Source organism: Homarus americanus, unplaced genomic scaffold (assembly GCF_018991925.1).
Source record: "Homarus americanus isolate GMGI-L3 unplaced genomic scaffold, GMGI_Hamer_2.0 scaffold9741, whole genome shotgun sequence".
Taxonomy (NCBI): domain Eukaryota; kingdom Metazoa; phylum Arthropoda; class Malacostraca; order Decapoda; family Nephropidae; genus Homarus; species Homarus americanus.
This window is the reverse complement of record NW_024747359.1, coordinates 409-72,497: the sequence shown is the minus strand read 5'-3', so window position 1 is coordinate 72,497 and position 72,089 is coordinate 409. Positions and strand designations below refer to the sequence as shown.

At 34.8% G+C, this 72,089-nt stretch overlaps 3 protein-coding genes and 1 long non-coding RNA gene across 10 annotated transcripts; 2 read left to right on the top strand and 2 right to left on the bottom strand.

Moving 5' to 3' along the window:
• The first annotated feature begins 680 nt into the window (after nucleotides 1-680).
• Nucleotides 681-13,353, top strand: LOC121879578 (coiled-coil domain-containing protein 124-like). 4 transcript variants are annotated; one of them, XR_006091370.1, is made up of 6 exons: nucleotides 681-738; nucleotides 2,782-2,960; nucleotides 3,492-3,623; nucleotides 5,110-5,264; nucleotides 6,451-6,707; nucleotides 10,834-13,353. XR_006091370.1 is itself a non-coding variant. In XM_042386249.1 (5 exons), the coding sequence occupies exons 2-5, from the start codon at nucleotides 2,802-2,804 to the stop codon at nucleotides 6,644-6,646; spliced, it is 642 nt and encodes a 213-aa protein (XP_042242183.1). In that variant the 5' UTR covers nucleotides 681-738; nucleotides 2,782-2,801; the 3' UTR covers nucleotides 6,647-13,353. The 4 variants fall into 4 exon arrangements, 3 of the variants coding, with proteins under 3 accessions (XP_042242183.1, XP_042242184.1, XP_042242185.1); XM_042386249.1 differs by having other exon boundaries at nucleotides 6,451-13,353; XM_042386250.1 differs by having other exon boundaries at nucleotides 699-738; nucleotides 2,785-2,960; nucleotides 6,451-13,353.
• Nucleotides 13,354-14,859: 1,506 nt separating this feature from the next.
• LOC121879577 (ribosome biogenesis protein NOP53-like) lies at nucleotides 14,860-27,316 on the bottom strand. Its single transcript, XM_042386248.1, has 10 exons — nucleotides 27,137-27,316; nucleotides 24,682-24,773; nucleotides 23,944-24,112; nucleotides 22,435-22,619; nucleotides 22,157-22,321; nucleotides 20,505-20,731; nucleotides 19,124-19,275; nucleotides 18,278-18,397; nucleotides 17,845-17,988; nucleotides 14,860-15,998 (listed from the first exon to the last, which is right to left on the bottom strand). Exons 1-10 carry the CDS (start codon nucleotides 27,274-27,276, stop codon nucleotides 15,911-15,913), a joined length of 1,482 nt encoding a protein of 493 aa, XP_042242182.1. The 5' UTR covers nucleotides 27,277-27,316; the 3' UTR covers nucleotides 14,860-15,910.
• A 2,399-nt stretch (nucleotides 27,317-29,715) lies between these two features.
• LOC121879583 lies at nucleotides 29,716-51,449 on the top strand. The gene is made up of 10 exons (XM_042386254.1): nucleotides 29,716-29,867; nucleotides 34,591-35,120; nucleotides 36,117-36,244; nucleotides 37,599-37,739; nucleotides 38,642-38,858; nucleotides 40,363-40,514; nucleotides 42,854-42,946; nucleotides 44,468-44,654; nucleotides 47,587-47,670; nucleotides 49,551-51,449. The coding sequence occupies exons 1-10, from the start codon at nucleotides 29,806-29,808 to the stop codon at nucleotides 51,158-51,160; spliced, it is 3,204 nt and encodes a 1,067-aa protein (XP_042242188.1). The 5' UTR covers nucleotides 29,716-29,805; the 3' UTR covers nucleotides 51,161-51,449.
• An 8,884-nt stretch (nucleotides 51,450-60,333) lies between these two features.
• Nucleotides 60,334-66,869, bottom strand: LOC121879582. 4 transcript variants are annotated; one of them, XR_006091372.1, is made up of 13 exons: nucleotides 66,718-66,859; nucleotides 66,262-66,314; nucleotides 65,924-65,985; nucleotides 65,578-65,638; nucleotides 65,150-65,202; nucleotides 63,652-63,713; nucleotides 63,110-63,157; nucleotides 62,692-62,800; nucleotides 62,247-62,358; nucleotides 61,804-61,913; nucleotides 61,432-61,540; nucleotides 60,991-61,100; nucleotides 60,334-60,726 (listed from the first exon to the last, which is right to left on the bottom strand). It is a non-coding gene; the product is annotated as an uncharacterized LOC121879582 (long non-coding RNA). The 4 variants fall into 4 exon arrangements; XR_006091373.1 differs by having other exon boundaries at nucleotides 62,250-62,358; nucleotides 63,110-63,713; nucleotides 66,718-66,869; XR_006091371.1 differs by having other exon boundaries at nucleotides 63,110-63,713; nucleotides 66,718-66,860.
• Between the last annotated feature and the right edge of the window lie 5,220 nt (nucleotides 66,870-72,089).

Sequence of the window (72,089 nt, the reverse complement as noted above, 5' to 3'; positions counted from 1 at the left end):
TCTAGCTAGCAAGTAGCAACTCTAGCCTGTGTCTCTGCTCTAGCTCAGTGTGTCACAACTGTCGAGAATTGCGCCACTGGACGTCAGAATGTCATATTTATCTTTCAATCATCCCGTTATAATTTGGGGTATTGTTTTACTTTCACACAACCATGGATTCTAAGGAATTTCATCTTGGCAATCAACAGTTAGACAATTCTATGATACTCTTCTGCAATATTTATATATATATAATGTGTATTGGGGGTCCAAAGAGGTAAGGTTAGGTAAGTTAATTTTTAGGTAATTTGCGAGGGGAACGTCATAGAAGAAAAATTTCTTTTAATTGTCTAAACTATTGATTATAAAGATAAAATTCCTAATATTTCATGGTTGTATGAAGGTAAAATTTTACTTGATTTGGATATCATTTTATTTATATAACCATAACTGTATTCTAAGTCCAAAATCAAGTTATAATATTTGCGTTTTATTTATTAATTTTAGGGTATAGGGTTCGAGGGAGCAGAGAACACAAGGGAGTAAAAGTCACTTTTCTAAATAATCCGATAACAAATTTAGATATATTATAAAATAATTATACTTGCAAAATCTTAAAGTAATTCAGTATTAATTAATATATTTTAGTTTATTATTCATAGTTACTCTTTTATTATTGTCCTTATTTTCTATATTTCAAGAATTAAGTGAATGCGGTGTGTTAGAATGTCAACTCGCCTCGGCCGTACAGCTGTAAAGGTTTGTCATTCTGGCTTTTCAATCACTACTCCTCTCTTATAACAGTTTGTCCATGTATATTATATTGTTACCTGATTGTAATTGTGTGCATCTTTCTCTAATATGAAATAAGCAGTTAACCATTTCTCTGAAACTTCAAATGGAAGTAGGAACTAAAATCTTCATCTAGGTTTCTTCCTTGGTTTGTCCTCTGCTACAAGTTGAAGCATTTGCATCTGTTACCTCATTTGGGCACATGATTAAGAATTATTGTTGCACAGTCAAACAGTTGAATCAAGACCAACATGGGCCATGGCTAAATTGCACCACTTTACACTTACCCTCTTTCCCACTGATTGACTTGGACGGTCGGTCACATCTCTGTTACGTACTGTTGGCAAGTACTGGGCATTTACTACAAGCTCCAGGATGTATCTAACTGTGTCACTATTGGATAAGTCTGGTCTTGAATGAGCTCACAATCAGTGCCTTTCTTATGTGAAATTTCCATGATGTAAGGTAACACCACTACCACCAGAAGTTCTTTGATTTTGTACAATTTTTTCCACATATTCTTATCAGTATAGTAAGTATTTTAAACGTAGTCGATATTTTGCCGTGACCGGCAAGTTCCTAGTAATGCTTTATTACCGTGACTGTGCTCTGATTGGCTAAATACTTTCTGTTTAATATGACGGGGTCCTGCCTCCCTGCTAGGAATTTAGGTAAGGTTAGGTAGGTTTCTTAGGTTGTTTAGGTCAGGTTCTATTATGTTCTAGTAAACGTCGCCTCTTTTATAATGATTAAAACATCTGTGGAAAAGCTAACAAAATAGAACAACTCCTGGTTAGGTGTGTTTATAGCTACACAATGATCAACATGGCGAAATAATTGCCAAATGCCGCGAGAGTCATGGTCTCACATAGTTATCTTGTTGTTAGCTGGTAATGGACAATTATCCAATCAGAGCGCTCTCATGGTGAAATAGCGTTAGTAGGACCTTCGCCGGTCATTGCAAAATATCCACTGCCTATTTTAAAAGAGGCGACATTTACTAGAACATAATAGAACCTGACCTAACCAACCAAAGAAACCTACCCAACCTTACCTAACTTCCTAGCCAGGAGGCAGGACCCCTTCATATTAAACAGAAAGTACTGTACTTTGTTGAAGCGTCATGGTGTAATTTTACGTTTTTTGTGGACATGAGAGTACGCTCGGACCAAGCTGGTTGGTTTTAAACAAACACATGGTCTCGGCAGATTTTTCGGAGGAGTATTTACAGTAAATAATTTCTTCACATACAAAGCACGCAGAAACATCATTTTTGTGACATCCAATCAATTTTCACCTTGTTTTATCCCACAATTTCTCTCATCTTTCATGCCCTCCCCACTACAAGTGATTTATGATTGTAGATAAAGAAAATCTAAAAAAAGAAAATATTTATACAGAAATTAAAATAAACATTTGTTGCCTCTTTTAGAATACTTATTATAATGATAAGAATATTTATGGACAAAATCAAACAACTTCTGGTGTTAGCTGAGTTCTCATAAATTACTGTACCAAAATTTCTACTCGGGTGAAAATCTACCCATTTTCCCAACAATATCAACAAAACGGAGGAATATGCAAGTGACAACTAGCAATATCCTTCTTATTTTAAGGTACAGTCGCATTCAAGATTCTTCGAACACTGCTGGAGATAGATGGCAACTCAAAGCTGTTTGTTTACTATAGTATATACATAGTATAATGTAATACGAAACAACAAAGTCCAACCATTAATTATGCAACAGGAAACTAAGTAAACAAACACCGATAACCTTTTACATTCATTCTTAATTTTCACTACGTACTATAGTAAACAAACAGGCTTGAGTTGCCAGCTGTCTCCAGCAGTGTTCGAAGAATCCTGAACGAGACTGTACATTTACTTATAATCAACCAACAATAAAAAAAAAAATCAGTAATTTCTGAGAACAGCACTATTACTACAGGGAGTTACCTCTGTATATAGAGGGTGTTTTCCTATTTGATCTTCACTTTAATCAATTTCAGAAGGATTCATTAACAAGAAAATGCCCAAAAAATTTCAAGGAGAGAACAGCAAAGCAGCTATTGCAAGGGCTCGAAAAGCAGATATTGCAATACAGGAAAAACAGAAGAAAGATCAGATTCAAGAAGATGCACTTTGGGAAGATAATGACAAACATATCAAAAAGAAGACTGCAAGAAAGGTAAGACTACTATATTTATTACTGTACTACACCCTGGGGTCATGGGGGCTGTACATTGGATGCCCCCGCCTTAGAAGATGTCTGAGATGAAGTGTATGGTATTTGTGAGTCTGGTTTGTTATCAAGACAATCAAGGTACAGGTATGTAAGAAGCTGTGTAGCTCACAACTCATTAAACTGCCATTATGTTGGCTCCTTTTCTTCCTCTTTTGAGGGTAATATAGCTAGTGTAGGGTGAGTAGGTTAACCATGGTTGCCTCAATATGGTACTTTTTGGGGCAAACTCTCCTGGCTTTAGGAGCTTATTTTTCATTAGTCATTCATCATTGGGTTTGTTATAAATTGGGTTTCAATGATCACTCCTATCTTTTTCTCCCTTATAAACTGTTTCCCACAGTGGCACAGGGTGGCTGGAATCAAGAACAGCTTACTGTACACTCTTCTTTAATTCACTGTCATTTGTTTTCTCAAACTGATATGAAGATACCATTCGTACAGTATAGTAATCAATAAAATGTGTTGTATTCACAGGAGGACCGTGAAAAGAAGCGTCAAGCAGAACTAGAAAGGAAAGCACTAAATCGAGCTTTAGCAGAAATTGAAGAAGTTGAAGTTAATGTTCCTCAACCTACCCCACAAAAAGTGACACAGTTCCAGTTACAGGTAAGGTTAATAGTAATAATAATTAATGTGTAAGTAGTTAATTTGACCAAGGGTAGCTGACAAAGCCGTGAGATGTTTATAAAATATAAAGTTTTGTTACTGTGAAAATCTTCAAGGAATGAATAGGGATTGAGATCAATAGATATAGCCAACTTACAAGACAAGTGAGATGTGCAGCTGCTCCTATGGTTTGAAGTGTTTGTCCCTCTTTCTTCCTCTACTGTCTGTTGCAGATAGTCCTTTGCCTCTAAAAGCCCCCTTCTCTAAGACTATATTTGCAGTAGGTTAGATTTATTAGTCATCTAGATTAATCCTTGTTTCATATATCAAGGTTTTCTGAGTCCTTGCCTGATGGTTTGATGAGTGTTATTGGTCAAGCTGCCTAGTTCCAGGCTTAGTTGTACAATGGGATCTCAGGATCATTCCTCTACAGTATTTCTTCATTGATCCATGATGTGCATTAGGTTGAAGGGCAGTCAAGAGGGTTGAGCATTCATTTAATAATAATAATAAATAATAATAAACGGTTTATTAATAGAGTTGCAGCCGGTGGCTGAAAATATACAGACTTACATTTAATTTAGACATAATGATATAATATGCATTGAATACATTTACAGGGCTGTACAGTACATAAATCAGGAGTTGTTTATTATTTTAACAATAGATGGGATGGTGCTGTTCTTATATCTATCGGTGCGGGCTCTAATGGGCTGAATTTTGTTGTAGTGGCGGACTGCACGAGTTGGGTGGGGGGCTGCAGGTGGCAGGAGGTGGCGATGGCGAGGGTGGTGCAGTAGTCCACGGCCAAACCTTTCCAGTGCTTGGTGGTGGAGGTCACTGAGGGATGGCATTTCCAGGGTGGAGAGAGCGTTGGTGTAGCCGGAGTATTCTGTGCCGAGCCTGATTCTGCAGGCCCTTTTCTGTACCTTCTCTAGCTGACGTTGTTGGGTGGAGTTGAGAGGAGACGCCCAGGCTGGTGACGCATACGTTAGTTTGGGGAGAATAAAGGCGTTGTAGATGGTCCTCAGCTCTGGCGTGGGTGTCCCAAGTGACCTAAGTCTTCGTAGCATGTAGAGACGGTACGAGGCTGCCTTGACTGTGTTATTTACATGGGCCTTCCAGTCAAGTTTGTTGTCTATAGTTACACCCAGGAGTTTGGCAGACTGCACCAGCTGGAGAGGATGGGCACCCACTGTGACTGCTGGGGCTTGCACTGGAGTGGTGGCGGTATTGATGTGCATGACTACGGTTTTGGTGTGGTTGATGGTGACCTTGTTCTCCGTAGTCCATGCCTGTAGCCTGTCCAGGGTGCCTTGGAGCGATGAGTAGTCTGGTGCGGTGTTGTCCACTGAAACCCCCACAGTGCAGTCATCCACGTACTTCCTCTCCTGAATCTGCCATTACTGTAAGATTGAAAGAAAGAATTTTCAAATTTGTGACAGATTTGCAGTTTTTTTTAACTAGTATTATTGTTTATTTTCAGAAAATCAAAGAAAAACAAACGGAACAACAATCCCGAAAAGTTGCAACAGAAGATTCCCAAACACATTTGGATGTACCTCTTGTAGAGAACCTCAATAGAACAGATGATGAAATTGTGTCTGCAAGTGGTGTTGATGCTGCAATTGCTGCCTTGAGGTATGTAGTGAGACAGGGTTCATCAATTACATAGTGAAAGGGGTAGGGGAGATAGTCTACTAATCACTTGTGTATGGGCTTTCTTCTCTGCTGAATAAAATTGTCTGGCATTGGCCAAATAAATATTGTATTAAAAGTGGCATCCCCCATAGTAAAGGGGTTAAACCATATTGAGTGCACCTAACCTGAACAAGTGTAGAAAATGGTGATTGGGATAAAAATTTAAGGCAAATCACTGCTGTGTGCAGATAACATTGCTTTGTTGGGTTATTCAGAAGAAAAATTACAACTTTTAGTGAATAAGTTTAGAAGAGCATTTTTGTTGTAGAAAGTTAATAGTGAAAGTGAACATAAAGGAAATATTAGTTTGAATGACGGAGGTGAAATGTGTCTGGTGTGGGAAATGATGTATCAGTAAGTGGAATAATGAGTGAGAGTCAGTTGCAAAATATTGGAAAGAAATAAGGTAATAGGTGCATTGAAAATTGTATGGTGAGAGAACTGTCTGTATGGGGAATTGTTGAGCTGGCATTATTTTATGTTAGTGAAGCATGGACTTTAAATGTAAGAGAGAGAAACATATATTGAAGCTACAAAAATGACGTATACTGTATAGTAGTACAGTACTTAAGAATAATTTGGGGTAAATAAGAATGTGGAAACCAAAAGAAGTGTCAGAAGGGGAAGAGTTGGCCAGGGTCTTTTAAGGTGTATATGAACATTAAGAGAATAACAGGTGAAAATTTACTGTAAAACATGGTGTAAAATTCATAGGTGGATGTTAGTGGGGAAAAAAGGTGATGGAAAGATTAGGAGTAAAGGGAGTGACAATTCAGGAAGCTCTGGGGATTTATGAGTGATAGGAAAGCATAGTGTTGATTGGTGTATGAGTAAAAGGAAGTTACAGTAGAAACAATGAATGGTTGAAGGGAGAGTCTAGTTTGCTCATGGCTTTGGCCACCAGGTAGTGCACTATAGTGGGAAAGGGCCTGGGGAAAAAAATTTATTCGCTGTCTTTTTCATTCTCTGAACATTTATTTAGTGAAAGTTGATGATACTTTTAGTATTCTACCTCATTCAAGGGAGTGGAAATAATCAGATTACTGTATACATGTACTGCAATGAATACTGTATGGCAAAAAAAAAAGAACTTGGTTCACTTATGCTGCATTCTTTCTTATTTCAGTGTACAAGATGACTCTTCTGACCGTCATCCAGAAAAGAGAATGGTTGCTGCATTTAAGGCCTTTGAAGCAGTGAGACTTCCACAGATTAAGAAAGAGAATCCTAACTCTCGGTTGTCTCAGCAGAAACAACAGTTACGGAAGGAATGGCAGAAAAGTCCTGACAATCCTATTAATAAAAGACAACTCAATCAATAACTCAGTCAAATTAATGACGACATTACCTTGGGTTATAGATTGGTTGAAGATTACTTTTCAGGTGAGTGAAGTAAAGAATATGCAAACAAATACATTAGGTGAATAAAACACTTACCCAGCTCTCTTGATTACATGGATGGTATATGCTCAAAAAAAAGTCTTCCTTTACAAGACTTTTCCAAAATATTTTTGAAACTTTTATGTTCAAGACTGGATCCTTGTACTGTGCCTGCATTTTCTATTGCCCAAGACCTAGCAAAAGTTTACAAATCGATATAACTGTCACCTAATACTAAGACTAAAAAACATATTCCCAGTCGTGTTGAGTCCCAAGGCTTGAACAGTCTTCTTACAAAATGTGAATGCATTGTTGTATTTATTAGATGTTGTCATTCATGATGTTAGTCTGCCATACCACCCTATTTCTTTGGTTGGTCCATTTATGTATTTTTCGGTGGAATCTTGATGGTCCAACAATTTTTATTCTGAAATATAAAAAAATCAGCACATTTTCAAAATATTGACATAAGTTTTAGTATCCAGAAAAATCTGAAATTTTGAACACCTGGTAGTAGTTCCTGGTGTTGTCTGTCACTGAGGTTGCCTATGTACCCAGCCCACCAAACTCTTGTTTTCCAGTTGTTGGCTGTGTAGTGTTGTGTCGTGTCTAGCAATTACATTAATAAATTCATAATTTTTCCTTTTTCATAATGGTTTCTAATAAGAGACCAATGCCCAGTTATGGGTGAAATGATGAAGATACTGTTGTAAACTAGAATGTTCTGGTTTGTTGTGACAGTGATTATTATTTGTCCAAGGAGAAGATATGGGTGAAGGATATGCTTGCTGATCACTTTAATTGCTTTATCGAGCCAGAGAGCCTCATAACTCAACAGGTTGTTCTGAATGTCTACAGGATTCATGGGAAGCTGATAAAGGAGAGGCCCAAATGATATTGCAGGAATTGTTTTTATACCAATACAAAGGGACACAACTTTACCATCCCCCCCCCCCTCTTTTATTACTTTCCATCTTTTTCCACCTCTCTACCTCCATCCCTCGTTTTCCCCACACCAATGAGGAAGTGCAGTTATTATATTCTAATGATTTCGATCAGTTACAGCTACAAGCCTAACCATTATTGCTACATAATTTAATCCATCCACTTTCTTCATCATCAGTACTGTAACAGTACTTTATTTTTGGTGGGGGGGGGGGACTGTACATAAAACAATATTGATCAATTTAGGCTGCATTAGTCTTGGTTTCTGGACCCATATACACTTTTCTACTCTGAAAACTGGACAATTCTGAGATGTTACACCTGTTTGGCCCCAACCATGCCAGATTATTGAGGCTCCACTCTTTATGTATTTGTGTATTAACTTTTCTTTTTTAATTTGCTCAGTACAGTATTACTGTTTGCTTGATGATGCTTTTAGTGTCAAATTATTTGATTTATTGCCTTGATACTAGTATCCTTAGGAGAGTATTGTCTGCAGCTATTGTTTTTGTTGGATATTACTTAAGAGATGAAGATTATAGATTATGTTGCTTTTTGATTGTGGAGGAACATAAATGTACGCTCCAAAAAGTATCTTTACGATTTCGTGTGAGACAATATAACATAACAGACGAAGAATTTTGACAACTACCGAGACAACTGGAGTCTGGTGGTCATTTTGAAATTCATTGGACCCCTCCGTAAAGATACTTTTTGGAATGAGTGTACCTCAGCCATCAAACTTAACAGTTCAGGGACATTTACAAGATTAGAGGATTACAGGATTATAATCAAGTCATTGCAGACCTTTTTGTAAATCTGTAGAATCTTGATCATAGTACTATATTGTGTCTGTTCCTTTGAGGTTTCACCCAGGGATGATAGTTTTTTTTACACCTTTTACCATATCCATTCATTGGCAAAGTTGCTAATGATAATTGATGTGTTAGTGGTCATCCTGTCTACCTGGGAAGCATCTCAGAACATGGACATTTGCTTTCATATTCTGCAGTGTATCATCAGTAAGTCTTACCCCGACTATAGAGAATAAGTAGTGTTTTTGCTGAATTTTCACTCAGTTAACCTTTAAATGGCAGCCATCATCAGTAGTAGATAGCTGTAAGGATGGCAGTGATCATCAAGGGATGTTTCATGTTCCTTGCTTTCCATTTTTTTTTAATATTGGGTGTAGGAAGGAATCCTTAATCACCAGTCCATGGTTAAAAATGTAAGTTCTAGAGGGTGAGCTCAGTGATGATTATTGTTAGGATTCATTTTTAAAGGTGATCACTATTTAAATGTAAGCCACAATAATGTAATGATCAACATAAGACTCAGAAACTGGTGGAGAAGTGTCTGTCTCTTAGAGAATGCTGTATAAATACAGTGAACCCCTGCAGTTCTGCAGACTTAATTTTAATATGATACGTCCTTTTGACCAAAAACCACCTTTGTGACCCTTAACATGGCCCATAAAAACGTAAGGCCTAAATATGATGATGAATTTAGAAGAATATGCTGTATTATAACATAAACCACTGGCTTTATCACATACCGGTACAGCATTTTACTGTTTATATTTTAAAGTGGTGGTATATCAGTATCATGTACAGTAAACCCTCGAAGATCCGGACCTGGGAAATCCGGATTTTAGAAGATCCGGACAAAAAATTTGGGGGGGTCTGGGCTAAGAAGCCTCCTAGACGTTTACCTAAGAGCATTCCCAAACCAGAGCAAAGAACATTTTAGGCCCGTGGGCGCTGCTTGACCCGTCAGTTGCTTGGACACAAGTGCCCAAGGAGGTGGGAAACTTAAACAGAGTTGACAATTGTTGTTTGTGAGAATATTATTTCATTCACTCTAGAAATGATACAATGTTTCTTATTATGTTATCATAGGTAAATGCATGGTTTATATACAGTAATTGGTTTATCACTACATTAGTATACAGTACTGTATTTTTTGGTGTTTCTTATATAATTTATTATTCACTGGAAAATCCGGACAGGTGGTCCCGGCTTTTAATCCGGATCTTTGAGGGTTCACTGCACCTCAAAATAAATGTACTACCCCCCTGTACTAACATGGTACAATATTGAGACTTCCCATAACATTTATTACAAAAGGTTACCCCATCCTTGTAATACTATTCACATTAACTTCATACATCCCTAATTATAATATTGCTTATACAGTACTTGTACTTTTGCTTATCTCTCCAAAAAGAAAAGGGTGCAGTGTTCATTAACTCTCAAGATTCATCAATTACAAAATATTTTACTTTGAGACATTTCACTACAAACAAATTCTCCATGATCCCAATTTTCAACAAACAGTGAGGAAACTTGGGTTGCAGATAACACACACGCTATCTTTTATGGTGTTGAGTTTATCTAATACAGTACAGTACTGTAATGAATAATAATAAATTCCCTTACTACTCCACTGCTTCCCTCTGGTAACAATGAGCTGCATTTAATTGATTTTCTCTAATATTTGTTTTATGTATTTACTGTACTGTACTGAACTGTACTATGTTTTTTTAATGGAATTACAAGGATGAAATTGATTGCTTTGAAGTACAGTGCATTTCCTTTTTTCAATTAATCTGAGGATTTGAAGTTTTGCATGATAGATAGGAATAACCATGAGAAACTTACAGGGTTTACTGTTCATGCCCAGTCATTATTGTAGGAAGACACAGTAAAGGTGTCCTACTGTGTTTTCTTGTTAATGGCTACAAAGTAACACAAAGCAGATATAACAAATGTTCTAAGAATAGATTAATACATATACTTGATTATATTGTATTTGGATGAATATTGGTGAGTGTTTCAAATATATTGTTTTCCTCCTTTATCAATATGTTCATTTATTTGTTTTGTGAACTTATAATAAAGTTTAAAGGATTGATAAAGTTTTCATATTTTGCTAAATTAATTTCTCATGCTAGGTTGTGTTTGGGGTTTGATAAGAAAAATTTGTAACATGATTTTAAAGTACTGTATGTTCATGATCTCAGACTGTACTGCTGTGCAATAATTGTGACAGATATATGGCCTGAAGCCTCTAAACATATGACTTGATTAATACACACTAATCCTGGCAGGTTGTAGACTTGGGTAACATTTGATTAGATTTACTCAAGGAACACTCTAAATACTGTATTCTTCCTTTCTCACAGTCACAACCAACATCCTTAAAATGGGAGAACAAGAAGCAGAGGGAGGAGATTCCCAAGCCTTGAAATCACTAGCATTTGTGTACTTCCTTAGTTATGGGTCAGCCATCATGGATCTAGGATCAGTTCTTACCTCCTTGCCATTTCCATTCATGAGCAACATGTTCAGTGTTATATTGAAACGCACAGTTTTAGGTGTTGTAATGAAAGTTAAAATTGCAATTTACCCTTCCTTTTTTACACTATCTTGCAAGTGCTGTTCAGCAAAGTTGACATTTGAATGACGGGATCTGGAGAAGACCTTCATTCAAAAGTAGGGGATACTACGTAAGTGATATCCCTGTTAGCCGGAATAATTGGTGCAGAGATCTTCCAAGGATGAAAGCTTCTGGATGACGAGACGATTCTCTCAAACCTGGAAAACCCCACATCCCTGGAATTTCCTTTTTCTCAATGTACCACTTTGCCTGCAGGTTTGTGGGGGAAAATAATTTGTCAATGTCTGCAGTGTTGCAGAATTCTAGGACCCAATTTTTAAAGCATATTTGTACTGTAAAGTATAATACCAGTGGAACATGGTTTATGGTGGAAACCTTCAGAAATACACCAGTAGACAATATAAACACTGGGAAGCACTTCCAAGATCTGGATGGTGAATCCAGAATTAATTTTGTCTTTATTGGTAATGGATTTTTTGGCTGTAATGTATTTGGACTTTCCAAATACATGGTCTAACTGTTAATACTTTAGCCCATCTTATTAATGAGGCCTCTTCTGCTAATCTTTTCCACAGAGGTGTTCAGTAACTTGTTTTAGCTGTTTTTTCTTAAATGTCCCTCGTGTTAATTAGAGGTTTCTCGGTCCATTGAGCTGGTCTAGAATTCGAGAGAAACCTTTGTTTAGGAGTTATGAATATTCTTTTATAAAGGCAACTTTATGCTCTTAGGAGAGGTAACAAGTTTGTTTCTTTAGGTCTTTTACTTTCCTGGTCAATTTTTAGGCGCTGAATCTTTTTTGTTTTATAATAGGCTTGAAGAGTTTCATTTCCAGACATAGAAACTGGATGAGGGATCTCATCATTCCCTTTCCACAGTAATAGATACAAATAGAGTCGAGAAAAGTTTGACCAGTAATCCTTAATTCTTAACCATTGATCGAAATGTCCTTTGAGGGGTTGCCTCCAGTACTATATACTGTATTATAGTGAAATCATTGACCTCACTCAACCTCATGTGCATAACCCAAGGAAAAAAGTGACTTCTTTGGTCTTCCTTTGGAGTATAGCAATGAAATTCTTTCATCAAAGAGGAGCTTGGATATTGGTAAACCTGTTCATCTCCAGATACTGTACTAATGAGTAGATAAGACTACTGGGCTGCTGGACTGTGTTACTGTACCGGGGAGCCTGTAAGAATTTTCTTTTAACCTAGTTCACAGAATAACAGGTGAGAGTCATGCTAATATGTGGAACTTCATGCCTTTCTCTTCCCTTTGTATCAGTAGCTTGAAGTATATGAGTAGCCTTATCCAATGGATATTATAATTGAGGGATTGATCCTTAAATCCCATTTTACAGTGAAGGATGGATCAGACAACTCAGATCCCTCTCTCTTCCCTTCGGGTGTTGAGGTGAGCTGGAACTGAGGAGTGTTGGAACCATTACCCAGTTTTTAACCACAGTCATGGGGAAAATGTGTATTAGTGCTGTTGGTGAGGACTCTCGGGTCTTGACCTAACTGACAAGTGATTTATCCAGCTACAGTATCCCTTCATTAGGGGCATTGGTGAGTTAGTAGATTGACTATTCCAGGTACTGTATTTGGAATATATTGTAGTCCCAGTCATGCAAGTTAGGGATCCTAGGAACCTCAAGGTATCTTCTGCCTGAAGACTTGTTGATGCAGTACTTGAGTAATCTGATGCATGTTTAGGATCCATCCCTTATTTAACCAAGTAGAATAATGTTTTCCCTCCATGTTCATTTTTCCACTAAGTTTAATCAGTTTATTCCTGTGCCTTATATCCAGAAAAAATTATTTCAAATCCATGTCCTCAGTTTTACAAACTTTATTCTTAGGTAGCCTTTACGTAGCTTAGGATTTTTAGTTAGTTTCTTGGAGGTTTCTATTTGTTTTTGTATTATTAGAACATGTTCAGATTGAAATTTAGAGCTTCTCTGGTGTCCCTGTGTTTTCTTATAATTACTGCACAGTACTAGGCAAAGAACCGACATTAGTTTGACTAAAGTTCAAGGACTTACACTGTAAAGGTCACTTTAAAAGGCATTTCATAATTTTTATTGTAAGTGATGCCAAGTACGTATTGTTAGATTGTGTCTTCCAATCGTATTTAGCACAACTTAGTCAAAAACTAACCAGGCTTTGCGTGTTACTCGAGCCTCCTGACTGTAGGCTTATTTATATAATGGAATTCTAGGATCAATCTTCCATTTATGTAATGTGAATATACTTTTAATCCATATTCCATGTATAAGTTGTGAAATTAAATGATTTTTGTAAGCAATATTATAGTCTTAAACACTTTTAGTGAGTTATCCTAATAAAATGTTCTAAAATTTTTTAGATAATTACAGTAGAACACAATTTAAAAATTATTTTCTTCGTGGACTGCTTTTTACGTTTTGTAAAATAACCTTTACTATTTTTAAAATACAAATCAACAAATATTTCCAAGTTGTCAGGCATTCATACAGTAGTGGTCTGCAGCTCAAGTGCTTGCTGAAGATTTGACATGCTTCACTTTACCCTGAGTATGGCAACAAGCAAACATACTAAAAAAACATGATACTCAGTGTTTTAGGAAATTTTACCAACTTTCATTAGTGTTAATTGTTAAAGTGATTTAAAAATTTTAGGAACATTACACCCAGTCCTGTAAAGAATTTATTCAGGATCATTATGGCATGTATTCATGTATCGAAAAAAAATTAGAACAGACACTGTGAATAAAATTGTTGCCACTTTTTTGCTAGCTGTAAATTGTTCACTCATGCCTGCAGTCTAAATGTAATGGGAGTGTTTGTCGTTGTGAGGTGAGATGAGATGATATCACATACTTTAGAGTCGAGATGAAATGTGTAGATTAAACTCTCGGAAAAATTCCCCCAGCACCCAAAAACATTCCGTGGATGTGGGATAGTGTCTGTCCGTGCGAGGAGCATAATTTAGACCCGCTGAAATTTCCCCATTGCAGGTGAACCCAGATAACTGACATTCCATTGACTGTTGATTCGTATAACCAACAATTACATATACGGGAAATACCCTGCAAGTTTTGTTGATACCTCGGAGATATGACGATCAGCAGAGCTGGCGTGGTGGGAATTCTTGCCACCAGAGCTCTGTGCACTGCCTCAGACTCATTCCCACCATCTTTGCTTTTGTTTACACTTACTATGTGTCTCTGACAATGTGTTAATCATGCCTTAACACCCTAGTGATAGTTCCTCTTGTGCTGGGCAACTTGATGTGATAAGTCATAATAAGAGTGGTAGAGACTTGAACTTGCCACCCAAGACCGTCTCTACCATCCTCAACACAGGTAAATAAATCTCAATTTATGCTTTACATTGCTTTTCAAGGCTTATTGTGCCTGGTTTATTTTCTTGCTTGACAGTGTGCAGTACAGAGATATCAAGGGTAGATGGGAGATTTTGGAGGGTGGCTGGTCCCTAACCCCATGACTTTGATATGTTCTTATGGGATTAATTGCTTAAATAACTGTTCATTCACTAACCAATGACTTTTCCCAGTCCCTATATGCGTCGGTTATCGGGGTATGCCTGTACCCGGAAAAATTCTGGGGATGTGGGATTTTTCTGGGTGAGAGAATTCTCATTACAACTGGAAATTTCTCAAACCTGGAATACAAGTTCATCATACCTCTCCACCAAATATTCCGGCTAAGGGGAAGTTTACCGTTGTAATGCGTTGAAAAAAAAAAAGGTACCGTATTTGTCTACTTTATTTGGTATGATTCTTGTGCAGGGATATAAATAATACAGTAGTACAACTTTTTTTCTTCATATATTTCATATTTAGATATCTGGTTCCTTTAACCCCACAAAATTTATTACCTATTAGAATCTTAAATCAAACCCTTTTAACACTGAGCCATTGACTTTACATTTAAATTTACAATTACCAAAACTAGAACTAACACCTTTAGTTAAATTCTCATTTCATAATAGTCTTTCAGTTTTCTTTCCACAAATATAAATCCTTATATACATCTCAAATCACTTAATTTAAGAGAAACAAAGAAATATAATAACAAAATACACTAAATGAAAGTAAAAAATAAATCACCAGGTAAATAAAATACTGTAAATTTAAAGTTTAACTTTATGGGTCTATGTATGTAACCCAGGGACCTCCTGTATATGCATACTTAACCCAAAAAGTATCTTTACAATAGTGAGAGAACTTGACACAATCCTACCCAGACAAAGGGAGTCATGGTGTTCATTTTAAAATTCATCGGACCCCTCCTTGAAGATACTTTTTGGACCAAGTGCAATTTGTATTAGATAATTTGATACAATGAACAAAAGATTTTGACAACCCTAACAAGACAACAGGAGAAAGTGTTCATTTATTGAACCCACCAATGAAATACTTTTTGATTGTGTGTGCACTTACATTTTATGAAGTTAACTGCTTAAATTGTGCTCAGGCAAGGACTAGTATCTTTTCATTGGGGGTGTATTAAGATTGTGCTCAAATCCTTTTAATTCTTTTCTTGACACTCAGATTCACATTAAAAAATTCACTCTCTCATACTCTACATTAACATAAAAGCAGCAATATTTCTTTATCCTCTTTATCACCCCCCTTTTTTTATTTTTTCCTACTTTCCTTTTATATTCCCTCTTATGTATTTTTTACACTAACTGCAATGAAATGAAACACTTTATTTATATGATATCCAAACTTACTTACATAATTCTCCTTTTATGTTACAAGTGCAATTGCTGAATTTTCTCACAATGGGAGAAAATTTGCACTGTAACATCCTGCTTTAAAATTGGAGAAAGGCACACAACAGATGGCCAAAAATTTTAATCATACTCAATCTTCTCAATCTCCTCCAATGCCTTTTTGTAAGTGCCCTTCATGGTCTTCTTCAGCTTGTATTTCCTCACCATCCTGCAAAGATTGAAATTGGGAGATTATAAGGATTTTCTTTTCTAATGCATTCTTTCAAGACTTTTCCCTCTAAAATGTAAGGTGGCATGAATCTAGAGCAAACACAAACTTTTGTTTTCTTCACAAGCATTCATTCATTCACTGCTACAACAGATATGCTCTGCTATGATGTTCCCCTTCCACAAAATGGCCCAAAATGTTTATCCCTGGTAGTGTACTTCACACACTCCACTAGTCTACCACTTCATATACAGTAAATTTGGCTTCCACCTATTACAACAAAGGTTGGCCCATGGAAAATTCCAAGACACACATTCTGTTAACAATATAGCTACCTTTCAGACACACACGTCTACATTTTATCCCTCCACCTAAATGTGAACTTTACCTAAATTAGTTTTCATTAACATTACTAGAAGTCATTTGTCTGGTCTCCATTCCCTCAACATATACTACATACCACCTTTCTTCTTCATTTATTTTATCAACAGAATACTGTATGTCATATCCCCCTTGGAGTTTTTATTCTCACTTTATTCACTGGTGAACTTAATAACCAAAATAAATAAAACATATCTCAACCATTTACAATCTACAAGACAAATTAGAGTACTGTCATTTACAAATATGAACTGCAACACTCCTTCAATAAAACTTTACTATATCCTATGGCTCCCACATTTTTTATGCTTTCACTGCATGTGCATGGGAGGCATACTAATTTACATGAGTCCACATGCCTATCAATATTCTGAAGCATCCATACTTCAGTCACACCTTTGTCTGTTGGCAAGATAGTGCAAAACATACCAAGAACAGACCAACTCATTTTTACAGTATCCTTATATGCACCTAATATTACCTAATTAGACATTAAAGTCATTTAATTAATTTCTGCCTACATGGGGCATTTGTTTCAAAATTAGTGCTTAATTCTTTACTTAGTCATGTCAATAAAATTTAATTCAAAACCAACTTGCCACCAGCACAATCATCCCTCACATCATCATACCATTCAATACATGAAAATCCCACATTAGTTCCCCTATGAATGTTCCACTCATTGTATGCACTTCTATAGTAATGGTAAGTTTAATGGTTCTATCTTTTCCACATGAAAAAAAAAATGTACACATTACAGAGCATTACAAATGCCAGTTTTCATATTTTTTAAAAAAATCTTGAGGGTATAATTTCCCATCTACTCACAACTTAATTAATTCAAGGCACTGAAACCAAAAATTCTCATAACTTATCTAAATGATTTACTGTTGTTCTACAGTTTTAAGACATCCTTAATGAACACCTATTTTCTTTCTCTTTTTTGTGTATATTTCTTAACACGTTGATGGGTCGATTCCAAAAACTCGTGTTATCGTTCTAAAGACAAAAATATTGTCATCGGCTTCAAAAACTCAGCAAGAACCTATTTATTGCTTGATTTTCATGGTTCAAGTCTTAAAATGTGCCCCATTGTCTTCCCATTCTTGCCTCACAACTGTGGTGGAGGTGAGGTGTCAGGATAACTGTCTTGTGGGTCTGCAAGCATCAATGTGTCCCATGGATATACAGTGTACAGATACTTCCTGCTCCTTCGCAATATTCACTCGTATTTTCGTATGATGGTGTTAAGATTCAACTTTGTTGTATAATAGTATTGTATAGCAATCATTTGTGAAGAAATACACATTTAAAAAATGAAATATGATGGAAAATAATGTTGGAAAAAATGCAAACATTTACGCTGCGATTGTTGTCAGCTGAGCATACCCTGCCCAATTTGGGTGTTAGAGGGATGCACCCCGTGGGCCCCCAAAAATTTTAATCTACAAATCATAAAACTCACTTGGTTGGAAGTCTGGGCTCAATCAAGTTTCTACGTTGAAGGTTCTTGAATCGTTCTTCTAATAGGTCAACAGCTGGCTTAACGTGACGCAGACAGTCGGGCAGCTCATCACCAAGGCTAACTGTTACATCTTCCTCTTCAAACCTATCACAGCACATTATAAACTGTTAAGTTACAATATATATATATGCTGTCTACACTACCTGGAAATATGTTTACAGGTATGTCATTAATGTCAGTTTACTGAATAATAAAGTATGAAAGTTTAAAGCAAAGACAAATATTCAAACTATCAAGTGTGAAACACAAACAAGCAAATAAACAAAATTAACTACTGTACTACAAACATTAGTGGCAGGTTTACCAAAAGTAGATACAGTTTAGAAAAAAGTAACTAACAACAACATTAATATATGAAGAAACAAAAACTCACCTCATTTTACCCAGGCGGAGGGTTGTAAATTTCCTTTGCTTTTGATAGGCAAGGCGGCTAACATTACGTTGATGTGTTAAATCATCTAAGTTTTCAATCTCCTTCTGGTATGTCTTGACCCTGAAAATATTTTGGAATTATATTTAGACTTGTAGTGAATACAATGTTAATCTAGAGTTGTAGAAAATTAAGAGAAATCAAAGTTTCCCCTATGCTGTAAGTAAAAAATTCACCAATACTAATATATATATATATATATATATATATATATATATATATATATATATATATATATATATATATATATATATATATATATATATATATATATATATATATATATATATATATATATATACATACTGTATTGGGTTTTTTTAATCGAGGATAGGGCTCACTGATGTCTTGTTTTGTTTCATGATTAAAATGGAAGCTATATTTTTTGCATAAATTCTACGATAGGTTTTATGACCCAAGTGAAGGATCCCCTTCACTTAACAAAGTGGCTGTGAGGAGGAAAGGGTTTATTAATGTCTTACTATATTATGGAAGAGGCTCCATCAACTAAGGCTTTATTACCACAAGAACTAACCAGTTTTAAACCAAAATTTACTGTTTATAAAATAATGTAAAATAATTATATATTTATACAGTATATGCAATTCCATATTAAAAAAAAATATTTTTTAATTAAAATAAAATAACTAAATACCCAGAATCCACATATGAATCTATTAAACTTGAAGCTTTCCTAAATATTCTATGTTCACAAACCTTTCAAACACGAAAGGTAAACAGAAACAGTTGCAGCTTTATCCATCAAATATAATTTTCAAATTTTCTCACCTGAAAACATTGCTACTTCTAATGCGTTCTTCCTTTTCTCTCAGCCTCTTAAGTTGGATTGCTTTTTGTTTTTGTTCTTTCCTTCGTTGTTTCTTAGTCTTCCTTTCAATCTTTGGTCTGTTTGTCACAGTCACCTGTTCCTCATCACCCTCCTGAAATTAAAAAGTACATACCAGTAACTACTGAGCTTTAGATCCATCTCTCACAGCCTCAACTTTATTTTTGTTTCTACATTTCATGTGCATGTTTTACTTCTGAAAACACTTAATTTCGGGAAATTCTTCAATCAATTTCCATTTGATACAAGAGGCAATTTTAAAAGTACAGTAGTTCTCATTGACCTAAAATTACTGGAGATCTTATTAAATAACCTATACCCATGGATACTCTAACTGAAGTCTGCCTTAATATTATTTGCAATCATAAACTCCATTGTCCTCTATTTGGTAATGTTCCTCCCAGTATATCCTCATAAAGATAGTGAAAGAATTCAATTTGAAGGACAAGAACTTAAATGTATCAAAAAAAAAAAATAATTCTGAAAAAAAAAAAAAATTTGGTTTTGTATGACCCATCCTTTCTTACTAGGCAGAGAGTCAAGCACAAGATAGATGACAGTTTTGAATCAAAGGACATCTTTTATTTTATCGCATGATGTCACATGAACTTATCCCAGAACACGTTACAAGTGGTACACTGAAAGGAAAAAGAAGAGATCTAAACACATTAAGGCCTCCTCCATGAGAAGATTAGGTAATGTTGTCTTGTTCTTTTGCAAATCGCTCCTATCTAAATACCCTCTTATAAGAAAAATAAGAGACGAGTTTCTGAACCCAAGAAAAGTCAGTTTTTATTACTTAAACATAATTATCCTACACTTTGAGAACCCACACAAGTCTACATCCCTCAAACCCTTCAGCAGAAGATGCACAGTAAAATAAAATACTGTAATTACAGCACAACCACTAGGAGGTAGCACAGTCGACTGTACGTAAATTACCATAAATGCTAGTGTCTATCTTGCAGCTATAGCATCCAGATTTCACAGTTTGGTATCCTATGACTGGATTTAATATCCATGCATCCAAATGATCAGTTTAATTAAATCTATCTATTAATCCTTTCTGTCTTGAAATCAAATTCAGTTGATGCTGCTCTTTCTGACTCCGGTCCGGTAATTAACTCTAGTACTGTATAAAGCTGAAAAAACAATCAAAATAATGAATTCAAGTCTCCTGAATTATTATGCCAGTACTACAATGTTTCATATCAAGTGCAACATCATGTGAAGAATATGCAAAAATTTCAAACCCTGTTTTTTTTTAGGTAAATTCTACTGTATAGTTTTCTTCACAGATACGTAAATACAACAGAGCCTTACCTCCTCTTGTTCCTCATTTTCTTCTTCATCCTCATCTCCAGCCTTTGGAAGACCTTGAGACATTTCCTCAAGCCATGAAGCCTCTGAAGGAGCTTTGTCAATAGTAGGGAACATATCAATGGTGGCACGATCTACTTTCTTAAGTTTCCTTCGTCGAGTCTCTTCCTGTGAAATTGCTTCTTGCATGAGCTTCTGATGATCATCATCATGAGGGTTGTATGAGGTTCCTTCAGGAAACAATCTTAGTGTTAGTATTTCTTTTAGACAATATATCTCGCCTCCATTCCACACTTCCAAAATACTAACCAAACCCTACCTCTTTCAACATTATAATACCGACAACATACACAAAAATGTTCATAAAATAATGTTACTACATATTAATTTATAATACGGAAGTGATCTACTATGTACAGCTCCTCCCCGACTTACGACGGGGTTAGGGACCGACATCCAGGTCGTAAGTCGGAAATGCTTAAATAATACATAGAAAATCTAAAATGGGTGTCTCTTTTTCTTCTCAGCACCACAAAACACTCACTTTTAAGCTTTCCAGCCATTTTAAAGTGAATTACAAACGAAAATTTTGTCTGTACTGACTTTGGGACTCGAAAATACGTAATTTGACCAAATTTTGGTACGGCTGAGGCAGGTCGTAAGTGCGGGTGGACTTAAGTCGAGTAGGTCGTAAGTCGGGGAGGAGCTGTACTGTATAACTAACATATTTTTAGCATTTACAATCACTTGCCACAGCTCACTAACACCAACAGTCTCACAGCTCACCAGTATTAATAGTATGTGATCTAAAATTTTTATTTATCTCCAAAGGTTTTCCTCTTATTGCTGCAAAAATCAAAACAAGGTTCTCCTTTGGTACACAAGCTAGTCCCTATGTTAAAGGGTACAGTACATGAAAAGTCACTCAAAGAACAATGCTTGATGAAAATTCAGTGGCTGCAGAACCAAGATGGTAGATAGAGTACAATGGTCTTTGTGAGAACTTGGTCACTGAGGCATGGTATAAATTAGAGTGAGGTGGTCGTTGGAATAAAGACGGCACAGAATGATTTGAATCACAAAAGGAGATGAATTAAGATGCAATGCAATTGAAATACAATGATTGTGTGTTATGCAAAGAACAGAGATGGAATATCAGTCAAATTAATCACTAAAAAAAGAAGATGCAACACAGACCAATAACAAAGAAATAGGAATGAAATATGACTGAAAATTATAAAGCGAAATGAAATTTTGAAAATATAAAATGTAATATATAAGATGCATAGAAACATATGGGACCGATCTTGAAATTCTATTTTATAGATGAGCAAGGATTGACTAACTACTAAACTTGCACTAACAGCAGGCTATAAAACAACCCTGAGAATTAGGTAAATTTTTACCAATTTTTAATTTTGGTCAAAATGTCACCAAAGGCAATTCTGATGTTAACTGATTCAGGTGATCCCTTTCATTTGTGGAAATTTCATAAGTACTGTACTGTAATAGGATAATAATTGTATACAGTACAATAATAGGCAAAAAATAACAGTGAACCACAAACAAAATTGATCAATGTACCTAACAAATCTATGAATTTACCAGATGAGAAATATAGAGGATGCTAAAAATTATGGCCAATTTTTTCCTACCTCCTTTGGGAATCTCCACAGCTTTCAGTCTAGAGACTTTATCATATCTATGCTTGGGGACCTTGACTGGCCGGATCTTTCTCTCTGTCCTGTAGTAATCAGATATACCTTTGATGAAAGATTCTTCTACACCTTTCTTCTTACATTCTTGTGAAACATTATCAGCTGAAAGAGAATCAGTTTTGTATTACAAAAAGAGAAATTGTCTCCCTTTAATATAAGCAATTTCACATAACCTTGCAATAATAACCATTGGATTACACTTAATATCATCTTACCTCCTTCTGCCCATAAATCAAATTTGTATTTATTTTTCTTGACATTCTTATATATTTCATTTTCTTTCACTTTAGAATCCTCTATTTGCTTTATTCTTTGTTGAAATCTTTTTGTTACTTTTGGATCTTTAGCTTGTACTTGTGCCTTTCTCTTCATTGCCACAGACATTGTATCTCTCTTCCCTCTGTAATTATAATTATTTTAGAAAATATTTATTTGAACTGTTAACTGTCTAGACCCCCCATCAAAAGTTCCAAAAGCTCTCTCTCAAAAGATTAACAATTAGTCATTCATTCACTATAACGAACTCAGATAAAAATACAAGCAAAAATCAAAATTACATTCAAACATAAAAACTAATAATTTACTTTATATAGTCAGGTATCCTTCACAAAGCAGCTAAAGTCACTATGTCATTGATCTAGGAACAAGATAACCTTGATATGAGAGCCTGGAATTAATCTCAATTACAGTATTTGTGACCCTTTCCTATAGCAACTATAGCCCTGAAAAGAATAATTTAGAAACCAGGGCTTTGCCCACACAGACAGTAAAGGGAGGAGATCGGTGAGCTCTGACATCACAAACACAAATGTACAAGTCGCCTATCTTTTGGCTTGTACTTGTCTTCCAAATTTTGATCCCCCATTCATTCTCACTCACACCTCACACTCAAAAGGTGGACCCCTTCATTCCGTTAATACATTTTTAAATGACTTCTTCCAAATCCTTTAAATTGAGCTAATCTGTCACCCACTGGAAGTTTCATGGCTTCTTTGGTCACACTCACCCCCCACCCCACCCGCCTTCTTCAGGAACCTGATGTAAACTTTAAATAAAACTAGGCATGCTAATAAGAGGATTTGTGAACAGTCACCTCCAGTTACAATAGGTAAGAATCACAACAATCAAGCCATTTCAAGAAATAACATGACTTAGACAACCTCCAAAGTGTGTTGATCAGAAAGTACCCATTAGAAGCTACACCACTAAATAATAAATTGAATTCCATAAAACTATCAAGAAAAATAGCAGATAAAACCAATCTATTCAAAGAATACCCTTATCTAGATGGGGAGCAATCAGCTCTTAAGTTTTTTCCTATGAGAGACACACATGAGGACCATGAAGATTCTCATAATATTATCTACAGCGATGTACTGTACTATATACAGTATACAGTACATAACATAATTAATAAGTAAAAATGTTAATGCGAGATATGACACAAAGAAATATGTTGCAATGCTTAAGAACAAAATGTAAGTGATTTTTTCATCTCCAATTTTCATCACCATGGTATAATTGGTATATCATATACGAGTACTTATGAACAAGAATGTGATGCTTAAAACAACATACAATAGATAATTACAATATACACAAAGATTATCCAAGTATTGTGTAAAGGTAACTTTTGTGATAATCATGACCAAAAGTAAAGCACAAAACTATCACTCATCATACAATAGGAAAGCATTAGATGATCACAGTTATACTGTACTAACTGTAGTTTGTGTGGTGTCTTGGCTCCTTGAAGACCATTAAGGAATTGATGAGACTTCAGAGTTTTCACGCGTCGTTTCCGACTACTTGGTTTCAGCTGAACCTTATTACTGGATCCTGAACCCCCGGCATCCTCTGGTATTTTATCCACAGTGTACTCAAAGCTAAATTCTGAATTGAAGGGTAAACAGTATTTATTAAGATACTGTACTACAACTGTACAGTATTGCATTAACCTCAGCTATAACCACCAATAATAAGAAAACTAGAAGCATCCAACAATTTAATGATGATGACTCTACTGTACATAAAGAAAAATAAAGTGAGAGGTTATGAAACAAACTCTGACCCTAACCTAGTGGTTGCTTTGAAACCCAGCACATCAAAAGGCATACCAGGACAAGCTCTGAACTAATATAGTAATACCAGACTCAGTCAAACCTTACACTACTTGTAGGATTATGTTCTGAACTTTCTCTAATTTTCCAGGTACAAGTACTGTACTATGGAATTCCATCAAGTGAGAAGAGAGATATTCCAAGTCTTTTTCTCTTTCCCGATGCCCATAAAATGGAATTTTATAAAGAAAACAATACGTTACGGTATACTTCATTTAAAACTGCAAAACCTTTCTTAAATATGCGTAACATACCTACTTGAAGTAAAAAAAATTACCACAAAGCAATAACAATTGACTTTGTACTGACTTCTTTACACAAATATTACTTAGTATATCTTACCTTCATCCTTGACGTGTGTTTTAGTAGTACTGGAATCAACTCCAGTATCCAAGAAGAGCAACTCTTTATCCTCTCTCTCTTCCAAGGGGCCACTGTGGGACACAAAACATTATTATTCTCCAATTACTGTATAAATCAGTAATTTAGCCACTACCAAAAATTTACTCCGACTGTACTTTTTGTTATTTTTAAAGGAAAGTAAGCTTTTATTTTCTTTGGAGAAATTTCCTCGAGTCGGTGCTAAGGGCACATCATGGTTGTCAAGTACTACCGAAATAAGTTTTCTTAAAAAAATATTAAAATTAAAATTAAAAAATACCTAAAGTGGTTCGTTCCCATGAGTCAGAAGTCAAAAGTATTACCATTTAATATCTATTGAGATGCAATTGTATATTGATAATCTTGAATTACAGGGGGTCCCTGGGTTTCGAATGGGTTCCGTTCTGGAGAACGTTCTTAAGTCGAAACGCAGGTTATGCGCATACCATACTTACAGAACAATGTTTAAAATCCCACTACATCATAGTCTAAGTCCTTATACACATCTAAAATCACTTAATTTAGAGAAAAGAAGAAATAGAATTACAAAATATAGTAAATCAAAGTAAAAAATAAGTCATCAGGTAAACAAAATACTGTAAATTTAAAGTTTAACTTTATGGAACCTCGTTTATATACCGTATACTGTATAATTTATTATTCATAAAATGAAACAAACTAACCTACCAAACTTGGTAAAGATTCATTTTAGTTAAACCACAGAAACTATTAACAAAAATAAGGTTTTCTAGTGTATTTTGTGTTGTTTCACATGAATCTGACCTTCATTTCCATCACAAATAAACTTTATTTTTCAAGAAAATTTACCTAACCTTACCTAACTTACTAACCAGGGGGAGGATCCTCCGCCATATTAAACAGAAAGTACTTATTTTTATATCTGGTACCAATGAAAACAACACTCTTGAAGCGTCTTGGTGTAATTTTACGTTTTTTGTGGACATGCGAGTATGCTTGGACAGAGTGGGTCAGTTGTAAACAAACATGTCAGACAACAATACTCACTGACAACAGCAGATACCTAATGTTTAAGGGTAAATATATTAAAAAATTAAACATTTACACAAGAAACATTAATCGTAAATATTGATTCACAATTAAAAAAAAATATATATTTAGGTTGGTCAAAAACACTACAATAGGAATGGGTGAAAGATGAATATTAACTCCTATGTGCTATCAAAAAGTTCAAAATACTCAAAAAATATAAATTCGCGACAGAAACGTAATACGTAGATTTAAGTATTTTTTCCTCTTTCTCCCTATATAAATACAAATGTGAAGTTCCGTGGTGTAGTTAAAACCTAACTTAAAATAATGGTTATCTTCTATAATCTTGTAAAAAATAAATAAATAAATAAATAAATAAAATAAAATCTACCCTAAGAAAGGAACTCATAGATCCATCCAGACATGATTACATTCATGCTAACCCTTTACAAGGCAGGGAGTTTCTCTCAGCTGAATAAAATAGTTTGGCTTTAGCTAGAATAAAATATTGTAATGTCTGAGAACAGCACTACCTGTACCACCAGAAGGAGCTACCTGTATTTCTTTCATTTTTGTACAGTTGTTCTTTGGATGATGGTAATAAAAACGACAACAATTTTGTTGAAGAGTCATGGAGAAATTTTACGTTTTTTGTGGCTGTGAGAGTATGCAGATATCATTTTAGCGTCATATAACAGTTTGTCACCATGTTTTACCCAGCAATTTCCATCCTTCATGCCTTGCCCACTACAGGTGATTTATGATTGTAGAGAAAAAATATAAAAATTAGGAAGTCAGGTAAGGTTAGGTAGGTTTCTTTGGTTGGTTAGGTCTGGTTCTATTAGGTTCTAGTAAACGTCGCCTCTTTTAAAATACTTACTATAATGATAAGAACATCTGTGGAGGAAAATGAACGAAATCAAACAACTCCTTCTGGAGGTAGTGCTGTTCTCAGAAATTGCCTACAATACCCTGGCGTTAGCCAGTTATAAAGTACCCAACCCAAGTGACGGGCTGCCCTCTAAAGGGTTAAGTATAAGCAAGATTACAACTGTAAGTCAGCAACATTTGAAAAAGTGTTAAGCAAACGTGGTCCATAATTTAATGGGAGGAAACTGGAAAGACACATAAATTACAATTCCTGCACTTAATTTGCAGTTTTATAGATACTGTATATGGATAAAGTTTTTCATATCTGTAAAAAAAAAATGTGGTTTAGATGTGCAAATAAATGTAATACACAAAAATGATAATTAATCTGCAAAAAAATCTATCACAATCCTACTCTCCAATTTTGCTCAAAACATGTGAAATACCCAAAACTATACATTTACCAATAATGCCAGACATGGTCCATCCACCTCTCCCGGCCATGGCTGTAAACACAGAATAACCTATATCTTACCCGTATCTCTCCTCCCTTCTTTCTTCCTCTAATGTGTCTTCTACCTCGGATATGTCTGTCTTTTTTCTCCATGCTTTCTTTTTGTTCTTATTATACCGTTTACGCTTAAGTGGGACAACTTGGTCTACTACCTCCACCATGCTGGCTTGTTTACACGTAGCGTATCAATGATGCCACATCCCCGAAATAAAAGACCATTGACTTAAGATGAGGCATCACTCTACCTGCTGCAAACAAAGTACGATGCAGTGACATATCATCATGGACTATGGCCAATATATAAGCGCAATGTGTCCGGGGATATATATTCATTTATAATGAAAATTTTCCGGAGGGATATAAAGCTTGTCCAAAGAGACTTATCAATTGGCGAATTTGGACGTGGGAACATAATCGCATGTGAGTTTTGCTCTATAAGGTAATATTTACCAATTAATTTTGTCCAAGAGTCATAATATGTCAATACATTTTATCAAATTTCTACCAGAGGTAATTTTTCACCAGCCAATTTTTCCAGGAGACAAAATAATATACAATATAATGAATAACGTCTTTATCAGTACTGCCTTTGTAACTCGAAGATGCAATTAGACTTAGTGAGTTCTTAAAAGTTCTTGTAGAATATACATACTGCCAAAGCAAGTACAGTTCTTATAGAATTTATGACGAAGCTTAACGTCGTCGAGCTTGAGGTACGTACCTTTGCTTGACAATACTGTTTTTCCTCACCCAAGTCTCTTGTTAGGGATTATATATACAAAGATAAAAATTTAATTAGTGAAGCATTTACAAACTGTCCGAAAATTAAATATTATATATCTTATATATTGTTTTAAATGTAAATTAAACATTATGTAGATATTGCTTACACTGGAGCAGGTTCAGATACATTCAGGGGCCAGTGTATACTTGCCAACAGTGCGTAATAGAAACGTGACCGATCACCCAAGCGGCTAACGAGCCGATCAATTGGAGAAGAGGATAAAAGGAAGAAAAGTTAAATTCTCTTGAAATCAGAAGACGCAGAAAAAAGCCACCATCGCTCTTACTGAAGAACCGAGGGGAGTATATTCCCTTAAGTAGGTAAATAACTACATTTTACCGCAAAATAATCAATGTGTTGCTTTGAGAACTTATCCCCAGATTTCTAAAGTTCGATGTCAGTAACCTATTGACTATATATAAATTGTTTTTATTGAATAATCTGATGTTACCACATAATATCATGTAAGGCGGGCTGGGTTTAATGTGCTTTATACTGTACGTTGCAGCCGCAAATATAAATTCATATATAACTGTTAATGATATCCAGTTCTGGCTCATTTGAAGCTGAATTTAATGTTTTTAAGGATATAACTGATTTAAAACATTAACACCCACTATATAATCACCAATTTCGTAAAATTTATGAAAAAAACATGTCATTTAATTACATGTCAGAAGCTATACCCCCAGCCATACAAATGTTCGCGGGCGATGTCAAGTTTATCCAGAGAAAACCAAAAGGATTGTGAAGAACTGCAGAGAGATTTGTAAAGAGGTGTATAACATGTCCCAAAGGGATCAACGAAACAACATTTAATGGAGACCGAATGTGAAAAGGGCCTGGGTGTGTTTGTTGACAACGAACTGAAGTTCTTGGACCATTGTGAGAAGGGGAGTCAAGCAATTAAGTTAAGTAAATCTTAGAAAAGTGAGGTGCTAAGCGGGGTTAAGCGTGGCTTAGTAGTTGACCTCCGTGATGTATGGCGGCGCTGGTTGACCCAGACCACGAGGCATACACTGGGGAATTCACGGGGTCAGCTACTCAGTGACAAACAGCGTTTGTAGGGGAGAAATCCACTACAAGGGCCACTAGACGGTGCCTGCCCTAGGCGGGCAAGGGATAACTTAATAAAAGTTTATAAATATATCAGAGAGCACTAGTCAGTCGAGTGTTCATAAAACTAAACAACATAAACAATATCAGGGATTACTACAGAATAAGAGTTGAGAGCTTTGGAGTATATTCTACTAGCGATTGGTGTGACCTTTTAAACTCAGGCTTGACCAACGCTGGAAAGTTAAAGTATACCCAACCCAAGAGGTTGTGTATACCCAGCACTTACCAACACTGTGCAACGCTAGCTAACTGATCGAGCTAGGGTTAGCTAGCGTGAGGAAAGTAAAGTAAGTTTTCATGTCTAAAAAAACACTGTAATTGTATCTGATTTTGTTACTTATTTAAATAAATAAGAAAAAATATGATACTCACAGCGTTACAGACTACTGCTATAACAATGGTTGAATATTTTTTTATTAAATGCTAGGTCACTGACATGCGCTTGATAACAACTGAAATATAGCGTTTATTGCCCTTGGATTTTTACCGGACTCACATGTGGTGTGGCCGCTGACATGTTGATAGCACATCCCTCCACTACTTACATTCCAATATATTATCATTAACAAATCGAAATGAAGAATATCTACAAGCACCATTAAAGGGCTCTGAATTTGTATATTACAGTATCCAAGCCCTTTATCAAAGAGTGAATATGTGAAATCACCCGCCAAAGTGCGCAGGTCGACAGTGTTTTGTTAACATAGTCGGTTTGTAAACAATAGAAGCACTAGCTCCCCACGGCAGGGGAGTTTAGCTGTTATTTTTATCCTATAAGCTACACAAAATGTCGACAGCTCACGAATCAAGAGGAACTATGGGTCACGGTGGATTCCATCGCTGGGTGAAGTAAGTAAGCTGATGAAGTAGGCGGTCATGAGCTGTGAGGCGTCAGTAGCATCATTTGTGCGCGCCAAGCCAGCGGCCATGGCAGTCACCCCCTAACGCAAAATCCAACACAGTCATGCCTTGTTACTGCTATTAAGCATGCTACATACCTTCTTCAGCCGATTCCATTTAAAACATATTAAAGAAAACGATTTCTTCTTATGAGAGAATAGTAATATTTGTTATTTTACCAATAGGAGATGTGAAAATGAGGCTGATGTGGAATGATGCTACTGATGTTTCTTTGGGGTCGTTTACTTGACAGTTCTCATTTAAGGAATAATTGTTTGCTAAACGGTAACCAATTATACCAGTTGGTAGTATTTGTTGATTATGGTATTAAAATACCAAGTATAGGTCAAATAAGGTGTGATATTGATCACATGGGGACCTATTTAGGCCCTGCCAATGACTTAATGCTTCTCATTGTGGTGCTGTAGTTTGAATTTTCATTCTTAATATTTCAAAATATGAAAGTACAGTATCGATAATCTGCAAAGGCTACACTTCAGACCTCATATTTCCCATTCCCTGTAATGCACTATTTAAAATGAAAATAAACTTAGGATAATATAAAATTCTCCTTATTACGACTTAATGTCAGTGAAAACACCTACGATATTCAGAGATTGTTACCATAAATCACTTACTAACAAGATTAAAATTGTAGGACATGATTATGATTAGCAAATTTCTCATATAACTCGGTTGTAATCTTCTTGCTGCTGTTTATCGTAAAAGCATTCAGTGCACAATAAATATAGTAATCTTCTATATCATCAAGTACTAGAAACATCTTATGGGCAGGGTGGTAAAATTCCTGAAGAGCTCTGCCAGTTTTTTTAATTTTCAAGAAGCTTAATATAAATAAAGATTGGGTGCTGATTTGTTTTAATGTCCCCACCAGTTTATAAAGAAAGTGTTAATATTTTGCTATTGGGATTTTAGATATAGGTTACGTTATCTTTCAACATTTTTAGAGAGACATTATTTTGGAGGTAATGTCAGAAGCTGAATTATTTACAGTAAATACTCCTCCGAAAATTCTGCCAAGTCGCTGCGTGTATTAAGTTTGTTTATAACCGACCCGCTTAGTTTGAGCTTACTCTCACGTCCACTAAAAATATTTAATTACACCATGATGCTTCAACAAAGATGCTTTCATTGGTACCAGATATCAAAATAAGTACTTTTTGTTTAATATGGCAGGGGGTCCAGGGAGCAGAGCCCCCTGATTAGGAAGTTAGGTAAGGTTAGGGTAGGTTTCTTTGGTTGGTTAGTTCTATATGTCTGACATTTTTCCATAAATGGGGATTTTCCAAAGAAAATGAAGGTCAGATTTAAACGAGTACAGCTACACCAGAAAAATATATTTCCCCATAAAAAATGAAGGGAACGTTGAAGTGAATCTTTGCCAAACAATCTGATAACATAAACATAATCTTGTATATAATTGGTGTAAAATCATGAGTGCCTTTGTTGAGACAGCTAGACTGGGAACTTTCCAGACTTGTACTACCAGATACTGATGCATTTTATAATTTATTGTTCATTCTAGGAACCAAACTAACCTACTTAGATTTTAAGCTTCTGCCTTTGGGCATTTATTGCTTTAGTATTTTGAAACAGTAAAAAAGATTGAACATACCAGTATACTGTTCTGAAAAAGTACTGTATACCGTTTCATAATTTCTCTTAACGTTAGGTTTTCAGGAATGCAACCCTATCGTTAAACGAGGGATAGCTGTATAACAATTGTTAATGAAAACTAAAATACAGGGTACACTGTAAAAATAGTTCATGTACAAATTCAATTTAGCCCTCGCAAAATGTAACAGTGAATTAAGGAAAATGGATTGTTCAATATGGGTAAAAGATTATCAAAGCACTTATCTCATAGCACTCTAGGTGCATTTCTGGAGAAAAAAATACCCAGTACATAGTAAACATACAATTTTGCGGATGAATTTGTCTTTATAAATTAAATTTAGGGACAGACTTGCCTGATTACCGGGGAAGGTTAAAATGACATTTTACAAGTGTTTATCTTTACAAACCTTGCAGTTGCCTCTTAAAGGCAACTTATTGGTTTGGACAGATACATTGAGTTAAGGATGGGGTTTCCATTCCTAGGAGGGCTTTTTGGAAGTGTCTGGCTTATGACATTCATGAATTTCTATAAACTACAGTATTGTACAGTACATTGCTATAAATTTGAAGACCCTTTTGGGGCCTCTCTTCATTATTAGGGCTTGGGTGAAGAGATAAAAGGGTGGAAGTCTTTGTGTTTAGTAATAACACATCTGCAGTGGCATAAAAAACAACAAAGGAAGGTTCTCCTAGTTCCTTTCCATTATGGGTGAATTCTAGGGCAGTACAGTACAGGGTCCCTGACTTACAAACACTGATATGAACAGGGTTAAACCTGAAATTTATGGTATTTTATTTACCTGATGACTTATTTTTTACTTACATTTACTGTATTTTGTCATTCTATTTCTTCTTTTGTCTTAAATGAAGTGATTTTAGATGTATATAAGGGCTATGATATAATGGGATTTTAAACATTGTTCTGTAAGTATGGTATGCGCATAACCTGTGTTTCGACATGTACAAATCCAACTTAAGAATGTCCTCAGGAATGGAACCCGTTCATAACCTGGGGACCCCCTGTACTGTATACCGGGTATGTTTTTGCATCTCTTGTTCTCTCATGACAATGCACATTTCTGAGATGTCCATTGTCAGGGTGGATGCATTGTAGAATATCAACTACATCCAAGTGAATAGTAGATGAGATTCTTTCTCCTGGATTGATTCCTTTGTAATTTGTTCATCGGTGGACTTACTTTGGTCTTTGTACAGTAGCTATTGTCTGTTTTGCTGGATGGCTCAGGTGGAGTTAATGGCTTTTCCTAATACAGGTACAGGTGGCACTTGCATTGTGCAGGGGTTGTTTATTCTGGGGGATTAGGTTAGGTTACTGTTAAGGTGTTTAATGAGCAGGTGAAATAAGCTGGGATGCCTAATCTTTACGTATCCCAGTAAAACAATCATCCAATAATACATAAAAAAAATATTAAAACAAATAAAACAAGTACCTGTATTGACATTAAGTACTCACCATCAACAGGAAGGCATAACCACCAGATCTAAATTTCAAGCATCTCCATTTTCTCTAGCTGAGGACTTTTTATTTTTGCCATTGTCTTTTCTGAAAGAGATATCGAGTTCTTTATTATGTTGGCATTGTTCTGAATGGCACATATTGTTCTTTCCCCATGGCCAAATGCACAAGTGTGAATGCACCAATACCTGCTTCATCTTGCCATGATGTTTCCAGCTTTGTTTCTAATGTTAAAGCAGTCCTTTAATGCTTCAGTGTTGGATAAATAGAGAGGTTGCTTGATGACATTACTCAAGTCATCAGTAAGGCAAACCCACACCCTACAAGGTGAGCTGATAGTAGTGTAGGTTTGCACATATTTATGTTTCCTCCTGGCTACAAATAATCCCACAGCTGAAGCAACTCTGAAGCACTGTATCTGTATACAGTACTAATGTATCCCATTTGGCTGCGCAGGGTGTGGTTTTTCCCTTCCGAAACAACTTTTGTCCAAATCCTTTTCAGCTTCCTTCTCTGACATTGACTGGAAGCAAACTCCCCATTGGGGATGCACATTACACAGCACTTAACCTCTCTTTGGTCACTCATTACCGGCTTCTCATTGTAATTGATATCTTGCTCTTGAATTCCCATTGCAGGAGGTCCCCGGGTTATGGACGGGTTTTGTTCCTGAGGACGTTCTTAAGTTGGAACACATGCTATGTGCATACCGTACTTACAGAACAATGTTTAAAATCCCACTATATCATAACTTAAATCCTTATATACATCTAAAATCACTTAATTTATGTCAAAATACAGAAAATGAAAGAAAAAACAAGTCATCGGGTAAATAAAATACATGTACAGTACAGTACTGTAAATTTCAAGTTTAACTCCGTTTGTATCAGCGGACGTTTGTAAGTCAGGAACCCCCTGAGTAATCCAGGCCCATTGCATTCCTGGGATGTCCATGGAAGTTGCATGCAATGAGAAGTTTGTTACTGTGAACCTGGTTTATGACATTGTCAAATGAGGTTTGGGTGACGGCTGTCACCTTAGGATTACCACCAGTCACCATGGCTTCGGGGTTTACTGGGAAAATCTCGAAAAAGATGGATGTGCATACTCTTAAGTCGCTTCTCACTGGTGTATCTCATTAATGTCTTTACTACAGTGAGAGGTAACTATGATCAATGAAAAATTTGATTTCAAGATTCCTCTATTAACTTCTTGTGTACGAGCTCCCCTTTGAGCTGAATAAAATTATTTGGCATTAGTTAAGTAATATATTAAAAGTGGCATTCCTGTAGTGATGGGGTTAAGTCTTGTTGCAAGTTGACTGTGGCTCTGGGAAGTACTCTACAATATTTAAGAATAATCTTCACCATCATTTAATCATTCAACATAGATTATCTTCTTCATTACGTAGGATGCTTTTCATGTACTACAGTAGTTGCAAAAGAGATTTCAGGGCTCAAAGACTTCTTTATAAATGTCTTTACTGCTTTAACATCATGCTTGTTATTAATATAATATAACTAAGTAATTTCGTATCATGTTAATTTTTTTCTCCAGATTGTCAACAGATGACTTGCCATTGATAAGACCTCCAAGACACCACATGCTTGCTCATGTGACTGGGGGTTTGAGTAATCTCTATGATGATGTAAAACAAACCAAAAAAGAAGATGCAAATGAAGTAAAAACACCATACCATGAAAGTGAAAGTTTTAAGGAAGATTCCAAGGAAAAAGTTGAAGAAGAAGAAGAAGAAGAGGAAGAAGAAGATGATGATGATGATGAAGAAGCAAACACAAAGAATGGTCATGCAGATAATGAAGACAGTGCAGATGATGTTGGTAATATAAAACCAGAAGAAAATACTAAAGAAGAAAATAATATCGAAAAGTCAGAAAAAGAAAATGATGATGGTGAAAGAGAAAATGCAGAAGATGAAAAAAAAGAAGAAAGTAGCCAGAATGAGAAGAAAGATGATGAGGGAGGAGGGGACCATAAAAAGGAAAATGAGGAGGATGAAGAAGAAGGTAAGGAAAGTTTTTCCAAACCTGAAGAAGATGACTTAGATAATGAAGATGAAGAAGAAGGTAAGAAATATTTTTGAAGGTTCTTGTTAAAGGAATTTTTTTAATGCAGTAGATATGAAATAAACGATGTCATAGCAATATGTACCACGTGGGCTTGTGTCCTGGATCTAGTGAGTATCAGAGGCATCTAGGAGAAGAGAATAATGTTACAATTGCATTCATTACAAATTATCATCTCTCTCTTTTTTTTTTCTTTTTTTGACATGGATAATATTTTGGATCCTTTTTTAGGAAACTGTTATTGGTGATAATCTGGAGCTCTTCCTGTTTTGACTAGAATAAGTTCCTTAGTTAATATGGAGGAGTTTAGTCAACTCCTTCCCAAATGAATTGTATATTATCTTTTTCAAGAAAGAGTTTATTCTCTAGACAGTGTGAGAGAGATTTAGGAAGCTAGTTTCTAAAGATCATTTAGAATTAGGTATTCTGAGTGGCAAGCTGGCTTTAAATACAAGAGTTAACCAATCCAATCATGATGGTTATAGAGAGAGGTTTGACTCTGAAATCCCAGAAACTGGGGTGGGTGATGCAGTTACCTTCTCTCCTTGGGGTATGTTAAGAAATGGGTTTACTTAGCTAGGGTTGGTCCTGATGTTACAAGGGATGGGTGAGGTGTGTACTGCTGATGTGACTGCCATGGCTCATTTATCTACAGCTTTAAATGGCAACACCTGTTTCCAAAGATTTGTGTATAACTGGGAGGTATGATTATTCTTCAGATAGTCGTAACTGGTAATGTTGAGGAATTTCTTGTGTTTTAATTGTATAACAGTAGTACACAAGTCCCTCAGTCTTGTCTTGCCTTTAGAATGAGATTTCATGATCAATTCTACATTTTTGTTGTCTCGTGTATCATGTCATCATCTCTTTTGATACTACACTGCAACTGTAAGAGATGTATTTCTCTTGTGATGTTAGTGTTCTTACTATTAATATTGTCATACTCAGGCATTTAAAATTTTTTAACACTAAAATTTTATTCTTCTGCTTTGGCAGAGACTACTCCTTACACAGATGAAGAAGGGGAATTCTCTCCAGAGAAAGAAATGCCACTTCTTGCAGGGCGATTCAAATACACTCAGGTCTTGGCAAGAGGACAGTCAGCCATAATCATCAAAGTTCTGGTAAGAATGTATAACTGGAGACATTAGAGGAGAGTAAGATTGGAGTTATCCCCTCCCCTTATGCTGCTGGATGAGTGAGTTAATGTTCTTGTTTATAGAATATTTTCTACACTTTAACTGCAACAGTTATATTGACTAAGTTAAAGGACATCTCCAAATCATAAAATGGATGAAATTTTTAAATCTGCTTTTAAAGAAGTCCACAAAAAAACCCATGATATTTAGGTGTGTCATGTAGTAAACATGGGCAATAATGAAAGTCCCATTAGGCTGTAGCTAATGATCATTTGAGATGGCAAATACTGACATTGGACTCATATTTGAGAGGGTACCAGCCAAAGAGCCTTCCAACAGTTTCAGCAAAACTTAATCAAGACTCAAAATTTTCTGTTCTTTTTAGTAGTAGCAGGGATCCTGGGTGGCACATGTTGATATTAGATACAGTATTGAAAGAGGAAATGTAAAACTGAGGCAGTAGTGTATGAGAAGTTAACAGTAAAAAGTTTATGGATGGACATTCGTAGAATGTGCATGCAGAGGAACTTACAAAGCAGTGAATTAGTCACTGCTTATCATTAGTCCACATTGAGCAATCCCATGAAACTACCAATCATAACATTATTATGGTTAGCCAGTGTTTCCTATAATGGATGAAATGGTTTAATATTTTTTTTTCTTTTTACCTTACTATAATATCAGTTAGTCATTTACTAGGTGGTTTATGTGCTCACTGAGTTGTTGGTCTAGCCTCTTAGAGCCCAGTGGACCTTCACATTAATGGTCAGGACTAATAATGAAAAAAAATCCTTTATCCATGTTTCTAAAAGGTACTGTATCCTTGCTTAGCTTAGGTTGTTATTCCCATTTAGGGCATCTGACATTCAGTTTTATTAGCAAGATTAAAGATAATCAAGTACAGGTATTGCCTTTGTCCCTCCCATGCCTTGGGGATAGGGAGGGGGCAGGGTTGGGATTTACTCAGTAAATTTGGGTATTTTAGTGGATGACTGATTGTGCTGTTGTAAACACTTCTGGGCTCAGTGACTGACATGGTTAATCAACTCTTAGAGCAGTATCTGACTTATTTGATAGACCGAGTCAGTATCTGACATGGTTGGTTTACACACTGCTCATATCTGACTCTGACATGATTGGTTGATACTGTACACTGGTCATTAACTGATATTGTTGGTTATTAAACTGTATGTGCAGTTTGGCAAGGATAATAGAATGTTTAGTTAGAATGGCATACTGTATATAATAAATGTTTGTTCAGTATTGTATGCAGCCCTTCACATATTTTTGCTTATTAAGTATGACATGCAACATAAGTCTTTTGTCTACCTAATTACAGGACACATTTCACAAGAACAGACCGCTGGCGATCAAGGTGTTGCATCGTGTTTATAAGCCCATAGGATCTCAGGAAGCTGACATTCTTTTGGAACTTCACCGAGCTGACCCATGGTTGCATGTACCCTTTGCTAGACTCTTGGTATGTTATTTTAATATGGTAGTCTAGAGCAGTTGTACGCTGAAAGTAATGAAAATTGTTATAATTCATAATGATGTGCAATATAAGCACTGAAATTTGGAAAACTTAATTTTCTTGTTAAACTATTGAAGCCTAAAAGCATCAACCATAAAGATTATATCAATTTTCTCTTTATGGATATACTGTATTAATATTTCATGGACATGATGCTTTGAATGTACAGACCCTTCCCTAGTAATGAGGGAGGGATGTGTTTAGGACAAATTTAATTGGTTCTAGATCTGTCAGGTCACTCACTAAAGAGCTGTGGCCTTAAATGAAGGATTTAAATAAGTATTATATCCCATATTATGGCTTAGGTAAAAGACCTGAGATTTCCCCCCTCCTTCTAAGGGTTAGACTAGGCATTGGATTGATTTGAGGGGCTGGAGTTTGGCAATGAGTTGTTGTGGCTTGAGCAGCACTGACACAGATTGGCCACATTTTGGGCTTGAATTGATGGAAAGTTGGGAACAGTAATAAAAATTAAATAACATTTTTTTTTTAGAATAATATTGTCTTATTGTTTTTGTTTTCTTAATTGTATTATACTGTACTAGTATTGTTATCTAATATTATTAATTAATTGCAACTGTAATATTCCAGCTTAATTTGGGGTTAAATACATTTTTTGGTCAGACTTGGCAACCTAACCACTAATTATAACCTGTCTTAGAAATTCAGTTCAGAGTTCCGAGTGAATGACCTATGAATGAAATTTTTAAATGCAACCAGTTGTAACCTGGGAACATTCTGTATAATATTACATTTAAGTTACTAATTGCAAATCAAGTTATCAACAAAAACAAATTTAATGTACAGGGTAATGTAAATTTTTATATATGTCTCATGTTTTACTGCAGAATCAATTTTTGTATGGCCCTCACTACTGTTTGGTGTTTGAGTACCTGAGCCCAACACCGCTGTACACCCATTATGATCAGCGGGACATTAGGGAAGCCACAGCCCTGCCCCACATCCGTGACTTAACAGTAAAACTCCTCACCGTCCTGGGTTTTCTCTACAAACAGAATGTTATTCATGCTGATCTCAAACCAGAAAATATTCTTTTAAGAAGTGGTAAGCTTTCTCATTTATTCATTGTAATGTAATATTTTCCCAATGATCTTTTATACAGTGCTAATTATACAGTATACTTAGGAGCTTGTACGAGGAATTGTATCAACTTTTATAATAATACATTTATCTTCATGCATCAACTTTTATGATATACTGTATATATTTTTAGAAATATAAGGGTATCTTTCACTTATCATTATACATTGCTGCAATATGTTTTACTGTAGTGTGATAAGGGAAGAAATTGGTTTATTTGTGCAAATTGAGGAAAAAGGAAAGGCATGCGATAGAGTAAATAGCAAAGCACCATAAGAAGAAGTGGAAGTTGTTTAATGATTCCAAAGGGTTTTTATTGGGACGGATGCATGTGCTCAGGGTTTGTTGGAAAGAGGGAACTGGTTCTAGGTAAAAGTGGGACTACGGCGTTCAGGATGTGTAGTTCCACCGTGGTTTAATATTTTCTAGCAACACGTTATAAAAGAGGTGAGAATACGAGTGATGGAGAGGGAAGCAAGGTTATTGAGTAATGATACTGGATGTAAATAGGTGACGCAGTTGCTGTTTGTAGATGACTGCTTTAATGAGTGATTTCAGAGAAAAAATTGTAAATGTTAAGTGAATGAGTTTTGAAGAGTGTGTGCCAGAAGGAAGTTGATAGTAGAATGTGAATAAAATTAATGTAATTTAAGGTAAGTAGTACTGTAGTGGAAGACAAAGCAAAATAGTGACTAAGCATTGAAGATAGAAAGTAAATGGAATGGAAGTGGTGGGGTGTTTTGGAAATCTGAAAGTAGATTTGTTAGAAAATGAAAGAATAAGTGATAAATTTAACTACTGAGTAGCAGAAGGATAGACAGTAATTGGTGTATGTATGGAAAAAAAGAACCATATCAAAGAAGGCAGAGATGGGGATATTTTGCTGACATAACATTTGGGTCTAAAAAGGGATATATCAGAATCATCAGAAGTGATGTGTTGGAGAGCAGTAGGTTAGGTGAATAGGATGCAAAGAAAATAAATTACAAAAAATATGTAGATGTGGATGTGAAAAAAAAGTGTTCGGTGAAGAGCGGGCCATCAAGTGATATTGATATTTTGAGGAATGGGAAGTGAAAAATTGGTAAAAAGATTGTACAGTACATTTCAAGGGTGGTTGGCAATATGGATAAGGGAAGACCAAGATGGAAGGATGGGATGAAAGATGCATTAAAAGTGAGGAAATAGGATGTCCGGGAAGCAGCAGTGTGAGTGAATGAGAGTAGAGCATGGCACTGATTGATTTTTGAGAGGATATGTTACTGCTTGGTAATGCTGACTTGGGTGAAGTAACTGGTGTAAACCAATTGGATATTTGGGGCCTTGTTGTCAAAGGGAGCATAATAGCAGAACACATCTGTCAAAATCGTGGGAATGATTGAAGGTAGTAGTTTAGGGTATTTACTCTATTTTTATAAACAAAATATTTTTCTAGTATATAGATATATACCTAAGTAAATTTCTATAGAGGAGGACCTGGCATCGCTGATGGTAGTGGACTTCGGGAATGCTCTACGAAATACAGATGAAGAACTCTCCCTCTATTACTCTGACTTTGAGTTGCAGACTCTACTGTACAGGGCACCTGAAGTTATATTTGGAATGAAATTCAGTTTAGAGGTAATTACAGTATAGTTGTTTTCTCCTATGAAATAAGAAAGGCATTCACCATGACGATTTTATACTGTCATATTCTCAATATTTGTCCTGTAATTTTGAAGTGTTTTAGGTGTTATGCTTTAATCCATTTTCTTTTTTAATCTAAAGGTTATAATTTTTGTACCTTAGGTGCAGTGTTCTCTCTATTATTTAATACAGTGAAACATCACTTGGTTGTGCTCACTCAGGTCAAAACCAAGTCATTAAATCCCAATTTCTAATCAAATCTGCACACACACACATGTACATTAGTCTCCCCTTGTAAAAGAAAAAATACTTCATGTTTTACTGAACTGTTGTAGCATTTAGGAAAGGTTAAGTACTACTGGTTAATAGTAAATATCAGCTATATGATACAATAGACAGGTGATACTTCTCTGAATGCAGGCATTGAAGATGCATTACAGAAACTGGTAAGCAGATTAGTGAAGAAAAAAAACTCTGAAAAGTATTAACCGAGGTTAATGTTAAAAAGGCGGGAGTAATGGTTATTTCTGAATTACAATAAATCCATAATTTAAATTAACATAGGCAACAAGTGTATGGGAAGTGTTTATGTAAGTAGGAAGTTGTAACAGCAGTTGTGAAAGAAATTGAAACAGGAGTGAGTCAACAACATTTAATACTCTTAAGAACTGTCTAAGAGGGACCTCAATTTTAGTATCAGAAGAAGGTTTCTGAAATGCAAAATTTTCCAAATTACATTCTTCAGCTAGTATTTTTTAGAATATGGATAATCTTTTTTCTTAGGTTAGTGTACCTGCAACTTTTGACTGAATCAGATTTTGACATACAGTAGAGCTTCCTGGCACTGGAGTTAGCCATCTAGGATTTCATGCGGAAAGATTGTTTGTCTCTATCTTCAAGAGGCTTTTATCTAAATCATTAGTTTCAACAAATGACCAGGACAACACTGGGGTCTGCTTTGAGCAGGGGTTTGAAAAGGCGGATGTGATGTAAGTATTGTGTTTGTGTGTGTGTGTGGAGCATACTCCCTGCAGGTGCTTGTTGTGCAGCACCTGAAGCGTCATTCTATCTCCTTCCTTTACTTCGCTTGTTTTTTTTGTTTTTTAGATGAATCTTTCGAATGGTTAAAGTTATAGATGGAAATTTTTTCTTAAAATTCATTTTGTAACCGAGCCATTGAGGAACAGGTTGGGATTCCTTCCACTTTCCTGTGATGCCCAGGATGTTTGCTGGATTGAAAGTGTGGTACAGTAGGGTCGAGATATATCGCGAGATAGGGTCCAACGATGTTTGCTATATACTAAATCGTGATATATAATTACATGTAATCAATGGGGAAAATAGGGTTAGGTTCTGGAGGCCCCCAAAACTGACTAAACTTGACTTAACGAGTTCATTTTCTTACTAACTAAAGCACCGATGAACACTAGACTCAGGAACAACAGGCTATTTCAATATCAATATCAAGGATTACTAGACTTGGCAGCTGACGCACCATCCTTGGAACACTAGACTCGGCAGCAGACGCCACACTGAAAATCCCACACCTACATAAACGAACACCAAAAATATTATTTACAGTATTAAATCTTTTCCATTAAGCTTTCCATTAACTTCACTTCACTTTTCACGTTACTGGCAACCCATTTACACTCGCTTTAGAAATTTGAATCTGCACCAGACTCGGCAGCTGACGCGCCATCCCGAGAACAACAGACGACACACTGCCACCCTCACTTAACAATCATAAATGAACAAACCAAAAATATTATTTACAGTATTAAATCTCTTCCATTAAGCTTTCCATTTTCTTCACTTCACTTTTCACGTCACTAGCAACCCATTTACACCCACCTTAGAAGTCGTAATCTGCAACAGAGTCGGCTGCTTTCTCGTCACTCACTCAGAAAGACTGAGCGGGCGAGCGTGAATGAGTGAGTGAGTAGCCGCAGTGGCGCCTCTGGTGAGCAAATAACGCATTTGTTTGCCATGGCGGTACATTTGAATTTCCTGCCCGATTTCCCTCGCGAAATAGAAATATTTATCACTACATATAGGAAAATTTCAATGATTGTGGTAGTCGCGATATAAATTTTTTTTTTTTATATATAAAGTTGCGATTGAACCCCACCCTACTGAACTACAAACTTAGTTTAACCCAGGCTGCCTTAATTTAGGGTTACTTCATCTAAATCCACCTATCTTGGGCATTGCTAGTACAGGAGTCATTACTTGATGGCTCAGTTATGTAATTGGTTTACAGGATCAAAGTTCTAGATCTGACTGAGAGCCTGTATAATAATATTGATAGTTTGTTGTTATTCTTCCTACAGGTTGATATGTGGAGTTTAGGGTGCCTCCTGGCTGAGTGCTATTTAGGTGAACCACTCTTCATGGGCAAGTCTAAGAAAGAAATTTTAAATAAGGTAAGACATAGGCTTCAATTTGCTCATTGAAGTGTCATAAAATATCTAGTGCTGTTACTTCACATGGTTATACTAAACAGTATGAATGACTGCCTAGGACAAGTGAATAACAAACTGCCAGACATAGTTTAGAATCATAGTGTCCTTGACTGTACAGTAGGATGTTAATAATTTCTTGCTTAATGAAACATTTTTGGAAACCAGAGCCAGTACACTTACACATGGTCCCTTCAGTTATTGCCATTCATTTATTCCTGTTGTAATCTGCTTTCTCCTATTGTAATCCCCTTTCACATCAAGGTCTCAAATCTGGTTTACCTATGTCACTTCTCACAATCTGGCGTCACACATCCTTCCTTGTGTACAATGATTATTCCTAATTGATTATCTCCCTCCACACACATGCACAGTAAACACCAACTTCATCATGGTATTGCATCTATGGTAAAAAGGCAGAATTGCATCCCAAGACTGGGAAATAAAAAAAACAGATGACACAGACTTATATTTATAAGGGTATATAGGTGAATGTCCCTGCCTTACACCTTAATTTTGGCTCCTAACTAATGTTACGTATTGACAATACATATGAGGTGTACATGGCTCGCCTCGCCGCAGAAGGCTTGCATCAGATTAAAGATATCCATTGTGGCACAGCATAAAATGTAATAAAAATTTTTGCCATATGTGCTCAGGTCTGAGCAACTCTGCAGTTGGGCAGGACAGATAATGTATGAAATGAGTTGCTGGGTTTGGCCAAGGCTGATCAGGGAGCTTTGCCCACCACTAGTGAGGTGTGTTGATAATGTATGATCTAGAATTACAGGAGTATGTGGGTATTGTGTGTGTTCAAGGGATTAGTGAGTGAGAAGTGGAGGACAGCTCTATATCCTGTAAGATGTGTCTTTTAATTTATTGTATGCTTTATTTGGAAATATTGTGTCAAATACTGGCAGCTGTCAGCTATTACTACCATGAGTTGCCCATTCTTATTTCTGTTTTGTATATCACTGAATTAGTCCTCATTTTATGTCTAACTGTAGTGTGTACAGTACTTAATTAATCAACATGAATATCCTAACTGTTGTAAGGAATACTTCTTATACAAGTGTTTGAGAATTTGAACTCGGGCCAGTAAGTGAGTGGGATACAGGTCTCTTGGACTCAAATGAACATACTGTATCCTATTTATGGCTTGTGGCTGGTTTGCTTATCTTTTTATTTCTGCAGTTAACACATTTGATTACCTTATGTTTAATGATTATCGTCATTCAAAATATAATTACAGTATAGTTTGAGTTGGGAACATAACTTAATTTTTCCCATACGAAGTTAACTTTGGTAGAGAACAACATGATAAAATATGAAAACATACAGAGCCTTATCTCATTTATATAGAGGCCCTACTGCATTTTAATAATTACAAAATAAATTCAGTAATATGTTAAATTTTAAATGTTGGAAATGCCTTTGAATGTATGATTAAAATTTTTTGTTTGTTATTTACTTTTTACTCGACAGATTACTGCATTGTTAGGACCATTTCCTCGGGAATTCAATGATGGTGAATATGCTGAGGAATTTTCAGATTTTATTGGTCGTCCTATGTCTAGATATCAACGCCTTGAAAATCTCCGTAAACGATTAAATGACTGTAAAGATTCTATGTTCCTCATGCTTGTAGAGAGACTTCTTACATATTTACCAGGTTAGTGTTATGTGATTTTTAATATATACTTTATATATACCCGGTATATATTTTTTTTATGGTCATGAGGCTTTCCAGGAGGCTACTGTACTGATTGTAGAAGTCACAATTTCACAAGACCAAGGCATTTAATGCCATACCCATTAATGTAGCCATACTTGGATCTTTAAGGTCTAATGAAAGGGGTGACCAGTTTTACTATAGGAGAAACACGGGTCATTTTAGCCATATTTTTAACTAAACTGCCACATTATATTATATATATATATATATATATATATATATATATATATATATATATATATATATATATATATATATATATATATATATATATATATATATATATATATATATATATATATATATATATATATATATATATATATGAAAACGTGGATAAGATGAATCTTGATAAAATCACACGGGAAAAGGGAAACAACGGAGCACCTTAGCTTTCGTCTTTATTCAAGACATCTTCAGAGGCAACATATATATACGGTAATTTAAAGACAGCATTTTGAGCATTTATAGTATTATACTCATGTTAAATGTATACAGTATATAGAGCAGAGATTTTATATATATATATATATATATATATATATATATATATATATATATATATATATATATATATATATATATATATATATATGTATGTGTGTATGTGTATGTATATATATGATATATATGGAAGTAGTTTCAGCTGTATATAGAATATTACATAGAATTAATACATGTTCTGTAATACTTTACTATACATAATTAATAGTAATATAACAATATACAGCTGAAGGCACTACTTTGTGTCCATATATATATATATATATATATATATATATATATATATATATATATATATATATATATATATATATATATATATATATATATATATATATATATATATATATATATATATATATATATATATACACACACCCCTCGTTTAACGAACACCTCGGTTAACGTAATTTCGATTAACGAACTGCCTTCCATAAGGATCTTCAATTCAGTTAACGAAAAAAAATTCGGTTTACGAAGTTCTTACGAACCAACCTCAACATGTTTTCGCTTGCACTGACCGGGCAACCAGCTTTAGTATCAGTCCGCCAATACATTAATCGGTTCTAGGGCTTAAATTCCTTACTATTTTAGAAAATATCAAGAAGTTTATACTATTCAATAATTTTAAAAGTTTAATATTCAATTTTTTAGTCATTTTAACAATTATTGAACATTATTGAAGGTAAAGTGACTAGTTTAATGCGCAGCATCCAGCCTCTTAACACAGCAAACAGGAGTTAGTCTCTCTCTGTTTTCACTGGAGGTAACATCTTGCTTGAGACTCTCTTCAACTAAACGCTTTTTTCTGTGTTTCCAAGCAAATTATTGGTCATTTTGAAATATATTTTACATATTGACAATATATAATGCAGTGCAGTGTTGATTTAAAGAAAATAATCTTGAATTACACCAAGAGAGCTAAAATTTTATGGGTGAAATGGCGCCATGGGGTGACTTCTCTTCCACCCCAATGCCTTCTCTTCTTCCTTCTCCTCCACCCCCATTCTAAATCCCATCATCATCATCCAGGAGCCTTCTACATACACACCTCAAACTAAGTGAACTTTTCTACCATTTTTGTTGAATTTAGGAAATTTTCGGTGAGCTGGAATCAATTACCCAAAAACCCATTGAAACAATGGTTTCGGTTAACGAACTTTTCGGTTAACGAACGACCTTCTGGAACGGATTGAGTTCGTTAACTGAGGGGTCACTGTATATATATATATATGATCTCTGCTCTATATACCGTATACATTTAACATGAGTATAATACTATAAATGCTCAAAATGCTGTCTTTAAATTACCTTATGTAGAAATAAATTTTGATTTGTGTTAAATAGGTTCCGTTAAGTTTTTATAAACTGACCTCCTGTGGTGCATTGGTAGTACCATATATGTATATATGTAAGCACTCCTGAGTGACTGTATGTGTTCTGATAATGAGAAAATATCTTTAAAACAAAGGCAAAAAATTTTCCCAGACTACTGCATTTAATTTTAGGGCCAAGAAGAAGTGATCTGCCTTCACCATCAATGAAAAAGTGCAAATTCAAGTTGTTTGTATGACATTAGCTAGTGTGATCCAGACTGTGTAAATATGGGATGACAGACTTAGTACTGTATCCAGTTTTGGTTATTATTCATGTAACTGTGGTTTGTTTGTATGTACAGTACAGAAATGTATGGGGATTGGTTAATGTTTATCTATATTTAAGACCTTTAACCCCTTCACTACAGGGACACCACTTTTAATATTTTATTTGTCTAATGCCAGTTAATTTTATTCAGCACAGAGAGAGCCTCATACACAAGGGGTGAAAAGATTTCTTTATTTGCAGGAAGTTATATTTTGAAAGTTAAGACTGTTCTTAAGAGCCAGGGGCACAGCTACTTTTTTCTGGTGTTAAGTTTGATTTATGCTAATTCAGTGTAGGAAGTTTTTCAAGAATGTAACTCCCCTTTATTGAGGGTATATTCCGTGTGCTGTTCATCAGGCCTGTTCTTTGTTTTTAGGAAAAAAATATTGTGATATTCTCAGAACTCCCCAACAACTCTGCAGTGAAATGCCATGATTGTTGGTATTAGTTGAGAGGAGTTACTGATTTGCAAGTAAAAGTTCATCTGAGACATTGTTTATAACAATCACAAATCTGCAAGAGTGTGAATTATGATAACAAGTCCATCCTTGATCAGGGCTGTTGATGCTGTAGCCCATTTTTTGTTTTACTCCTTGGGGGATTGCACCATCATAGACCATATATTGTTTATAGTTTAGGAGTTCTGCCTTGCACACAAGCAAGGTAATATAACAAAGACTGTTATTGTAACAGGTTAGGAAACTATATTTTCTCTCTTCAGATCGACGGTTTACTCCATTTGAGGCAGCGTGTCACCCGTTTGTGGCTTGCTCTACTCCATTTTTATACCTCACACCTTCTCCAGGTAAAGTATGCTTTATCTTTTGTGGGAAGCTTTTAACGAAGTAGGCTTTACCCTACTTGGATAAATTAGATTATGAAGATCTTGCTGTTCATACAAAATTAATTTGGGTTTCATGTGACCATTTAGTCTCTATTTAAATTAAGGACAGACAATAATTGTGCCATGGAGCAGTGTGTATTAATATGCATGGTGTATTTATTGCATTATATTAGGCAGTAACGTCAGTGGTAGGATCTTCTTAAAATTATTATTTAAGTTAGTTTTTCAGTTGTAATGCATATAAGGTATTCCTTGATATACGATAAATATTTGTTATTTCAATTGTACGATAGAAAATAATTTGCCAGTATTGTATATTATTTAAAGAAAATGAATGTTACATATGTTCAAGCAATTTGACTGCTTAGCACATGTCGTAATTACATTGTTTACAAGCAAATTAAATTTTTTAAATCCAGCTCCATGCTTCAACAGATCTCTTCAGTAATTACTTGCATTTTCCAAGCAAATTACCATTCTAGAGATGTTAGAAAAGCAACCAGCTTGTTAGATAAGTAACAGCATTACTAGGGATGCACCAGAACCCAAATTTTGAATTTTGTCCTGAACTGGAACTAGAAATTTTTTTTAGTGGGAACTTCTGCCACCGTCTGTTATTCCTCACAACATTTAGTTGAACATCTTAAGATGTTTTATATTAGAAATTTTATATTATTTTTAAGCAAACGTGCTGGCTTAGCTGCAACACATAGCAACGGTCAACACACAGGTGTCCAGTCCAATCTTTCCTTGACAGAGAGAAGAATGTTGTCAATGATTGGCTACAGAATATTTGTATTGTTCGTATGCTGTTACTAATATCTTTCCTTATATTATGTTAAATGTGTTTTGGTGGTGTGGTAAAACTAGTCTTAAAAAAAAAAGCAGGCATATCACAAATTTTGTTTAGCATTAGAATAAAAGTTTCAGTTTTGACCAGTTGTTTTCAAGGGGGAGGGGGTTCTGGTGCACCCCTAAGTAATATTCCAAGTGGTAAGATACCCCACAAATTCATGATGGTATTCATTTTATGGAAGGCTCTTGGTTGACAGATATACTTTACCATCACTGGTCACCACATGTGCAGAGTAAATTTTTCTGTGCTTCACCATTTAATGGGAAATGTAGGACTATTTTTCACATAAAGATAAGTGTCTGCTAACTTCTTTTTTCTTTAATATTGTAGTATAGAATTAAACAACAATTTATGGCACAGGGGCCCCCCAAGTTTGCGTTTTTTTGTTTCGTGGTCCTCGATTATTCGCGGATGACACCCTGGATGTACCCAAGAATGTCTGTGGCTAGTTATAAAGTTGTGTGTACACACACACACACACACACACACACACACACACACACACACACAAAACACAAACAAATAAATAAAAATTGGAAAATCCTCTCACAAGTAATCAGAAAAAATTTATGAAAAATGTGACGGTCTATCCTCATTTCCCTGCTTTATTACTTCATTAATAAAGTATGGACTCGAAATGTAGACACTCACATTTTTAATAAATTTGTTTCTGATAATTTGTGAGAGTATTTTCCCATATACACATACACAACACAGATAAGAGAAATAATTGACCTAAGGGCAAACACATAAAGGGAATACAGTATACATTTCTTTGTACACAAGTAAAAATTTATCCCCCGGTCCGCAAATGTTATTCGTGGATTTGGCGATTTGCGGCCATTTTGAGAACCTAACCCCCGCGAATTTGGGGTGCCTCCTGTATACAGTATTGCTGACTTTCTGTAATGTAATATATTAAAGGACAATAAAGTTGGGTACTTTTTCCAAATGACTTAATAATAATTTTTCTTCATACCAACAGGTTACATCAGATACCCAACTGTATTACTAGACATGTCCACTTATCCATATCTCCCTGGGCTCCCTGATGATGAAGATGAAGATTCTGCTTCAGCTCATGGTCGAAAGCGGCTAGCATTATTTTCAAGGCACAAACGATCTAATCAATCAAATGCATCTGGACAGTCTCAGAAACTAGGACAGAAAGAAAAGGATGGACACGGTCAAGCGCCTAATGCTGGATCTGGTGCTCAGAGTAATGTTGGGCCTGGCGGGAAAACAGCCACACGTTCTGATGTAAAAGAGACACTCAAATCAATGGGGCTAAGGTGTGAGGATTTCACAATTAGTGTTTACTCAAGGGAACAAGCACATGCTATACTGAGGCGACAGGGTGTAGAAGTAACACCAAATAACTTACCTTCTAGAGAAAAACTTGCTGCACTAACTGGAAAAGGAGGATATAAAAATGCTAAGTCTGTTGAAGTTCCAAAAGTAAGCCATAATATGAGACAAGGAAACATAGCAAACAGTCGGAATGCCATTGCGCACTATGATAGTGGTGATGTAGATGATGATGATGATGACTGTGTCATTTTAGACCCACCTGATATGCCAAAATGTGCCCCAAAGCTACCACAACAGTTTCAGTTAATGGGTACAACAGTACAGGTGAATCGTGGAGCTAAACGGCCTAGTAGGCCTATGACCAATCAACCCCAGGCCAAAAGACCAAATGCCAGACCTACAATGTATTATCGTAAAGATCATGAGCAAGAGTATGGTACTGAGGCATCAGTTCAAGACACTTTGAAAAGACTCAAGAATTACAACATATCTATTACATGCCGACGAAATGCATCTGGTTTAAGACCGCAAGGGGGTGCATTGGATAGTGAATCTGATATGGAAAATGAAAGCCACTTAGATTCTGACGATGAGGGAGAAGATATGACTAAATATCTTGAATGCCAGATTGGAGAAATAGAAGATATGCAGGAAGAGGAGATTTTTGACGATGACTTAGATATTGACTGTGACGACAAAGATGATGTAGATTATAATCCACGAGGTAAGAAGAGAAGGCAAAAGAGTAGAACACCCCGCAAAGGAAAGAAAACCAGTGAGTCTGGATCAACAGATAAAACTAATCGTGACTCAGGTGTAGATGAGATTCCAGAAATTGTTCCAAGTGTAGAAATGGGAGAACTGAGTGACCAACAAGCATCAAATCATTCTGAATATGATCATGATCCTCTTGCAGATGAAAGTTTTGAAAATCATAATGAATTGCAGGACATAATGGATAATGCTGCTCATTTAGAAGAGGAGGGTGAGAATAATCAGAACACAAACCAAGAAAATGATACTGAAGAGCAAGCCAATGAGGACAATCATGAGACAGAAGAAGGAACGGAAACCAATGAAGAAAATAGAACTACGGAAGAAAGTAAGGATGAAACTGAAAATATTTTGGGAGAATTTGTTGAAACGGAAGAAACTGGCTCTCCTGCACCAAAGGAGGCCACTGCACCTGATGATGAGGAAGAAATAGATGAAGAATTAGAGAAAGAGCTTCTTGGTGGAGATTTGGGGGATGGGGAAGAAGGAGAAACTGAAGAAGACTTGTAAACATGTAAGTTTTCTCTGCATTTGAAGCTTTTTCTGTGAAGGGCAATAGGTACCAAATATGAAGTCATGAGCAGGGATAAAGTGTTGTCATACCTCTCAAATGCCTGCCTTTCCCAGTATGATGTTGATGAAACTTGGTTACATTTTTCATTTGTGGATTCTGCTAGACCCTGCAGGTTGAAACATATTCAGAATTTTACAGAGCAAGACTAAGTAGAATTTTGGGCAAAGAAAGATTATTTTGTACTGTTCTGTTGTAAGAGATGTAGATATTAAAGCTGTGAGTTTTGGTTTGTGTATGAGGCCCAGAAATAATAAGATATGAGGTATTTCTTCCCCATCCTGAATTCAGTTATTTTAACTTTTCCAAAGTACAGTGAGTATAGTACTTGGTAATTTGGAATAGCAGTTATGTAAAGGGAAAATTGCAGCACCTGAAAGTACAAGGAATATGAAGAATTGGATTTGGCATGTGACTACTTTAGTGTGTTCATTTTATAGGATGTGTGAACAGACTTTGATAGAAGCTTTTGAGTTCTCATTAATTCAGTACAGTATTGGACTTCATCTCACTCGGTATAATTTTACCTCTTGCAAGTTGTTATTTTTGGTATATCATAATGCAAGGTTTACATAATATATTCTTTATTTTAACAATGCTGCTCTTGTTTTTAAAGTATCACTTACAGTTTTTATATTTGAAAGCTAAATTTTTGCCAAAGGTATATGCGTCAGCTACATACTCACGCAAGTGTCAGATATCAATTCAGGAAGTTAAGTGGTGGTGTAGTATGTTATTTTAATGTTGAAAAGTTAAAATCAATATTTTCTAACCTTTTGAATTCTTGCTTTTGGGAATCTTTTGCAAATTGATATATAAATGTGCAGATTTGATGTCTCCATATTCTTGCATGCTGTATGAAGTTGACAGAAGTCAAGGGTACCATCAGTTTGTATGATGTAGAAAATAACAAAGGCAAAATAGTTTATGAAATCAGTGGCATTATGTTAACATGGATTTAATTGATATTAAAATTATTTTGCCTGTGTTTATCCAAAATAAATTTCTTCTCCATTAATTTGATAGAACTGTCAGAGGATTTGGTCACTTCATATGAAGTTTAACAACTCAAAGTTCATTATCTTAACAATCAATCCAGAATTTTAGTTGTTTTTATGTTGGCAAAATTCCTCACAGTGACATTTTAAGTGAATAGCAAAGTCATGTTGCCATAGTCAGATCAGCAGGCTGGGTCTCTTTAAACATCATTCACATAGAAACTCAACTCTTTGCAAGAGATTAACATAGAGGGTCATAATTAGATACTAAGTATGTATAAAGTGCTAGTGTCATGTGACATAAGGTTGGTATTTAGAACATTTGTCATGCTAAGATAGTGATAGTGGATATTCTTTTACACCAGAGTTATTTAAAACCAGCCTCTTGCCAACTTCCTGTACATGTATTTGATGGAGATAATTTGAATATTGGAAAAAAAGTTGTTTACTTATCCGTGGCATTTACTGTATGTCAGTACTATAAAGCCTACTAGGTCTCTATACTGTCTGTCACATACCACATGCTTAAAAGAATTGGGCATGTCATGGGAAGATGTAAACTGGTGTAGTAGCTAAAACCCATGTCATATTGACATAATGTAAGGTTGCCCAAAAGTGATCCTTTGCCCAAAGAATCTCAGTACCTATGCTGAGATTTTTTTTGCAAAATTACATTTTGAAAATCCACTCCCCAAACTGCAAGACATACAAACCCCTTTAATTTAATATTTTTAATTACATTAGTGCATCACTAATAAGACATAAACACCAAAAATTACTATTGTCAAGTCACGGGTGGGAAGCAATTAGAATCACAAAACTAATTAAATTTTTCTGAGTCATCGGAACAGGTAATTACCAAAATTACAACCCTAGATCTTTAATTAGTATGTTGAGGGATACCTACACACTGTACTGAACTGGCATCCCTCAATATGCAATCAGTAAGTGAACAATCACATAGTGATTTCTGCTATAACGCGTGTTTTGATAACGCGAATTTGCTCTAACGCGATTTATGAATTAGGAACGATATTTGTATAACGCGAACGCTTGTTTGCTATAACGCGATTTTTGCTTACTATTTCTCCAATTTTGTGAATATAGTTAAGAAGAATATCAACAAGAAGCGTTCCGGTGATAAAATTCCTGGTGATGATCGTAAAAGAAAGGATATAACACTAGAAGAGAAGCTCGATTTTATCAACCTCAAAATCACCTTTCTCCCCCATCAAGTAAAGTGTTACATTTACTGTATGATTTCATTATTAGATATGAATGTAACATTTATTTAGACCGTGCTATCCTTTGTGTTAGGCTAACTACTAAATCTTTTCGATTTCGAGTAATCTGCACCTAACCCTATTTTCTCCATAAGCCCTGTTATTTCTATTACGCGATTTTCTATAACACGATATTTTACAAGAACACTATTATCGCGTTATAGCAGAACTACCTGTACCCATATTTTAGAATGGTCTCAATGGCACAGTATCACTATATTAAAGCAATGTACAGTAACTACCTGATAATTGTACACAACAGGTGGTCATGTGGTGTAAGAGCAGTGAATTAAAAAAACACACTTGTGATGCATGTACAGTACTGTATAATCTGTCTAATAAGACTTTTTTCCCCATAACACTCCCTGCATCTCAGGGGGATTAGTACACTGACTAAAACCAAGATGATAATATTGAAGGACAGTACTGTATCCCCAGTTATCCACCCACCTAACAAAACAAATTATAATTATCACTCCAATTGTTTATATACAGTAGTTCTTTTATTGATAAAATGTAGTCTTTTAAATAGGAGAAACACTATTTTTATATACCAAATTAAAGAATGCATAAAATTATTTATTGCATTAAGATGTAATGAATTTTTTAATGAAGTTAAATACACTTTTCATTAAATTCATTACAACTTAGGTGATCACTTAATAATGTACAGTACATCTAAAATTAAAGTTCCACGGTTTCTTGATAAGAGGTGTACTTTGTAATCTCACAGTATTCAGATTTAATTTTAGTAAATAAGCTTTCAATCACTCTCAATGGATCTTGAATGTTTCCGGTATAAGCATGCATATATATCTTACAGAAACGCCTATGCATTGTCATAATTTTAAATATACAAAGATCAAGATGAGATTTCTTAGCATTCTGAACAGACATCTCAGTACTGAGCACATCCACAGTAATGTACACAATAATCATTAGCACATACGGTCAAGATGAGAACACCAGATTTACACTGTTGGTATTCAAAACTAAATGGAGTTCGGCTACACTCCGGAGCTGCGGCTGGACTCGGTGCCCAAGAGCGAATCAGTGATCCCGCACTTGCTGGCACGTCCTTTACTTGGATATTAATCCGGCTGCATTAAAGACATTCTACCTCGGATATCTTGTACGCAGGTGGCCAACAATACTCAGTAGCAGCATTTTAAATATACAATGATCAACATTAGATTTCTTGGCATTATGAATGGACAACAGAGAAAGTGGACTTCTCAGTAGGGCACTGAAGCAGACAGAAAGCGGACATCTTAGAAGGGGAACTCGAGAAATTAGTTATAGCGACATGTTTTATGGGCTATTGAGCCTAATATGAATCATCTGATTTTACGTTAGCTAAGATGTATGACTGCTCAATACAGTAAGTCACTGTCAGGCCTTTTGTTTATTCACTATGCATGTTATATTTTTTATTTAAAATGAATACTACATCATTAAATTGATTTTATTATAAAAAGATTAATAAAAGGCTGTTTGAGTGAAAAGGTTTGGGCATAAGAAGATAACCTAGTAATTAATGTACATATTGTACAGAAACCACACTTGGATGGAGATAACAATGATAGTTTCTTCTATTAAAATGCTCTGTTACCGAATGCCAAATATAAATGTTCTCATTCCATTAACGTATCAAATGTTTTTGAAAGGGTTACTCGGCATTCTCAACCTGGGGTGCTGAAATCGAGTTTAGGGGGTGCTGGGAAAAGGCTTCTGTCAAGTGCAGTACGATACTTTAGGGCAGTTAGACTACACATAAGCACCGCATCAGGACCCTCAGAGGTAATGCTGCGGAATGGAAGCGCTGTAACTGAGAAATGTTTTGAAGACGAGACATTCATTCTGAGGTATGTTTTTTTTTTCCATCTTTCCTATAATATTTTCAGGTCATTAAATAGCTTATAGTCTTGTTAAATACCCGTGGATGCTGCAGGTAAGGAATTGAGCGATAACATGTCATAAAATGTAAAATTGTACCATGTCGCCTCAATGAAGTTGTTCAATACAGCTAGACCCCGACTTACGACGGGGTTAGGGACCCAAATCCAGGTCGTAAGTCCGACATAAAAAAAAAAAAAAAAATTAATAAAAAATCTACAATGAAATACAGTACAGTAAAAGTAATAAATAATGAGGAATGGATACAGTACAGTGAAAGTAATAAATAATAAGGAATGGATGGTGTGACTGAGCACTTACCTTTAATGTAGTCAGCTGAATGCACATGAGGCCCCCCATAATTTTCTAATTATACATGAAGACTACATTAACTGGAAACGTATCGGTATAGAAAATGCGTGTCATTTGAAAAACTTTTTTTTTTATAAAAGATCTGCGGCGGTCATAAGTCGAAGCAGTCGTAAGTCGGGGTCTAGCTGTATTACATTCTCTCAGTCACAAGTTTCGCCATGTCTTGTTTACTTTTGGCGGAGTCTGACACCCCCTCACGCTCCATGAGCACCACTTCAAATAGATTCAGACATTGAAGACCCAGATTAACCTGATTCTTTTTCATGAACAAAGTGGGGGTTAGGTCAGGTCAGGTTTTGTTGGTTGGTTGGTATTTTATTTTTGTGATTTATTTAAGAAAAAAAAACCAACTTTTTCCGTTCGAAACATCAAATACCATAGGATTTTTTTTTTTTAGTAATTTTTTTTTAGTATCAAAATAAAGTCTGGTGCAATACTACTTACTCCACCAAAAGAAAACAAGACATGGCGAAACTTGTGACGGAGCGAATGTAATAATATTAAAAAATTAATATCTCGGTTATCCTTAATTTCCGGTGGAAAGATCATAGAAGAAAAAGTCTTAGTCTTAGAAATGTCTAAACATTACGAAATACTTATTAATAACGGCGAAAGAAAGACCAGTGCATGACTATAAATTGCCCAAAAAACCATTTCATCACCAGTCTCAAATCCGTTTCGTCACCACTAACAAACCGTTGGTTGCTGGTGTAATGGCCCCTGTTTCATAAACAGAAGAATTATATAAATGGGTTAATTACATTTGATTTATATACTGATCCACCCCCTGTAGCTTTCCAGTAGCTATGAGGTGACATGTTCAGTGCATGTGATAAAGTGTGCCCACGGGAAGCCGCGTCACATTATGCTGAGTAAGGCATTAAGTAGCCGGCTCCTGGCCACCTAAAGTGGACAGTAGCTTGATATCCTTGACTAGAGGAAGATGTTATTTGAGAGCCGCTGTGGATGGCTCCGTCTTCCCTTGGGGGGGAGGATGACGTGCCTATTCCGTTCTCCCTCGATGGGTCACTACTCAGAGTCACACTCATACTCTTAACTCGAATTGACGTGATTAAACGATCTATTTACATAGCTGCCGTCCTCTCCCTTCACGCTCATAAATAGTGGAAGTTACGGTTGATCTACACTCAGGAATTATATAAACAATACTTTTTAATAAAAGTAGAAACTACAATTGGGTTTCGTTACTAAAGCCCAATATAATACAAATGTACCAATCTGGTTACCTTTAAATTAACCAGCCGGTTCACTGGTACGTATTAGAGTGACAAATTGTAAGTTATTATTTTACACGAATAGAAATTACACATGTATACAGACGACTCTACAAGTATTGTGTTAGTATTATACATAAATATTAATTATTTAATAAAGATAACAATTGAAACACTGATAAATAATCAAAATACAGAACAAATGAAGGTGATTTCTTCTTCATTAATTTGCAATTACAACTAGTTGCTGAGCACAAGCTAAAATCATGCACAAGAAAAGCAAATCCGGACAAACAAGTTCATCTCTGGTAGCTGTGGGATGAATATGAAGGAAAAAAATATCACACTTCTAATTTCCTATAAAGTTGTCAGTCTTCCAAGCTTGCACGAGTAATAACAATGTTTTTATTTATTTTTTTTTAATTTTAGTTTTTCACATTGTTTAAGTGAGATGATTGCAGGTGTATTAACGATGTTTTTATTTTTGTTTCGTTTGTCTTTAATAAATTGTTTAACTGAGATGCCGAGGGATAATTTCGTAGAACAATTTTGTAAACTAGGTGTTTTGATTATTTTCTATTCAAAGCAACAGTTATTTGGACAAATTTAGTGAAATTTTCATGCATATATTGATGTATTAATTACGTAAGAATTTTCTGGAATGTATTGCCCTTGAAATGGTGATGGGAATGAACGCGGTGATGAAATGAGCACACCCCTTTGTTTAATATGGCGAGGTCTGGGAGGGTTGGCTAGGTAGGTTTATTTGGTTGGTTAGGTCAGGTTCTATTATGTTCACTATTATTCATTTCCGACAGAAATGCATACAGATGTATTTTGAATGAATTTGACCTTCAAAATTGTTGCAAATTCATTTTTTTTAGTTATGACCCCCCTACCCCAAACAATAATGGGGGACCCTGTGGGAACCGGGGGTTTTGGGTGGCGGAAAACTAAAAAACTTGTGATTTGCGCCAGTTTTGAAGGTCAAATTCTTTCAACACATATAGGAAAAACATATTTTTCATCACTAAAATATGCATCCTAACCTAACCTAGGTAAATGATACTTTTACAACATTTTCTGGTCGGGGCAAAAAACACAAGGTTTGAAGCACTTAGGGCACAACTAAACTTAAAAATTCTAGAGATACATCCTCTTACCGGTTAAAAGGGGCCAGCAAGTCAAAATAGCGGAAATCACACCAGTTACACAAAGCCGCCATATTGCAACTAAAAATCTTTCATAGTGGACGATGGGTAATTCAAACAAAAACGAACTTGATTGGCCAGAAATGAAGCAGGTGGTATGCATTCTGAAATGGCTAATTATGATTGGTCATGGGCAAAGCAGTCCAACACATACACAACTGGATTTCTAAAAATGACAGCCGGCCACCTGATAATGGTGATATGTCAAGGTTAATTTCCTAACCAAAACTTTCGAGTGCCATAAAGTATCTTCATTATGCATTTGTGACAGAAATATCATAGAAGAAAATTGTCTTAAAATTTTCTGTAGAATTCACATATGTTGCCAGATTTATCATAAAGAATTATAGGACTAAAGTTAAATACCCAATCTTGTATACTGGTGATGAATGAGTTCGAGGTAGAGTGAAGACTTCAGTATCAAGTCAACCCTGACCCAGGCTAACATACTACTGTACAAGTATTGAAATATTTCATTAATTGTAGACACAGTATACTATGATTAATATATTACCAGTAAAAATATTGACAGCTAAAAGAGAAATCTTCCTCGAGTGTCAAACAACCCTTACTGTAACGTGAGTTATGGGTGATAAAAATGAAGATATACTAAATCAATAGAATTACAGTATCAAATGTATCTTCTATATTAGTGGCAAATGAGTGGGTTAGATTTAAGTTGGCCTAAAGATATCAACAAAATCGAAGGGATATTTCTATAGTAAGACCTTCCTCTAAATTTACACAAGATTCATGAATGGGTTTTAAAATTGGTGGTCTGATTTTGGTAAACAAGTGATTATATATATATATAAATATATATATATATATATATATATATATATATATATATATATATATATATATATATATATATATATATATATTTATTTATTTTTGGGAGTATGAATGTCCAAACACCAAATCTGTCCTCGTCCATCAACAAAATTTATCATATACTGAATGTGATGATTATTTTTTTTGACTATACTAGAAGTATTGCAGCATATTTGGAATTGCAATTATGTTAGTAGTCAACACTAATTTAACCTAGGGGCTTGCTTAGGGCACCCACCCCCTTCTCAAGAAAATGCTAGTAATATCCGTGAGCATTGCTTACGCTTCTTGAATGCAAAACGAGATAATTCCTCATGAGGGAAGCCCACGTAAAACAATCTTGAATATGGCCCAATGTCTCGTACGAGTTTCGTAAGTAGCTTATAGGTTAATGGTAACGTGGTTTAGTTTAGTCTTCTTATTTTATTTATTTACATTGATCAGCCATATTTTGAGGACTGAAGGAGCAGGCTAGTTGGTGGGACAGCACTGCTGGGAGCTCTGCTTCTGATGAGGGGAATTCATCTCTTCATCATTGAAAGATGGCTGGTGATGATAGAGTTGTTGACGAGGAATATGGCTGTTAAGTAGTAAGGGGATGGCCCATTTGTTTCTATGGTAATGTTGGTTGCCCGCTGCTAGATGCAAGATTTAACAGGTGTAAAAAAATTAATAAATAATAATGGAATCAAATGTTATTTACAATGTTTGAAAATGACAAGATCAGTAAGGCACTCATATCACCACAATACTCTCTCCACCAGGCACTTACACACCACACCATGCAATTAAACTTTTCAGCCATCATAACACACTATGAAAAAAATTATGAGATCAGGTAAACAGAATCTAGTCATGGGTAGTGCCATTACATAAGAACATAAGGAGTCTGCAATAGGCCAGATGGCCTGTGCATGGCAGCTCCTGTCGAGTTACTACCACACTCGATCATCCATGATTCTATCTAGCCTCCTTTAAAAACTCTCCAGCACTTACTACAAAGCTGCTAAGCTTGTTCCACTCGTCCACCACCTTATTTGTGAACCAGTTCCTTCCTATCTCCCTCCTAAACCTAAACTTATCTAACTTACACCCATTGCTACGAGTCCTATCCTGCTCGGATATTATAAGAACTTTATCTATATCGCCTTTATTGATTTCTTTCACCCACTTAAATACTTCTATCATATCTCCCTGCACTCTTCATCTTTCTAGGGAATGCAGGTTTAGTTTCTTTAACCTATCTTGATATGGAAGGTTTCTAAGTCCCGGAAACATTTTCGTCATTCTTCGCTGCACCGACTCCAGTGAATTGATATCCATTCTATAATAAGGGCACCAGAACTGAACTGCATAATCGAGGTGCGGCCTGACTAATGCAAGATATAGTTGCAATAAGACCTCTGCACTCTTATTACTTACACTTCTAGATATAAAACCTAATACTCTGTTTGCCTTATTTCGAACATTAACGCACTGTTTTCTAAGCCGTAGGTCCAGGCTTACAAGTGCCCCTCGGTCTCTTTCACAAGTCGACCTTGCTAGGTTGATGTTGTTAAGGCTGTTTCCGTAACTTAAAACTTGATCTTCTGTTCAGCATCCTTCTATTACTTTCTTCCTCACCTTCTCTTGTAGCAGACCCTTTCTGACAGTGATTGTGCTGCATCATATATCTTGGAAAATAAAAAAAAATCTTCAATCAGCAGGTCATTAAACTGCATTGAAATAACTAATTAGAAAATTAAATAATCAGTAAAATAGTGTCATCAAACTATTCAGTTGAACTATGCGAAATCATCATGAAGTCAATACAATATACTGTAGGTGGACAGACAGATCAAAGAATAACCCCACAAGACAATATATTACCAGAACATGAGAATAAAATATAATCAGTTTATTTAAAATAATGCCACACTTTATCAACAACTACTTACAACATTTAATTGTGTTCAGCATCCTTCCACTACTTTCTTCCTCAAAATCGGTTATATTAGACCATCTCTGCTCATAATAGGGCATCTTTTAAGGCAGCTGCATCATGTATCTTAGAAATAAAAAAAATCTTCAATCAGCAGGTCATTAAACTGTTTTGAAATAACTAATTAGAAAATTATATAATCAATAAAATAGTGTCATCAAACTTTTCAGTTGAACTATGCGAAATCATCATGAAGTCAATACAGGCACATACTGTACGTATATTTGAAGCTGCATCACAAATTTTATTTCTAATCCAAGGAGCCTGTAAATAGCGCTTCATATAGGTGGACAGACAGACCAAAGAATAACCCCACAAGACAATATATTACCAGAACATGAGAATAAAATATAATTAGTTTATTAAAAATAATGACACTTTATCGACAACAACTTACATTTAATTATGTGTTCAGCATCCTACCACTACTTTCTTCCTCAAAATCTGTTATATTAGACCATCTCTGCTCATAATAGGGCATCTTTTAAGGCAGCTGCATCATATACCTTGGAAAATAAAAAAAATCTTCAATCAGCAGGTCATTAAACTGTATTGAAATAACTAACTAGAAAAATAAATAATCAGTAAAATAGTGTCATCAAACTATTCAGTTGAACTATGCGAAATCATCATGAAGTCAATACAATATACTGTAGGTGGACATACAGACCAAAGAATAACCCCAAAACACAATATATTACCAGAACATGAGAATAAAATATAATCAGTTTATTTAAAATAATGCCACACTTTATCGACAACTACTTACAACATTTAATTGTGTTCAGCATCCATCCACTACTTTCTTCCGCAAAATCTGTTACATTAGACCATCTCTGCTCATAATAGGGCATCTTTTAAGGCAGCTGCATCATGTATCTTAGAAATAAAAAAAATCTTCAATCAGCAGGTCATTAAACTGTATTGAAATAACTAATTAGAAAATTAAATAATCAGTAAAATAGTGTCATCAAACTATTCAGTTGAACTATGCGAAATCATCATGAAGTTAATACAGGCACATACTGTACGTATATTTGAAGCTGCATCACAAATTTTATTTCTAATCCAAGGAGCCTGTAAATAGCGCTTCATATAGGTGGACAGACAGACCAAAGAATAACCCCACAAGACAATATATTACCAGAACATGAGAATAAAATATAATCAGTTTATTTAAAATAATGCCACACTTTATCGACAACTACTTACAACATTTAATTATGTGTTCAGCATCCTTCCACTACTTTCTTCTGCAAAATCGGTTATATTAGACCATCTCTGCTCATAATAGGGCATCTTTTAAGGCAGCTGCATCATGTATCTTAGAAATAAAAAAAATCTTCAATCAGCAGGTCATTAAACTGTTTTGAAATAACTAATTAAAAAATTATATAATCAGTAAAATAGTGTCATCAAACTTTTCAGTTGGAATATGCAAAATCATCATGAAGTCAATACAGGCACATACTGTACGTATATTTGAAGCTGCATCACAAATTTTATTTCTGATCCAAGGAGCCTGTAAATAGCGCTTCATATAGGTGGACAGACAGACCAAAGAATAACCCCACAAGACAATATATTACCAGAACATGAGAATAAAATATAATTAGTTTATTTAAAATAATGACACACTTTATCGACAACAACTTACATTTAATTATGTGTTCAGCATCCTTCCACTACTTTCTTCCTCAAAATCTGTTATATTAGACCATCTCTGCTCATAATAGGGCATCTTTTAAGGCAGCTGCATCATATACCTTGGAAAATAAAAAAATCTTCAATCAGCAGGTCATTAAACTGTATTGAAATAACTAACTAGAAAAAAAAAATCAGTAAAATAGTGTCATCAAACTATTCAGTTGAACTATGCAAAAAAAATCAGTAAAATAGTGTCATCAAACTATTCAGTTGAACTATGCAAAATCATCATGAAGTCAATACAATATACTGTAGGTGGACATACAGACCAAAGAATAACCCCAAAACATAATATATTACCAGAACATGAGAATAAAATATAATCAGTTTATTTAAAATAATGCCACACTTTATCGACAACTACTTACAACATTTAATTGTGTTCAGCATCCATCCACTACTTTCTTCCGCAAAATCTGAAAAAAATTTATCCAAATACTGTATTCAGTTGAACTATGCAAACGTCATACATATCCAATAAAACTAATATAACTAAGTAAAGCCAAAATACACAACAGTACTGTATTAAAATTGCTAAAGCTTGTGCGAGGTAAACTTGCTTGACACATACGCTATATTCAGCAAGTAACTTGTCTTCAAGAAAAAAAGTCACAGAAACACCTGAAAAAATAATTGCATTTTTACATAAAACAAGAATAAAAGAAAAACTTTCTTCAGTAATGTCTTCAGTGCCATGCATGTTCAACAATTACAAACCATAAGTCTGTTTTAGCCAATGCTATTTCATCACCAAGAATGAAACTCGTTTTCTTTAAAAACTATATTTAAATCACACCAACTTTCCTATATTTTTTACACAACAAAATAAAAAAATATTCAAAAGAGGATTAACAAAAGCAAATAAATCAAGCATCAACAATATACTGTATACAGTACACATCCCAATTACCTGCTAAACACCTCACACACAAAATGTATCCTGTCCCCAAGTAAGCATAGTTGCAGCACATTCTGAAAAACAAAAACGTGTTTTACATTTATCCACTAGAATAAACCAATCTAATCATTTCTTCAATGTCTTCAGGGCCATGCATGGTCAACATTACAAACCAAAGTCTGTTTTAGCCATTGCAATTTCATCACAGAGATTAAATTATATACAGTATTACCCCGCTTTAGTTTTTTGCGGTACCTTGCCAGAACCGGACTTTCACTTTCCGTTGCATTTACTCATATACGCGTGAAGTATAATTTTTTTTTATTTAGCTCATAAAATTCATACAAATTACCCGGCCAGAATATATTTACATTGCTGAATTTCTACAATATGATGATCATTTTGAATATAAACATCATGGATTTTGCATTAAACATACAAATTTTAGATCCAATGTAATAATTTGGTTTACACAAAGCAAATATTTTATCTTTTGTGCAAAATATATGACATTTACATTCAAAATATTCACTGACCTGCAAGGAATCCAGAAATGTCAATTATATTATCCTAACTTTAGTCTGAGGTATTATTTATCACTAAAAGTTAAAATCTAGTTTTTCACCCAACATTTCTCTGGTAGAAAGGGAAGGTGGGGGGGAGGGTTGGGACTGACTGACCATCTGGTGTGGTTGGAAGAGGGGGAGTACAGTAATTTTGATTGACAGATAGTGTCCAGAAGAATATTTTTTTTATTAACTGAAGATATTTGTTTTAGCTCATAAAATTCATACAAATTACTGGACCAGAATATAATTTACATTGCTCAATTTTTACAATATGATGACCATTTTGAATATAAACATCATGGATTTTGCATTAAACATACAAATTTTAGATCTAATGTAATAATTTGGTTTACACAAAGCAAGTATTTTATCTTTTGTGCAAAATATATGAAGTTTACATTCAAAATATTCCTGACCTGCAGGAATCCAGAAATGTCAATTATATTATCCTAACTTTAGTCTGAGGTATTATTTATCACTAAATGTTAAAATCTAGTGTTTCACCCAATCATTTCTCAGAGAGGTAGGGGCCAGTGAGCTGGGAAGAGGGGGTGGATTTGAGTCCATTATTTGAATGGACATTAACCTGGCGACTGTATTTCTCTTAAATATTAATTGTGTGAGCATACCATCATAAAATTAAGATGTTATTTTTACTACAACATAGGTATTGTGTCAGAAAAAGTGGAGTTTGGGGGTCAGGCCAGTCTCTATTGGAATTAATCCCATGTTCTGTTGTTCACTTTACACGGTTTTCACTTTCCGCCGTACCCTGTGGGTTCAATTGACCGCGTAAATCAGGGTACTACTGTATATATATTTTAAATCTAATATAAAATGACATCAAAGTAATTTACTGTTTAATAATTCTCAGCACAATATCTTTCTTGAAAACTTGAAATTGATACTAAGGTATTGTACCATACACTGCATATACTTACTGAAATTAGTGAAACCTTCGGTGAAGAAAGAGTAAGTTGGTTATGTATTAAACCTGAAAATAAAATAAACATATATTAATCCAAAGATTATAAAAAATAAATATAGTTCCTACATTAATAACCTTAGAATCTTCATTATCCACACAATTGTTAGGACGGGGAAAGAAGATTGAAATCATCATTGTGAAATTGCTGTGAATATTCTGAGTGCAAATCACCATTAGAGTCTTCAACCGACTTGGTCCCTAATGCAATAAAATACGACGAGAACAATCCCCATCAAAATGCCTTTACAAAATTTAATACTGTACAAACTATTCACTTAAATTTTAAGTTACAGGTACTTAATCATGAGAAGGAAAGAAGCATGTTAATAAGGCATCAATATATATAACATATATTTACTGAACACATATATTTAACTTTACCTTAAAATCATGTCTACTTTAGCAGAAATCTCATCTATGCACTTAACAGGCATACCACAACCTGCAAATAAAAACTGGGGTTACATATTTATAAACAACAAAACACACTAGTATCATATTAATAACTTCAGTGCCATGCATGTTCAACAATTACAAACCAGAAGTCTGTGTTAGCCATTGCTATTTCATCACCAAGAATGAAACTCCTTTCTTTAAAAACTATATTTAAATCACACCAAATTTCCTTTTTTTACTCAAAATGAAAAAAAAATATTCAAAAGAGGATTAACAAAAGCAAATAAATCAAGATCAACAATGTACTGTATACAGTACACATCCCAATTACCTGCTAAACACCTCACATACAAAATGTATCTTGCCCCCAAATAAGCATAGTTGCAGCACATTCTGGAAAAAAAAGGGGGGTTTTACATGTATCCACTAGAATAAACCAATCTAATCATCTCTTCAATGTCTTCAGGGCCATGCATGGTCAACATTACAAACCAAAGTCTGTTTTAGCCATTGCAATTTCATCACCAAGAGTAAATTATATATATATTTTTAAATCTAATATAAAATGACATCAAAGTAATTTTCTGTTTATTAATTCTAAGCACAATATCTTTCTTGTAAACTTGACATTGACACTAAGGTATTGTACCATACACTGTATATACTTACCGAAATTAGTGAAACCTTCGGTGAAGAAAGAGTAAGTTGGTTATGTATTAAACCTGAAAATAAAATATAATATATATTAATCCAAAGATTATAAAAAATAAATTTAGTTCCTGCATTAATAACCTCAGAATCTTCATTATCCACACAATTGTTAGGACGGGAAAGAAGATTGAAATCATCATTCTAAAATTAATTTAAACTGAAATTGTTGTGAATAATTTAACATTCTGGTTGTAAATCACCACTAGAGTCTTCAACTGACTTGGTCCCTAATGCAATAAAATATGACAAGAGAACAATCCCCATCAAAATACCTTTACAAAGTTTAATACTGTACAAACTATTCACTTAAATTTGAAGTTACGGGTACTTAATCATCAGGGAATGAAAGAAGCATGTTAATAAGGCATCAATATATAAAACATATATTTACTGAACACATATATTTAACTTTACCTTAAAATCAGGTCTACTTTAGCAGAAATCTCATCTGCGAGTTAGCAGGCATACCACAATCTAGAAATAAAAACTGGGGTTACATATTTATAAACAATAAAACATACTATTATCATATTAATATCTTCAGTGCCATGCATGTTCAACAATTACAAACCAGAAGTCTGTTTTAGCCATTGTTAATACATTGTAAGTCTAAAGCCTTAAAGGATTTTTGGCCAAAAGTACTTTTTCTCTCTGAACTAAAATTTAATGTGCCTAACTATTTAAGTACATCCAGAATAATACACAAGCACCAAGAAATGACCTCGAAAACCCATAAGTGGCGAGTAATTAGCATTGCAAAAGTAATTAAAATATTCTAAAAATCATTTGAACATTTTCTAAAAGCCATTTGAACAAGTTATAATCAAGATATCAAATTTTGGTTAACAGATCCTTAAGCAGCACATTCAGGAGTACCTATACTGAAATTTTGAACAAAATCCATTTTTGGCCGAAAATGACAAAATTGTAAGTCTATAGCCTTAAAGCATTCTCAAAATCATTTGAAAACATTTTCAAAAGCTTATTTGAACGTTATAATTAAGATATCACCTTGTTAATAGATCTTACAGCATTATTCAGGAGTACCTATACTGAAATTTCTTGAACAAAAATCCATTTTTGCCGGAAATGATTTGTGTACCAGGGGTGCTCCATAGGCTCTTTTGTATGGATTCTGGGTCAAAATATTGCTTTTCTCTGAACTAAAAATTTAATGTGCCTAACTATTTAAGTACATCCAGAATAATACACAAGCACCAAGATGACCTCGAAACCCATAAGCGGCGAGTAAATTAGCATTGCATTTCAAAATATTCTAAAAAAATCATTTGAACATTTTCTAAAAGCCATTTGAACAAGTTATAATCAAGATATCAAATTTGTTAAGCAGGATCTCAAGCAGCAATATTCTAGGAGTAATGAAATTTTGAACAAAAACTACTTTGGGCCGAAATGAAGAAAATTGTAAGTCTATAGCCCAAAGTGATTTTTTGACTAAAAATATTGCCGAACCACCTAATGTGCCCAACTATTTAAGCATATCCAGAATAATACACAAGTACCAAGAAATGACCTTTGTTCCACATATGGCGAGTAATTAGTACTGCAAAAAGCACTGAAAAATATTCAAAAATCTATTTTGAAATATTTTTCTAAAAGCTATCGGAACAAAGTTATAATCAAGATATCAAATTTTGGTTAACAGATCCTTGCTGCGCACATTCAGAAAATTATATTAGGCCTTTTAAATCAAAAATCTATTTTTTAATGAAATGACGAAAATTGTAAGTCTATAATAGCCTTAAAGGATTTTTGACCAAAAATACGTTTTCTCTGAACTAAAATTTAATGTGCCCAATCATTTGTCACATCCAAGAATAATACACAACACCCGAAGAAACGACCTCGAAACCCAGCAAGCGGCGAGTACCAGCATTGCAAAAGTACTAAAGATTCTAAAATTATTTGAAATATATTAAAAGCCATTTGGAAATTAAGTATAATCAAGATATCAAATTTGGTTAATAGATCCTTACAGCACATTCAGGAGTACCGTGATACTGAAAATTTTGAATAAAAATCACTTTTTGGCCGAAATAACGAAAAATTGTAAGTCTATAGCCTTTAAAGAACTGGACTAAAAATATGCTCTCTGAACTAAAATTTAATGTGCCTAAATTATTTAAGCACATCCAGAATAATACACAAGCTACCCAAGAAATGACCTCGAAAACCTATGGCGAGTAATATATTGGTAAAAGTAATTAAAAATATTCTGCAAAAATCATTTGAAACATTTTCTAAAAAAAGCCATTTGGACAAGTTATAATCAAGATATCAAATTTGCTAATAGATCTCCGGCCAAGTTACCATTCAGAGAACGAGCATTGGAATTTCTCTGAACAAAAAATCCATTTTTTGACCGAAATGACGAAAATTGGTAAGTCCATAGCCCAAAGGGATTTCTTAATAAAAGATGTTTTTTCTGAAACCTGGGGGTGTTTCCAATGTGCCCAACTATTTAAGTACATCCAGAATAATACACAAGCACCAAGAAATGACCTCAAAAACCCATAAGTGGCGAGTAATTAGCATTGCAAAAGTAATTAAAAAATTCTAAAAATCATTTGAACATTTTCTAAAAGCCATTTGAACATGTTATAATCAAGATATCAAATTTTGGTTAACAGATTTTTAAGCAGCACATTCAGGAGTATGTATACTGAAATTTTGAACAAAATCCATTTTTTGGCCGAAAATGACAAAAATTGTAAGTCTAAAGCCTTAAAGGATTTTTGGCCAAAAATACGTTTTCTCTCTGAACTAAAATTTAATGTGCCTAACTATTTAAGTACATCCAGAATAATACACAAGCACCAAGAAATGACCTCGAAAACCCATAAGTGGCGAGTAATTAGCATTGCAAAAGTAATTAAAATATTCTAAAAATCATATGAACATTTTCTAAAAGCCATTTGAACAAGTTATAATCAAGATATCACATTTTGGTTAAGAGATCCTTAAGCAGCACATTCAAGAGTACCTATACTGAAATTTTGAACAAAATCCATTTTTTGCCAAAAATGGTAAGTCTAAGCCTTAAAGGATTTTTGGCCAAAAATACTTTTTCTCTCTGAACTAAAATTTAATGTGCCTAACTACTTAAGTACATCCAGAATAATACACAAGCACCAAGAAATGACCTCGAAAACCCATAAGTGGCGAGTAATTAGCATTGCAAAAGTAATTAAAATATTCTAAAAATCATTTAAACATTTTCTAAAAGCCATTTGAACAAGTTATAATCAAGATATCAAATTCTGGTTAACAGATCCTTAAGCAGCACATTCAGGAGTACCTATACTGAAATTTTGAACAAAATCCATTTTTTGGCCGAAATGAAGAAATTGTAAGTCTATAGCCTTAAAGGATTTTTGACCAAAAATACGTTTTCTCTCTGAACTAAAATTTAATGTGCCTAACTATTTAAGTACATCCAGAATAATACACAGCACCAAGAAATGACCTCGAAAAACCCATAAGTGGCGAGTAATTAGCATTGCAAAAGTAATTAAAAATATTCTAAAAAATCATTTGAACATTTTCTGTGCCATTTGGAACATATAATCAAGATATCAAATTTTGGTTAACAGATACTTAAGCAGCACATTCAGGAGTACCTATACTGAAATTTTGAACAAAATCCATTTTTTGGCCGAAAATGACAAAAATTGTAAGTCTTATGCCTTAAAGGATTTTTGGCCAAAAATACTTTTTCTCTCTGAACTAAAATTTAATGTGCCTAACTACTTAAGTACATCCAGAATAATACACAAGCACCAAGAAATGACCTCGAAAACCCATAAGTGGCGAGTAATTAGCATTGCAAAAGTAATTAAAATATTCTAAAAATCATTTGAACATTTTCTAAAGCCATTTGAACAAGTTATAATCAAGATATCAAATGTTGGTTAACAGATCCTTAAGCAGCACATTCAGGAGTACCTATACTGAAATTTTGAACAAAATCCATTTTTTGGCCGAAATGACGAAAATTGTAAGTCTAAAAGCCTTAAAGGATATTTGGCCAAAAATACTTTTTTCTCTGAACTAAAATTTAATGTGCCTAACTATTTAAGTACATCCAGAATAATACACAAGCACCAAGAAATGACCTCGAAAACCCATAAGTGGCGAGTAATTAGCATTGTAAAAGTAATTAAAATATTCTAAAAATCATTTGAACATTTTCTAAAAGCCATTTGAACAAGTTATAATCAAGATATCAAATTTTGGTTAACAGATCCTTAAGCAGCACATTCAGGAGTACCTATACTGAAATTTTGAACAAAATCCATTTTTGGCCGAAATGACGAAAATTGTAAGTCTATAGCCTTAAAGGATTTTTTACCAAAAATACGTTTTCTCTCTGAACTAAAATTTAATGTGCCTAACTATTTAAGTACATCCAGAATAATACACAAGCACCAAGAAATGACCTCGAAAACCCATAAGTGGCGAGTAATTAGCATTGCAAAAGTAATTAAAATATTCTAAAAATCATTTGAACATTTTCTAAAAGCCATTTGAACAAGTTATAATCAAGATATCAAATTTTGGTTAACAGATCCTTAAGCAGCACATTCAGGAGTACCTATACTGAAATTTTGAACAAAATCCATTTTTTGGCCGAAATGACAAAAAATTGTAAGTCTAAAAGCCTTAAAGGATTTTTGGCCAAAATACGTTTTTCTCTCTGAACTAAAATTTAATGTGCCTAACTATTTAAGTACATCCAGAATAATACACAAAGCACCAAGAAATGACCTCGAAAACCCATAAGTGGCGAGTAATTAGCATTGCAAAAGTAATTAAAATATTCTAAAAATCATTTGAACATTTTCTAAAAGCCATTTGAACAAGTTATAATCAAGATATCAAATTTTGGTTAACAGATCCTTAAGCAGCACATTCAGGAGTACCTATACTGAAATTTTGAACAAAATCCATTTTTTGGCCGAAATGGCGAAAATTGTAAGTCTAAAGCCTTAAAGGATTTTTGGCCAAAAATACGTTTTCTCTCTGAACTAAAATTTAATGTGCCTAATTATTTAAGTACATCCAGAACAATACACAAGCACCAAGAAATGACCTCGAAAACCCATAAGTGGCGAGTAATTAGCATTGCAAAAGTAATTAAAATATTCTAAAATCATTTGAACATTTTCTAAAAGCCATTTGAACAAGTTATAATCAAGATATCAAATTTTGGTTAACAGATCCTTAAGCAGCACATTCAGGAGTACCTATACTGAAATTTTGAACAAAATCCATTTTTGGCCGAAAATGAGAAAAATTGTAAGTCTATAGCCTTAAAGGATTTTTGGCCAAAAATACGTTTTTTCTCTGAACTAAAATTTAATGTGCCTAACTATTTAAGTACATCCAGAATAATACACAAGCACCAAGAAATGACCTCGAAAACCCATAAGTGGCGAGTAATTAGCATTGCAAAAGTAATTAAAATATTCTAAAAATCATTTAATCAAATATTTGAACAGATATCAACATAATTACATCCTTACAGCAATATTCAGGAGTACCTATACTGAAATTTGAACAAAAACTATTTTTGGCCGAAATGATGAAAATTTGTAAGTCTATAGCTCTTTTAAAGGATGGGCTAACATGTTTTTTCTGAAATCTAAATTTTAATAAACAACTATTTAAGAAAGATCCAGAATAATACACAAGCACCAAGAGCCGACCTTGAAAAACCTATATGGCGAGTAATTAAAGTATTGCAAAAGTAATTAAAAATATTC

Excerpts from the sequence above, each read along its gene's own strand:
- LOC121879583 (XM_042386254.1), top strand. The coding sequence starts at position 29,806 with ATGTCGACAGCTCACGAATCAAGAGGAACTATGGGTCACGGTGGATTC. Across the intron at positions 35,121-36,116 it reads TAATGAAGATGAAGAAGAAG|AGACTACTCCTTACACAGAT; the intron begins GTAAGAAATATT and ends CTGCTTTGGCAG. Across the intron at positions 47,671-49,550 it reads ATACCTCACACCTTCTCCAG|GTTACATCAGATACCCAACT; the intron begins GTAAAGTATGCT and ends TCATACCAACAG.
- LOC121879578 (XM_042386249.1), top strand. The coding sequence starts at position 2,802 with ATGCCCAAAAAATTTCAAGGAGAGAACAGCAAAGCAGCTATTGCAAGG. Across the intron at positions 2,961-3,491 it reads AAAAGAAGACTGCAAGAAAG|GAGGACCGTGAAAAGAAGCG; the intron begins GTAAGACTACTA and ends TTGTATTCACAG. Across the intron at positions 3,624-5,109 it reads TGACACAGTTCCAGTTACAG|AAAATCAAAGAAAAACAAAC; the intron begins GTAAGGTTAATA and ends GTTTATTTTCAG.
- LOC121879577 (XM_042386248.1), bottom strand. The coding sequence starts at position 27,276 with ATGGTGGAGGTAGTAGACCAAGTTGTCCCACTTAAGCGTAAACGGTAT. Across the intron at positions 24,774-27,136 it reads AGAAGGGAGGAGAGATACGG|TGGCCCCTTGGAAGAGAGAG; the intron begins GTAAGATATAGG and ends TGTGTCCCACAG. Across the intron at positions 18,398-19,123 it reads AGAAGTAGCAATGTTTTCAG|GGTCAAGACATACCAGAAGG; the intron begins GTGAGAAAATTT and ends AAATATTTTCAG.